This window comes from Mixophyes fleayi, chromosome 1, assembly GCF_038048845.1.
Source record: "Mixophyes fleayi isolate aMixFle1 chromosome 1, aMixFle1.hap1, whole genome shotgun sequence".
Taxonomy (NCBI): Eukaryota; Metazoa; Chordata; class Amphibia; order Anura; family Limnodynastidae; genus Mixophyes; species Mixophyes fleayi.
The window spans coordinates 461,259,538-461,314,963 of NC_134402.1; the positions used below are offsets into that span (position 1 = coordinate 461,259,538).

The 55,426-nt window shown below is 44.3% G+C and overlaps 1 protein-coding gene across 3 annotated transcripts; it reads left to right on the forward strand.

Moving 5' to 3' along the window:
* The first annotated feature begins 8,788 nt into the window (after positions 1-8,788).
* LOC142102884 (oocyte zinc finger protein XlCOF8.4-like) lies at positions 8,789-27,634 on the forward strand. 3 transcript variants are annotated; one of them, XM_075187369.1, is made up of 7 exons: positions 8,789-8,853; positions 21,192-21,338; positions 22,478-22,669; positions 22,749-22,851; positions 22,965-23,071; positions 23,584-23,695; positions 24,396-27,634. In XM_075187369.1, exons 2-7 carry the CDS (start codon positions 21,255-21,257, stop codon positions 25,028-25,030), a joined length of 1,233 nt encoding a protein of 410 aa, XP_075043470.1. In that variant the 5' UTR covers positions 8,789-8,853; positions 21,192-21,254; the 3' UTR covers positions 25,031-27,634. The 3 variants fall into 3 exon arrangements, with proteins under 3 accessions (XP_075043470.1, XP_075043471.1, XP_075043472.1); XM_075187370.1 differs by having other exon boundaries at positions 24,399-27,634; XM_075187371.1 differs by having other exon boundaries at positions 24,450-27,634.
* Positions 27,635-55,426: the final 27,792 nt, after the last annotated feature.

The window sequence follows — 55,426 nt, forward strand, 5'->3', positions numbered from 1 at the left end:
GGTTCACAGATTTGAGATAGATCTCAAGCAGCATAAATCCAGGAGCACAACAGGAGGAAGTGACAACAGAGTGTAACATCAGGATGTGACAACAATAACCAGCAATGACTGCTGGGAGAGACAGGTATACATAGTGAACACCCAGGTGCCAAGGATAATTAGTGCCGCATGGTTAACTCCTAAGGGACTAGAAGCAGGCACAATAGCAGCACCTCTGGTGATCAGAGGTACTGCTGCTAACACATAAAATGAACACAAATACTGCACAGTTCAAAACAAACAGGGGCTGCAGGATGCAAGCAGCATTCAAAAGGGAGATGTTGCAAAGCAGACGGAGGCAGACCGTGACAATCACAATAACATCATATACACATTTCAGTTGGCAGTTTCTGACCACAATCTTCAGGTTCATCTCCAATTTCTTGTCTTATAATTCTACCACTATATGTGCCATTATTGTATTTGTTATTAATTGAGTAAAATGAATGATGAAGACAACTCTGATTCTCCATTTTTAGCACTACCATTTCCTCAAAACCACTACCAGATCTTACCAAAAGTCCAAAAATAATATAAGGTATAATTATCAAAAAAGATATACCTATAGCGATGACAACAATAATAAGATTATTTTCCTTTGACTTCTGGGTCAGATTTATCTTCCCGAACCACATCATTGCCAGAGTCCTAAAAACAAATTTGTTATATCTGGTTCCAAAAACTTTATTAGTCTCTGTGTCTTTCAAGGTCACTGTCAGATCAACGACCTTCTTGCAGTGGGATGCGTGAATCCAAGTGTCTTTCTCTGCAATTTTCAATGCCATAGTTGTGATTAACATGTCATAAACTTATCTGTCCTTACTCCAGCACTGTCCGCTCTCTGCTATTGGAAGTGTTACTTCCGGGTATCGGCGGGCACATGATTGCTAAGTTCAGGGCAGGGATGTTGAATTGCTGATTATTTAAACCTCACTCTGACACTCTGTGAGTGGCAGAGCAACTTGTGTGCTTCCTGGCTCTTGATTCCTCGTGGATCTCTGTGACTTCTTTGTTCCTGATCTGATTCCCTTGTACCAGTTCTGCCTGTTTGACCATCCTGATTCCTCTGTGTTTGTGTACCGAACCGGCCTGCTGACTATCCACTACTGTTATCCTGTGTTCCTGACCTGGCTTGTTTGATGTTGTTTCTGCCTCCTGATTGTACCTCTGCCACCTGTCTGTGTATCTGTCAGGCGCCACTATCACACCATGCCAGATGTCGGGAGCGGACGCCTGTCTCTTCCATCGGACCCCTATCTTGTTGCCTAGCAACGGGACATACGTCCGGGTTCGCGGCCGCGCATGCGCAGTACCCGCGTCACGTTGCTAGGCAACAGGTTGCTTTTTCTCTGCTATATCAGCGGTCAGGAGCACCTGACCGCCGCAGTTTCAATCAGGGCTAGTGCCCTACTATAAATAGCCCCTCCTTTTCCTCCTCCAGTGCCAGAGTATTGGTTTCACCTTTCTCCAGCGTTGTATCCTGTTCCCATATTCTAGTGACCTTTGGTGTTTGACTCTGACCATTCTCTGTCCAGTGATTTGGCTACTTCGTTTATTGGATTCTGACCCTTGGCTTTCCTCCCGACCATTCCTCTGGATCACCCTTGTGTATCGCGCTACGACTCGGACCATATGACTACTCCTGCAATCTCCCGCTGCACTGTTAACTAGCTTGAAGGACCGCGACCTGCGTGCCCCACACAGCCAAGCCCATACCTCCTTGCGGGGGTCCCTGGTGACTACCGGGGATACGTTAGACTCTGAGCCTTCCTGCCTAGTAGAGTCAATACCAGTCAGCGGCATCTCCAAGTCCGATCGTGATCGAACATAGAAATTCCCTCATGACTGGCAATCTGGTCATATATTGTCTTGGGAGCAGTATTGCCACTCACACTGTCTTCAGAAGATGGTTCCCAGAGATTCTCTTCAGCGTCTCAGGGTAATTCCCCTGTCGCTTCTGCCCGCACCTTATCAAACCTTCGCGGGTGTCTTCTGTGAAGAAGAAGCCATGAAATTACCTCCTCATAGAGTTTGGAATTGCGGTATCGACCTCATACCTGGCAAACCTATTCCTCAAGGTCGCGTATATCCTCTTTCCATACCTGAGTCTAATGCCATGGAGGAGTATATTCAGGAAAACTTAAAGAGGGGTTTTATTCGTAAATCCTTCTCTCCTGCTGGTGCAGGTGTCACACTCTGCTCCCCGGGTATCTCCACCTGAGGCTCAAACACTGACTATTACTTTAAATCTCTCTTCTTAGTCAGCCTGTCAGACACGGTTGCACCTGTGATTATTTCACCTGTGTGTTTGTCAGTTCTGCCATTGGTCAGCCTCCCTTTATAAGGCTCCTCCTTTCACCTTTTCCTTGCTGGTTCTTCAAGTCATTTGACCTGATTCTATGCCTGCTCTGTGATGCATACCCTGTGATAGCTGTGTTTCATCGCTGCTATATATATCTGGACTCTGTTGATCTCTGTGCACCAGTTCCACTACCTGTGGTAATCGCTGTGATCAACTCCACTGCCTACTCGGCCTGCACTACTGATTTCTTCTGTTGTGTTCTACATCTCTGTGGCAAGCTGTACTTCTTCGCTGCTGTGTGTCTGGACTCTGCTGATCTCAACGTACCTGTTCCACTACTTGTGGTAATCGCTGTGATCAACATCTACTGCCTACTCGGCCTGCACTGCTGACCACTACTGCCATGTTCTACATCTCCGTGGTAATCGTTGTGATCAACTTCCACTGTCCACCTGGTCCACACCACTTACTACTGCTGCTGTGTTCTACATCTCCATGGTAAGCTGTGCCTCATCGCTGCTTGTATCTGGACTCTGCTAATTGCTGTACACCAGTTCCACTACTGTGGTAATCTTTATGTTCAATGCCCGCTATTCATCTCATCTGCACCGTTGATTGCTGATGTTCCGTTCCACATCCTTGTGGTAAGCCGTGGCTCATCGTTGCTGTATGTTTCTGGACTTTGCTGTTCTCTGTGCACCAGTTCCACTACTTGTGGTAATCGCTGTGATTAACACCCGCTACCTATTCGGCCTGCACTATTGACTACTGCTGCTTTGTTCGATTATCCTGTGGCGATTACCCCTGGGAACAATACTTGCTATTTACTTCATCTACATTGTTGTCTACGCTGGCTTGTTGACATCTTTATAGTGAGCTGTGAGTCATCGCTGCTGCATTTGGATTCATTGAACTGTTCATCTCTAGTACTTCATTGAACTTTGTATTATGTTCCACTCCTCAGTGGTATAGCGATGATTTGCTATTAGCCTTCAGTCTGCATTATTGAATTTCATTGATGGTTCCTATTCTCTATATATTATCGTTATCATTATCTACAGTTTACACATCCTTCAGTAAACTTTGTACTATATTTTACAATAAAGTGGTAATCGTTATTATCACCATTTGATGTTCGCATTGGATTTCTTCTGTTATCATGTATTCTCCATCTGTCTCACTGGGAACTTCCCTAGAGGGCCGTGATCTGCAGGGTGGAAGCCGCTAAAGCCCAAATTCCCTTGCGGGAGGCTTTGGTGAATACCTTCCACCCTGTTAGACTCCGCTCCTCTCGGTAAGTCTAGCTAACTCCTACTGAGACAGCAGGATCTCACTCATCTATTTGTGAGCTAACCTGACAGCAGGCTTCTTTTTGTAAAAAAAAAAAAAAAAAAAAGATGGGGTCTTCGCCCCTGCATTGACTATAGAGGCCTCAATGTCATTACAGTGAAAAATCGATACCCTTTGCCCTTGAACTCTGAGCTATTTGACTGCATTAAAGTGGTATCTCATCGTAAACATGTGGTGGAAGTACAGTCTCGCCTCAGAGGTAATTGATTATTCTGTCATTTGGAAAAATGTACGTTTGAGCAGAAGCAATTACCCTTCCTGGGGTATATAATTTCCGGGATCGGACTCCAGATAGATCTGACCAAGTTGATGGTCATACTTGATTGGCCCCAGCCCTCTGCTCTTACAAGCTACTCAGCGATTTCTGGGATTCTCTAATTATTATTGCAGTTGATAAAGGGATACTTTACTCTGGTAGCACCCATCACGGAATTAACCCGTAAAACTTCCAACGCCAAGCTATGGCCACCTGAGGCTGTGAAGGCTTTTAACACACTTAAGGCTCTCTACTCCTCAGCACCCGTCCTCCAACAGCCTGATTGTCTACGCCCTATCTTTCTTGAAGTGAATGCGTCATCTGTTGGTACTGGAGCTGTTCTATCACAGCAGGATCTCTCTGGCAAACTGCATCTGTGTGGGTTCTTCTCTTGCCGCCTATTACCAGCTGAAAAAAAATATGGAATATGTGATAAGGAGCTCCTGGCCATTATACTGGCTCTTTCTGAATGGAAGCATCTCGTGGAGGGGGCACAATTCCCTATAACCATTTATACAGACCATAAAATTCTGTTATACTTACATTCAGCCTGCTGTCTGAATCCTCGGCAAGCAAATTGGTCCTTATTCTTTTCCTGCTTTTACCTTAACATGACTTTCGATTTTGTATCTAAGAATATCAAGGCGGATGCTCTATCTCGCTCATTTGATACAGCTGATTTGGAACCTCTGGAGGAGAATAAATCCATTCTGGACCCTAACTGTATTCTAGCGGTTACACAGCTTTTTAACAGAAGTTGTCCTCCAGGCAAGACCTTAATTTCCTCGCATCTCCGTACCAGGCTCCTACGATGGGCTCATCGTTCTCTCTTTTCTGGCCATGCAGGTATTCGCAAAACCTGGGTTGTTATCTCTAAATTATTGGTGGCCTTCCTTATCAGTGATGTTAAAAAACTTGTCTCGGCCTGTCCCCAATGTGTGCAATATATGTCTCGGAAGAGGCCTTATGGACACTTGATTCCGTTACCAGTTCCTGAGTATTCTTGGTCTCAAATCTATGGATTTTATCAGTGTCCTTCCTCCTTACAAGTCTTGCACAGTGATTTGGGTTGTTACTGATCGCTTCTCCAGAGCAGCCCATGTTATTCCTCTCAAGAACCTTCCATCTTCCTCCTCATTTTCCGACATTTTCATTAAAGAGATTTTTCGTCTCCATGGCTGCCCTTTGCCTATTGTTTCCGATCGTGGATCCCAGTTCATATCCAAGTTTTGGAAGGCTTTTTGCAACCAGGCTGGGATTAAACTTGATTTTTCCTCCGCATATCACCCTCTGTCCAAGGGTTAATGGAGAGAACAAATCAAGAGTTAGAGAAATTTTTAAGGATGTATGTTTCAGCTAATCAGGACAACTGGGTGGATCTTCTTCCACGGGCTGAGTTCGCTCACAATAATCATTACCATGAAGCTATTTCCAACTCGCCCTTCTTTGTTCTTTATGGCTGTCATCCCAAATTACCCACCTTCTCTCAGATAGCCTCTTCTGTGGTTCCGGTGGTGGGTTCATTGTTTTGCAACTTTTAACCTGGAGAGATCTGCCATTCGTTCTAAAAAATCATACGATAAGAGGAAAAGAGTTGGTCCGAATTTTGCTATTGGAGACAGGGCATGGTTGTCCACACAAAACATCCGTTTGAAACTGCCCAGTGAGAAATTAGCTCCAAGGTTCATTAGGCCTTTGTAATCTCAGAGGTTATCAATCCAGTGGCCTTCAGGTTGAGACTTCCCCGCTCCCTGTGTATACCCAATGTTTTTCATGTCTCCTTGCTGAAACCGATGGTCTCCACTTCCTCCAGAACTCCACCACCAATTGTTGATCAGGAACAAATAGAGTATAAGGTAAAACAGATTTTGGAATCGAATATATATAGGTTCCTTACAATTCCTTGTGGACTGGAAGGGCTATGGGCCTGAGGAACGTTCCTCTGATCTTCACGCTCCCCGTCTTCTCAAACAATTCCATAAGAAATTGCCCAAAAAGCCTTTTTAGGGTGTTCGGAGTCCACCCTTGTGGCAGGGGGTACTGTCATAGGCTTACCCGTCCTCGCTCCCGCTCTGTCTGCTCTCTGCTATCGGAAGTGTTACTTCCGGGTATTGGCGATCACATAATAGGCTAAGCTCGGGGCGAGGATTTTGAACTGCTGGTTATTTAAACCTCACTTTGACACTCATTAACTCAATAACACTAATTTCAAATCATTTGCAGTCAATTTTAACCACCTCACAGGTCACAAAATTATTTCCATACACTTTTGGACAAATACTGCAGCGATCTGGCTGGATGGTAAGTGACAGAGCAATGACTCAAACACACGGCAGTTCCTACCACATCTAGGACACATTGGCACACAGCAGTGGCAGAAAAGAAAAATTGTGCAAGATGGAATTGTCCTTGGGACCTCCCACCCACCCTTATGTTTGATCTTAAAAAGGACATGCACACTTTAACAAACCAAGCACTTCAGCCACAAAAGTGCCACTCCTTGTGGCTGAAGTGCTTGGTTTGTTTGGTCCCCCACAAAACAAGGTAACAATGGCCTTAAGCCACCTAAGGTAACAGTGCTGTTAATGAACTCTACTGTGGCAAGATGTTGTTGTCATCATCCTCACCCTCATCAGTGTGTACATCATCCTCACACATTATTAATTCATCACCGCCGGAATTCACTGTTACAGAAGTCTCGGTATTTTGAACTAATTGGCGGGAAAGGCCTTCCTCGTGGAACTTGAAATTCATTTTTATGAACATCATCTTTTCCACATTTTGAGGAAGTAGCCTCCTACGCCGATCGCTGACAAGATTCCAAGATTCCCGGCTGTGCTGAAAACTTTCCGAGTTCACACTGGAGGGTGGGCAGCTTAGGCAGTGGAAAGCGAGTAAAGGGACTGTCTGATGTGTCTATTTCTATTCTGTCGTGAAAATAATCCTCCACCATCCTTTGGATGCTGATAGTAGGATCAGGTGGAGTTACGGCAGAGGTGTCACATTCTTTGGTCAATTGACCATATCTAGTAGTTTACAACAATTGACTGTTAAACAATCTTCTGCAAGAGGAAGCAAGTATGAAAGCTGTCACCCAGTCGCAAAGCGGATCACAGACGCCATGGCGACTATGCTCGTGTTAGATCTGCATCCAATATCCACTATTAATGCAGCTGATTTTAGACAGTTACTTGAGGTCTTGTGTCCTCGTTACCAAATTCCATCACGACACCATTTCAGTAGAAAAGCTATTCATCACCTCTACCAGAAGGATCATAAAAATGTTATTATTGGGCGGTAAAATGCAATTCTATCCACTGTACACTTAACCACAGATATAACCACATTCCGACACGTTAAGTTCAAGAACTGACTGTTCACTTGTTGCCTAATATATCCCACCGCTTGACAGGTGTCATTGTAACCAGATAATCAATGTTATTCACTTTACCTGTCAGTGGCTTTAAAGTTATGGCTGATTGATATATATATATATATATATATATATATATATATGTATACTTGTATACTATATATATGACCATATTCCTAACATGATGCAGCCATATCCCTGTTGGGAGCCGTGTCCTGATTTAGATATTTACAATGTAGGGATGCATGATAATATATATATGGTATAGGCACCTAGTGCTGTAGTATTTCTTAGGTGCAGATAAGTGTACAGGATACAAGGTGAACCTGCACCAGGTGTATTAAATACTCAGAATGTAAGGTATTGTATAGTAAATAAATGAACACTGGGGTGAGAGCGGTGTGCCCACATTAATCTCAGAGAATATAAAGATACATAGTGTAATATATAACATATAGCTGTACTGATAGGGTAATACTAACTGCATACTTGCCAACTTTTAGTAGTTGGCATCCAGGAGCCTGCCGTGGAGCAGTGGGCAAACGCGTCATTTTACAGCGAGGGGCGGGAAGTCTCTGCATTTTGGACCTAATTGTGCCCACTTCACTAGGAAGTGGGCAGATGCGGGAGATTGCCATACACTCCTGGGAGTCTGTGAGACCCACCCGAAATGCGGGAGTCTCCCGGACATTCCGGGAGAGTTGACAAGTATGACTAACTGCACGTACTTAAGATAATGCTGGAGAATCCTGGGGTCCTTAATGCTGTATACACAGCCACTATTACCAATAGTCTCTCCCAATGATGGAACTTTCCACAGGCTCCAGGGCTGGAAGAATTGTTGTCCCAGAAGCCCCCAGGCTTATTATATGTTGTTTTATATAGACATCAGTATATAATAGGTACAATGTAATACATATGAAGAGGAATATCCAGTGTACAGCCCTGAGCTAGGATCTGACTGCTCAGTTATCTAGTGATAACACTAGAGGAAGATTTTATAACATACATAGATAACATCTGTCCTCAGTGCCGCGGCCATTTTCCTGTAGTACAGATGGTTTTCATGTCAATGACTCTCATTATTATATTCTATATACAGGACAATCTGAGAGGGGGATTAGGGGAGCACTAGATGGAGATAGGAATTAATAAATGCATGAAATCATCAGACCCGTTTATAAGACTGGCGGCCATTTTCCTGTAGTACAAGTAGTGAATATTGGAGGAGACATACTGAGCTTTATCTCTACAGGAAGATACAAAGGATGTCTTGTAAATAGCAGAATGTATATATGACTGGTAACAATGTCATCACTAGAGTAAAGTAAATAACATTCGTGTATTGTCCTCAATGCAGGGTAGCGGCGGCCATTTTCCCTTAGCCTCCAAGACACACTATTACTATTACAGCTATAGAACCAGTGACGCTGCGGAGGGGGCGTGGTCACATGCGCTCAGGCGCCATGTTAGAACCTGGAGCGCTGCCCTCAGTCACCCATATACAACATCCGGGTCCTGTACAAGGCGGAGGTAATATCTGACTATAATAATATATCAGTCACTGGAGGTAAAGAAAGATCCTCCTCAGATCAGCACATTATATATATTAGGTGTCACTATTTATGTTGCTGTATTTGTGGTTACTTCTCTCTGTGATGTATGTTACATATTACACACACCAGCAGCACATAACACAGGAGGCCGCCATATTGGATTTATTGTGGGTGCTGGTGACACAAAGCGCCATAAGCCCATTTATTTATTCAGTACCAATGTATATTGTGTATTACTGTGATGTCAGTCCCTGCTGCACGTATATGACGCCACAATCATCATCATCACCATTTATTTATATAGCGCCACTAATTCCACAGCGCTGTACAGAGAACTCGCATCAGTCCCTGCCCCATTGGGGCTTACAGTCTAAATTCCCTAACACACACACACACACACACACACACACACACACACACACACACAGAGACTAGGGTCAATTTTTGATAGCAGCCAATTAACCTACTTGTATGTTTTTGGAATGTGGGAGGAAAGCGGAGCACCCAGAGGAAACCCACGTAAACAAAGGGAGAACATACAAACTTCATACAGATAATGCCATGGTCACTATAACCATCATTTACTGCTGGAAGAGAGGCGCTAAGTTCTAGTGTTTTATATGTAGAAGGGACCAGATATCCCCCGGTCCTCACACAAATGTAATATAACAATATAAAGGTCACTGCGCTATAGTCTCATGGTTGTATTGGGCCGTATTCTTCAAACACATTTACTGTCTAATAAGGCTGAAATGAATATATAAACTATCTGTATAAGACATTCCGTTTTATTTCAGCACAAACTAAAGTATACATTGAATGACCAACGATAAATATATATTTAGTTTATTAAAAGAACACATACATATCCCCAATACAGTTAATTACAACCACAATTACTTCTCAATATTTGAACATCTGGCCAGAAGTCGGCATTACATGGAGCATCCACGTCAATTAATTCAAGGCCACTAATGCACTTTATATTGTGAGACTCAGAACATAAAAATATCTTCATCTAAAAATGCATAAAAATGACCGGTCTTTATTTAAATCCAGATACTGGGACTAAACCTCTGTTTTGTCCATGTTTGTAAATTTAATACGTTAGCAATCCGGATGATGCAATTAGACGTTTTGCTGCAGAGACTTAAGATATATCACAGTTACTTCTGGGTGTTGATACATATTGGGCCTGATTCATTAAGGAATGTAAATGCCAATTTGTGTCATATTTTGCATTACACTTGCCCAAAAATGGACCATATACCAGTAAACACAAATAGATCCAATTAATCTTCAAACACTAAGGACACTTACTGCCGCATACAGTTGAATAGCTGTAATGTGGTGGGTGAGGACAGTGTGCAGTGAGGGCAGTGTACAGTAAGGGCAGTATGCACAGTGTACAGTGAGGGCAGTATGCAAAGTGTAAAGTGAGGGTATTATTATTATTATTATCATTTATTTGTTAGGCGCCACAAGGTATCCGCAGCGCTGTACACAGTACTAACAGTAGACTATACAGGGTGAAACCATACAGAACAATGAACAAAAAGTACCAATACTTCAAAAACTCCGGCCAGTCATATGCAGTAAAGACGGAGCGGAAGAACAGGTATGGAGACAGGAGGGGAGGGGGTCCTGCTCATACGAGCTTACATCCTAAGGGAGGGTAAACAGACCAGGCACAAGAGGAGCCAGTTGAGGCAAGAGGAGAGAAGGGAGGACAAGCAAAAGGGAGGAGATGGGGGTTAAGTAGATGGTTGGTAGGCTTTGAGGAAGAGGTGAGTTTTTAGTGCACGTTTGAAGGAGCACAGAGTAGGAGAGAGACGGATGGAACGAGGGAGGTCGTTCCAGAGAAGGGGCTGCACGGGAAAAGTCTTGGATTCTGGAGTGGGAAGAGGTGATAAGAGTGGAGGAGAGGCGGCGGTCGTTGGCCGAGCGCAGGGAGCGGGCAGGAGTGTGAATGGAGAGTAGGTTAGAGATATAAGGGGCAGTAGAGTTGTAGAGAGCCTTGTAAGTGGTGGTGAGGAGTTTGAAAAGGATTCTGTAGGGGAAGGGGAGCCAGTGTAAGGCGAGGCAGAGGAGGAGCGACGTGAGAGGAAGATGAGTCTTGCGGCCGAATTGAGTATAGAGCGGAGGGGGGAGAGACGGGAGTGGAGGAGGCCAGTGAGGAGGAGGTTACAATAATGGAGGCGGGAGATGATGAGTGCGTGGGTGATAGTTTTGGTGGCATCCTGAGAGAGAAAAGGACGGATGCGGGCGATGTTGCGTAGTTGGAAGCGACAGGCTTGGGCAAGGGAGTGAATGTGGGGGGCAAAAGAGAGAGAGGAGTCGAGGGTGACACCCAGGCAGCGAAGTTGGGTGACAGAGGAGATGGTGGTGTTATTGATGGCAATAGAGAGGTCATGGTGGGATGGGAGTCTGGGCGGAGGAAAGACAACAAGTTTAGTTTTAGAGATATTATTTTGAGAAAGCGCTCGGACATCCAGGAGGAGATGGCGGAGAGGTAGTCTGATACCCGAGCGAGGAGGGTGGAGGAAAGATCAGGAGAGGAGATATAGAGTTGAATGTCGTCAGCATAAAGGTGATACTGAAGACCGAAGGAGGAGATGAGAGCACCAAGGGAGGAAGTATAGAGCGAGAAGAGTAGAGGACCGAGAACAGAGCCCTGAGGGACTCCTACAGGGAGAGGGGAGGGAGTAGAGGAAGAACCAGACGTGGATACAGAGAAGGAGCGGTTAGCGAGGTATGAGGCGAACCAGGCATGGACAGAACCAGAGAGGCCGAGAGAGAGAAGAGTTTGCAGCAGGAGGGGATGGTCCACGGTGTCAAAGGCTGCAAAGAGGTCAAGGAGGATGAGTACGGAGAAGTGACCCTTTGATTTGGCTTATAGGAGATCATTAGTAACCATGGACAGGGCAGTTTCGGTAGAATGGAGGGGGCGGTAGCCAGATTGGAGAGGGTCGAGGAGGGAATTGTCCGCGAGATGCCTGGTTAGGGTAGTATGCACAGTGTACAGTGAGGGCAGTGTACAGTGAGGGCACAGTGTACAGTGAAGGCAGTGTGCACAGTGTACAGTGAGGGCACAGTGTACAGTGAGGGCAGTGTGCACAGTGTACAGCGAGGTCAGTGTGCACAGTGTACAGCGAGGTCAGTGTGCAGTGTACAGTTGTTACGATACTTACCTTCCACGCTCCGTCGGACCCGGAAGCCGCACTTCCGGGTTCAGCAGTCACGTGACTGCTACCTAGGGCGGTCACGTGATCGCTACCAGGGAGGGGAAATCAAATGGGACACTGTATAAAACCTAGCTCTGACACTTGGAGAGTGTCAGAGCAATTTACCAGTTCCTGGCTCCTGATTCCTGTGTCCTTCCTTGTTCCTGCTTCCTGTGTGTTGACTCCCAGTGTACCGACCCGGCTTGTTCACTCTTCTGGATTCCGTTGCCCTCCGTGTACCGACCTGGCTTGTTGACCTTCCTTATTGCCTGTGCTCCTGACCCGGATTGCCTCACGCTCCTTCCTCTATACGTTATCTGCCTTCCTGTGTACCGACCCGGCTAGCTGACTACGCTTCTGTTCTGGTGTCCCGTGTACCGACCCGGTTTGATTGACTCCGAGACCGCTTCCTGATTCTGTCTACATTGCCTACCTGTGTACCGACCCGGCCTGTCCGACTACTCTCAGCTTGCTCCTACTCCGCTGTACTACATCTTGGGGCAAACCTGAGGACTGCGACCTGCGACTCCCGGCAGCAAAGCCCATCCCGCCTTGCGGCGGTTCTTGGTGAATACCGGGGAGATCGTTAGACTCTGCACCTCAGGTAAGCCAGCGTTAATCAAGATTAGTAGTGAATCCAGTAAATCCGTTACAACAGTGAGGGCAGTGTGCATTGTGTACAGTAAGGGCAGTGTGCACAGTGTACAGTGAGGGCAGTGTGCACAGTGTACAGTGAGGGCAGTATGAAAAGTGTACACTAAGGGCCAAGGTTTTATCCAGGCTTTGGGCATCTCTCAGATACGTTTTTCAATTGTATCACTAGCACCAGCCGGGTGTAAGTGCCGAGCGATAGTGATAACGGTCGTGTATGTATAATACAACATGTGTCTGTGATCAGGAGCAACTATAAAAATGTATTCATATTTTTTTTTTTCAATAAAACTTTTTTATTAGGTTTTAAAAGACAAGAGAACTTCATAAAATACATGATATGGAAATAGGTACGGACGTGGGAAGATTTGCGTCATAGTAGCTCGTCCAAGGAGTCCACACCGTACGGAAGGCAGAGGGAATGTCGTGTAGAGGGGTCGTTATGGGTCGTCCATATACTCTGTATAGTGTCTGACAGTGAAGGTACAGCTGTTTGCTTGTAGCGGGCAGCAATGACAATATGGTGAATCAGTTTCTGTGTAGGGAGGGGGGGGTGGTATTAGATCAGAGGAATTAGGGAAGACAGAGTGGATGCGTTTGGGGACCCAATACCATTGCTAAAAAAACTTAAAAGCTTCCTCTTTAACTGACTAATATTGATGTTTTAGCTATATACAGTTTGATTATGGACCACTCTCTTGGCTCCAGGGTCTCACCCGTGTCTCTCTCCCAGGCTAATTCATGTGGTTGGGGGTGTTGTGTTGTATTACAATTTAATATACAGTAAAAATGAGGCCTTTTGAATGGAGGCAGCCGTGGCAGAGAGTCTCTAGAGGTGAACATTGGTCAGCAGCCAGGGGTAGTTTAAGTGAATTTAAATAGTGTTGGAGATATTGGTTAAAGACTCGATTGGGGGAGCAAGTGATTCACAGAGGGCTGCAAACGTGGGGAATACACACATGGGGGCCAAATTCCTGACAAACAACAGGTTATGACTCATTTAATGCGGTAAGATGCGATGGTCCTGACCTGGTGGGAAGAAACCGAGTTCCATAGTGGGGTCAACAGAGAGTAGCCGGAGCGCAGTTGATATGTGCACCTGGTGTGATCCCAGATAGGTAAAGAGACTTTAACTGTAGGGATATGCGAAACCGTAGTAGCCTCTGATTCGGTGGTGTCCACAAAGTATAGGGCGAGTAGTAACGTATGAGATGTGACTATGTATCTAAAATGTATTTTATGTACAGTAGACATTAATAACCTCCTGATAAATGTATTTCATGGGGGGGAGGGGATATTAAAAAGAAAACGTTTCTTCAGATCCGCTTCTAGTTGAAATCAGATGTGCGTTTGCCCCAATTTTGTGCATTTTTTTTAAAAAAAATGGAAACCGGTCCGAGTACCTGAACTCCAGGTGACCACCTTAATTCTGATTGTACCATTGCTCGGCCCTCTCATGGTCAGTCCCACACGTCTGAGCTGATACTGTCTGATCTTTGATGTGAATCTGTAGCGGGTCCCAGTAGTTGTAAATCCCAGTTCCGTGCTGGCTGAGTAACGCTGCACCCGCTGACTCCTGGCTTTGCTCAGTAGATTACTCCTGTAGTGCCTTAATTATGGCGTTCCTTTGGATGAAGTGGTTGCGTGATGATTGTCCTCTTGTTGGATATTAGTGTACTTGTTCTGTGGATAACTCGTATAGTAGTTTGTCCTGGTGAAGAAGCAGATGGAGGATGAGTCACAGACTGTGGGTGGTTTTTTGGATCCACAAAAGTAAGATGGAAGTAGTGATGTTAAAGTCCTTGTTTCAAGTGTTTACAGCCCTTTTCCTGGTTTTAACACAGAAGTTACTAGTAGTATTCTCTCTTATGAGCCCTTTCCTATTTGCCCAATGCCTTTGGTCCAGTCCGTCTCCCACAGTAGTTTGTGGTAATCTTTCTTTGGCAGACCTGGAGCAGCAAGGTCATAGTAGATTGTAAAGATGAGACCTATCGTGGATGCACAGCGCAAACAGAGAGATTTGATTGATGTCAGTGGTCTTCTATGGAGGTTAGATTTGACTGATAGAAATGGCTGAGCAGTAAAAACTGGTAACAGCTTCTCGATGGGTTAGTGTACTCCTCTAGAAACTCAGAATATTGAGGACTAGCATGGGCTCACTAATTAATTAAAAAAATTCACTTCCACCTGCTAACCATGGAGCAGAAGAATGGTCCTCACGATCTGCAGGGAAACGTAGGTTACATCAGATATGTATAGATAGGTGAGGAGGAGGGTGCTTGTGATGATTATGTAGTATTACTAATGATTGATTGTTATTTTCTGTTGAATTCATGTATGACAATGTATATTGTATGTAACCTTGTAATGTAATCTTAACGTGTGCTTTGCTAGATGACATGAGTCTGAACCTGTGCAAGTGTCATTAATATTTTGAAACTAGCCAGGCCGGGATAGATAAGTGTCTTGGAGGAGTTTGAAGCCCCAAAGTTGTAAAGTTGTATCTAGCTAGTCATGCAGAATGAGCAAAGATGGGAAATCAGGTCTTGTGAACTTTCTGATCTCAGGATATCCGTAGCTCCCTTCGAAAAGTCCTGTGACATTTGGGAGATCAAACTGTCCTTTGACTGTTAAACTCCAAAGGTGGGGGGTGAGGGCTATGTGGAGAAAGGTTTTAAAATATTCAACTTTAGACATCAGATTGTGCATTTTCATGAGGAGGTCTATCAAGACTGAAATGTTCCATTTTCCTCAATTGTGTTCCCTCACGCATCGGGTCTTAACTAGCAAGTAGTAACTCTGATTTTATTTCCTATTTTGTTTTCTGAAACTCATTTGTGTAACATATTGTATGTCTTGTTATTTAATATTGTAAATAAGCCTTGGAAACATTTTTAAGATTAAATAAATTTAATCTAGTGTATTCTCCGTGATTCTTTGTGAAATTACGAAACCCAGGGAGGCTCATTCTACATGTGTATGTGATATGAGTGTGAAACATTAATAAGTGGTTTTGGTGAATGTAAGGACACCATAATAAATCCTTCCTGGTGGCAGAAAAGGTGTATTCATTGCTAAGTGACTACGGTGGCGCCAGTCACGGCCAGCTGTGCAGATTGCTGTATCTGGGACAGGCGTTCGTGACAGTGCTAATTTCTAACACTTAGCTCCATAGGGTGTGTCTTAGATGAAGGTAGAATAAGTATCTTGGGAGAGATGAGAACATCTGGTCTAGGCAGTGTTTTAAGTAAGTAGGGCAGTCTGGTCAGCACATTTATTTTAACAGAATTGATTTCTCCAATCCAGTTTTATCCCAGAAATTAAGGTTTGTAATTACGACTGTTCATCCCGGGTAATTAGCTTGATAACATTGGTGGTAGTGTTTCGTTATGTATACCCATAAGCAGGGGCGGGCTGGGCCGGGGGGGCATCGGTCCCCCGGCCGCTCAGAGTGACCGCTGTTCGGGCCGCACAGGCGGCCGCATCATATGACACGCGTTTAATTGCGATGCGGCCATATCATGTGATACGGCCGTCTGTGCGCCCCCCGGGCTGCATGTTGTCAGCCCGCGCCTGCCCATAAGTACTTCAGTCTGTGCGGTTGCATTTAAAGGAGTAATTTTGTTCATTTTAATTTTGTGTCTCAAGAAACGTAAACGTCTAGAACCTCAATATTTCCCTGAGTTGACTTTATAGCCCGGGAGAGGCCATAAGAGGCTAATTCCTTCCAGTGATTTGTGAGGGATGATTGGGGGTTCATAACTAAAAAAGGGGCATTGTGCAGAGTAAATGGAGATCTTGTATCCAGAGCTATTTCTGGAGATGCAGAGAATTCGTGTGGATTGATGGCCAGGGGCTCAATGACTAATGCAAATATCATAGATGAAAGTGTGGCAGACTAGTGTTATGCCAGTATATGTCGCAGATGAGGAAACCGTTGCACGGGGTTTGTGGTACAGAGCAGTCACTGATTGCAGATAACATGCGGAACACTAAATGGGGTCAAACACCTTTTCGGCTCCCAGGGGCCGTAGGAGGGCTGAATGTTTCTGGCTATGGATATTGTAAATGAGACACCTGCTCTCTTGGTCCGGGAGTTGAATCCAGTTTCATGAATTTCATTTCCTGAAGGGTCTCGGCAACAGTGATGTTGTCATTACTCACCACCAAGATCCTCTTAGGAAGGTTGTCTGGTGACCAGTAAGCATGTATAGCCCTGTTTAAGCCTCTGTGCGAGAGGGTAGATTTGGAAGATTGTAAGTTGAGTAGTAAAATCTGTAAAACTTCTCTGCTATCTGAGATGGGTTGTAAGTGACCGAGCCCTGATGTGTCTTGATTGTTTTCGGTAATTGTTGGTATCCTTTTTGACAGCGTTTGTTCACTAAAATGGTGTTACATTTGTATACCTTATCATAGAAGTGTTGTTGAAGTTGTCTGAGGGTGATAGCTGCCTTTTTCAAATGCAGGGTGTTAAATTGATTTTTATGTACATTAATTTGCTCAAAGAGCTCAGAAGTGGGGCGTTGCTTGTGCTGCGGGAGGTGAGGCTCGATTTGTTTTTTGAAATTACAGATTTCCATATTTTTCTGGAGCGCGGAGGTTGCATTATTTAGAGGACCTCTAATAAGTGACTTTATAAGCCTCCCATACTATTCCTTCAGTTACATCATCTGTAACATTTAAGTTAAAGTACTCAGTGGAAGAGTTCTCCTAGGTTAGTTAAGAGTAGAGAGTGGTGTGGGCACTCCATTGCTGAGGGCTTCTTCAAGTGTCAGATTGTAAAGGGCGAGTAGGGATGCCGAGTGCTTATATTCCCGGGAGGGGTAAGTCGTGGGCTGATCATGATTATCGAGCTGAAGATCTAGGGTTAAATTAAATTCTCCAAAATCAGATGACCCTTCTCAACTTGCCCAATGTGGTTAAACATCTTAATGAGGAAAGGTGACTGGTTCTGATTTGTAACATAGGCAGACACTAGCATGAATGTCTCATATAGGAGGAAGCCTATGACTGAGGTATTATAGTCAAATGCTCACCTATAAAATGAAGCGTGGAGTAAGGAACATTTGTATGTGTTTAAAAAAAAAACAGGGTGGAGTAGGGACATAATAAAAAGAGGAGACTGGATGGAAGGGGGGATGCTCAGATTGGTGGGAACACTGAGAAGCTCGGCCTCTTGAAGGCTCAACAAGGTGATTTCTTGCAGAAACTGAAGAGCTAGGATGGCAGTGTGAGCTTGTAATACACAAGAGTGGGCACATTAGAGGGTATGAAGGGCACACAGACGATAGAGGTAGGAAAGGAAGCAAAGGAAATTGCGGAGGACAGGGCTAAGAATGGCAAGGGAAGTTATCAGGGGGGAGGTAGAGAGACATGACAAGTCACAAGTCAGTCAAAGGGGAGACTAACAACAAATGATTTACAACTTGAAGAACTAAATCCAAACTGCAGGTAGAGTGAATGGAAGTTCACCAGGTCTATGATAAAACAGAGCACAGTCAACACATATTACAACATTTTGAGGTTTCCGACAGCTGTATATGAGTCTGAGGAGTGTCCCATCTGGCTTTGGGGGCAGGCGTCACTGAGTCTAGGATAGACGCACCCCGAGAGTTTATAATACAAATAGTGGTTGGTCAACTGCGCCCCCTATTCAGAGTCAGTATTACTGCCAGTCAGGGAAAATAGTGGGAAGGGGGATTCTTTCCTTCTGAGCGATATCTTGGTAACATAGGAGTTTCCTAGGTGCAAGTGTAATAATGCTGTAAGAATGTGCTAATTGTCATAGCATTAAAAGTAAACATTTATTTAGTAAATCATCTCATAAATGTTCAAGTGTAAAATCAACGTATTCTGCATGTTACACAATTCTGCCCAGAAATATTTACATATGCAGCAAAGAAGCATTTAGGTACCATGCAACCTATATCATATATGTCTCAGCGGTGCTATGGGTCACTGATATATAGATAGCTTGTTATTAGGGACCAATAGATTAACACCGAGGTACTTAAATAGACAGACACTGGCTCAGTAGATAGTCACTGATATTCTGTAGATATTCCGTTAATGTCCTAAAGGATAGTTCCTTATACGTATATGTAGATGGCCAATAAGCACTTGATCTCTGGAAGGAGTACAGTGGATCACTTAGTCATTAGCAGGATTCCCTCCTGTATTCATTCCTTCTGCTGATCCTCCTCTTACCTCCCCTGTACCGATCAGGGGGCAGTGTGTAGTATACAGCGAGGTCCTGCTGACTGTATATATTACATATTACATATTGTAGCCGTTGTACCAAAATGTGATCTGTATCTCCTTAGCAAAGCAAGATTTTAAATGGATCCAACTTTAGTCCCATAAATTACATAGACAGTACTCTGCTCATGGGCTTGTGGCAGTAACAGCAATCATCATAATCATCAATTATTTATATAGCACCACTAATTCCGCAGCGCTGTACAGAGAACTCACTCACATCAGTCCCTGCCCCATTGGAGCTTACAGTCTAAATTCCCTAACACACACACACATATACTCCAAAAACCAGTATGTTTTTGGAGTGTGGGAGGAAACCGGAGCACCCGGAGGAAACCCATAGAAAACACAGGGAGAACATACAAACTCCACACAGGTCAGAAATTGAACTCATGATCCCAGTGCTGTAAGGCAGAAGTGCTAACCACTAGGCCACTGTGCTGCCCAATCTCCTTTGATAGAGGTTTATACCATTGTCAGAATGTATGGACCAATTTTTTCAAGGCGGAAATCAGACTGATTGTGCTTCATGATGCAACCCATGCGCTGTAGTAAGAAACAAGTATTGATGTCAATCATACATAGAATATAATGGCAAACAAAGAAGAACCATTTCTAGTGGTGTTACACGTATAGGAAGAATGTATATATAGTTGGGGTGCAGAATGACATCAGAATAGAATAGAGGCAGCGGATATAATCATAAAAATGTCCCCAAATCGAAGTCTAGACCATTAGGGGTCAGTGTTTTTAGGGTATATATTCATTTTGTCTCCTCTTTAGATATCTGCTTAATATAGTCTCCTCCTCTCCATGTCTTTCTAACTTTACCTATTAATATGAATTTTAGGGATGTGGGGTCATGTCACCCCGACAGTTTGTCCATCCTTATTGAACAACACATGACAAAATTACACCTTTGTGCAGTTATGACCATCAGTGAAGTAGGATCATATTTTAAGAATACACCTCTCATGTTAAACCATCTCATCCAGGATGGATTAAGTTGTGCACAATAATTAGGGTTATTCAAGTTCTCCGAACAACTTTTTGCCATTCAGGCTGTGGCAGCTTTTGGGGTCTAGTTGATGAAGATCCTTGGTGAGGGCCGCTGGTCTGGGGTTCTTGGAGGATACCCAGTTTGAACATAATGATTTGACCTTGATCTACTAATTTTGCATAAAGAGGCTGGGGGTATAGTTACTAAACTGCAGGTTTGAAAAGGTGGATATGTTGCCTGTAGCAACCAATCAGATTCTAGTTATCCTTTATTTAGTACATTCTTTAAATTGACAGCTAGCATCTGATTGGTTGCTATAGACAACATCTCCACCTTTTCAAACCTGCAGTTTAGTAAATATACCCCTTGGTGTCTATTAGCACCATTTATATTTGCAGTTATGAGCTCTTAGGATACTGGTGATCCCCTGCAGTTCATGTCTCTTTTGAATTTTTAATGGTGCCAGATGTTGGAATATTTGTATCTGGGAGTCCTTCAAAGTCAATGAAAAGGCAGTCATGGGCAGCCATCATCATTTTTTGTTTTGCTTTATGGACTATAATGTGTCTGGGATTTTGGTAGGTGGGTGACTTTGTTCTCAGTTTTACGTGCTGTGTCTAGTACACTCACTGTCTCATAAAGCTCAGGGAGCAAATGTTTGAAGAGGCCTAGTAAAAATGTCATAAAAGACTTATGTGTATGTTGATTTAGGGTAACCTCTAATGGTGAGATTATTTCTCCTGGACCTGATTTAGAAGCCATCCCTATGCTGAACGGATCGTTGCTGTTTCATGTGACGGCGGTAGGAGGGGGGCGTAGTCGTTGCGTCACCATAGCCCCACCCCCACTATAAGATGCCCAAATTCACGGCATTGAATAGCGAGGGCAGGCCTTAATGACGCGATTAAACCCTGCCCCGCCATTCAATGCCGTGAATTTCGGCGAATACCACTACTCTTCTGGGAGTCAGGGAGGACTCCCCGAAATTTGGGAGCCTCCCGGTAATTCCAGGAGAGTAGGCAAGTATGACTTGAACATATACATTAGTTGTACGCAGTGCGGAAATGCGTATTTTAGTTCACACTTACAGCCAACTCTACACAATACCCTTTATGTTTCATATTTTAATAGGTTGTATATGTAGTATGTGATGTTTATTATAATTATTATATTTATTCCTAGACCATTGAACTGTGTGAAGCCAGATAGAAGTCAAGTGAAGGTGAAACCTGTTCTGTGTAAATAATGGATTTCCTGAGGATGGACCAAGACAAGAGTGAAAGGATATTAAATCTCACCCTGGAAATCATCTATCTGCTGACTGGAGAGGTGAGGGATTCTGGGAATGTCACAGTGACATCATAGAGTTGAGGGATTCTGGGAATGTCACAGTGATATCATAGAGGTGATCTGGGAATGTCACAGTGACATCATAGAGGTGATCTGGGAATGTCACAGTGACGTCAGAGGTGATCTGGGAATGTCACAGTGACGTCATAGATGTGCTCTGGGAATGTCACAGTGATGTCATAGAGGTGATCTGGGAATGTCACAGTGACGTCATAGAGGTGATCTGGGAATGTCACAGTGACGTCATAGATGTGCTCTGGGAATGTCACAGTGATGTCATAGAGGTGATCTGGGAATGTCACAGAGGTGATCTGGGAATGTCACAGTGACGTCATAGATGTGCTCTGGGAATGTCACAGTGATGTCATAGAGGTGATCTGGGAATGTCACAGTGACGTCATAGAGGTGATCTGGGAATGTCACAGTGATGTCATAGAGGTGATCTGGGAATGTCACAGTGATGTCACAGAGGTGATCTGGGAATGTCACAGTGACATCATTCTTACTGCTATAAATTAAACAGGGACATGACTTGTCTCATCTGTCCAGAGATTAATTAAATCTTCACAGACTTGTGATATGTTGCATTGGTCACAGTATGTTGTATTTTCTATCACTTACAGTCATGGGGCTTCGGGAGTTCCAGCTTATGCAGTGTTTTTAGATGTTACTAAGTTTTACATGGTTTTTTTTAAATGTGCAAAGCAGACCAGAATGACTTCTTTACATATACAACCCCTGCCCTCCCTGTATGGTTTCCTATGTGCACTGTCTATTAGAGTGTATATAGCACTCGTCTCTCCTACTATCTTCCATAGGTCGGCTGTTCTGACTCCTCTGTCTGCTATAACCCCCATCTTACTGTTTGCACTAATTTGTTGGCTGGCTGTAGATAGAGGACTGAGAACGGTGGGACCACTGAAGGTGTCACGATCTGCAGGAGGTGTAAGAGCTCTATAGACAACACTTTGCTGAATATAGAAAACAGTTACATACAGGGTAGGGATTGTATTTGTAAAATAGACCAGTTTTTATATTTTGCACAGTTAACTTCTAAAAAAATTCCAAATACATGAAGCCTCATTTATCTTTTTATTGATGTCTGTCTCATGACACAGGATTACACAGCAGTGATAAAGAGATCTGGTGAGTGTGTGACACCCAGGAACCGCCCCTGTGTGTCGGGAGGATTGAGCAGGACCCAGAGCCCCATCACGGTGCCTCCACCTCACTCACTGTCACATGGGAGAAACAATGACCAGAAGAACCTGGAACCGACCAACAAGATCATTCAGCTGGTGACTGGAGAGGTGACTGCTGGGAATGGGACATTATACAGTAACACCAGGGGATGTGTCTGGATGATGACTGTGTCATTGTGTGTGTCAGGTTCCTGTACGGTGTCAGGAGGAGGAGTGGGAGAATTTAGAAGACCCCAAGAGTCTGTACAAGGACATCATGATGGAGAATCTCCAGCCTCTCACATCGATGGGTAAGAGGAAACTGATTTATTGTACAGGGGAGAGCAGTGATGAGGGCCACCTAGATACACATCATCTGATAATGACATAAACAATGTACTCAGTCACTGTGTGTCTCCTACAGAGGGATCCAGTAACAGACTTATCCCAGAGAGATATCTCCGTCCTCATTATTCACAGGATTGTACAGAGGAGAATTACTGGAAACCACAGGAGTATCAGGAGTATCAGGTAACGTGACTTCATACATGATCTGTAATAATGCTGTGTGGCTCTTAGGCTGGGTACACACTACAGGTTTTTCAGCCGATTATCGAGCCAATAACACGATCACGACCGTTCATTCCAGTATAGCATTAGTGTGTACCCTGCAATGAGCGCTTATCACTCCAAAGCACGTTGTATCGTTTCATTTGATTTTTAAATAGAACTAAAAATCTCATTCAACGATGGAACAACGTTGTTCCAATTCTGCAGTGTGTCTGCACTTACGACCAGCAGTGTCCATAGATCTCTATGGTGTGTGCAGAGTCATGATCTTTTCACACATCTGAAGGTAAATCGTGTACAATATATAATATATACACATTAATTAGCTGCTGATTGGGACTTTTTAGTTGTTGGTAAAATTGTTATAGCTATCACATCGGGAGAAATTCTAGTGTGTACCCATCCTTATACACAGTTATTCTTCTGTTTCATCTCAAATGATTAAATCAGATATTATTTTGTGGGCTACTTAGGATGATGTCCAAACTGATATTAAAGTAGAAATTATTGAGGGAGAGGAAGAGACGTATGTGAGGGGTGATCAGCAGTTTAAGGAGGAGGAAATCCCTACAGATATCAGCACAGGTGAGTAATAAACACTTATTACAGAGGTTACAATCATTAATGTCAGTGAAATATATTAAATAAAAACATTAACAGACCAAACATACCTCACGGATCATCAGCTCACATACAGATACCACTTATTGCCCCTTGTTGTCCTGCTCCATTCTCCTACTGCTCCGTGTGAGACCTAAGAGTGGTGTAAACCCATGGCCGGGACTCGCTGCAAATTTAGCCCATGTCTACTCTGTTTGTGAGGGCAGAGTCTAGCTGGACAATGTCAGTGGCTAATGAGGATTCCTGTCCTATGATACTGGCAGTGTAATGTGCATGCCTGGGAAGTGTTACATGCCAAAGTCTGCAATGTGGCTGGATCTATGCATGGTGCTTGATAATGCAGTTTTATAATTGTAATGAATGTTGTAGTTTCCAGATTAAAAGTAAACAACTGAACATCTTGAACTCACTCATAGGGAGGAATTCAGTTGTGCGCAAAGTGTTTTCGTTACTATTCCAGAGAAACTTTGCGCGTATTTATTCAGATAAATCTCAGCTGAATTTTCCTTGCGCGAGGAAAAATAAGCAGAGATTTTTACTTTACTAACGGTAAAAATGCGTAGCCGTGATGTTCCGAGGAACATTGCAGCTAATTGAATTTCCCCCAAAGTATTATAATCTGCTACTCAATGTATTTCCATATATATATATATTTTGTTTCCAGCAGATGGATGCAAACGCAGAAATATCTCAGAAGGACATCTCATTTTATCTACAGGTTTTGAAATAGAAGATGATAACATCACACAAGATTTTCCAGGAGAAATCCTCATTACTCGAAATATACAACTAATACGTCACAGTGCAGATAAATCATCTGATCCCTCTAATCCTGAAGACTGCTCTGCAAGCAAAGATATTGTTACACACAGTACATTTCATAAAGATGATACAAAATTTCCATATTCTGGTGAGAAATGTTACACACAGAAATCAAAGCTTGTCAAAAATCAGAGAACTCACACAGATGGGAAACCATTTCCATGTTCTGAATGTGGGAAATGTTTTACACAAAAATCAAATCTTATAAGACATCAGAGAACTCACACAGGTGAGAAACCATTTCCATGTTCTGAATGTGGGAAATGTTTTACACAAAAATCAAATCTTATGAAGCATCAGAGAAGTCACATAGGTGAGAAACCATATCCATGTTCTGAATGTGGGAAATGTTTTACACAAAAATCCCATCTTATGACACATCAGAAAAGTCACACAGGTAAACAATTTCCATGTAATGAGGGAGCGAATGGTTTACAAACAAATCAGGTCTTCTTTGTCAGGCAGCGGACCCGCTGACCACATGGTTGGGGTTCAGCGCTCCCACCTACCTCTGACTGCTTCTCCTCTCTCAGCAGGTCCCCGTGGCTTGCACTGGCGGGCACCATCTTGCCTGTCTGAACTGCGTATGTGCAAAACCAGCCCTTTTCAAAACTCCTTCCATTCACCTGATTGATTGCCTGTCTATTTAAAGCACCTGTCTCCTTACCTGAGTGCCAGATATTTAGGTCTCCTCTCCTATTTAGACGTATTTCAGTCTGGCTCCTGTTCTTCTGCTGCTGCTGAGTACTATCACCAATACATACTTCCAGCTCTCCAGTTTTACAGCATTATCCTGCTGCAGAGTATTACCACCTTTACCTGCTTCCAACTCTCTGGTGTTACAGCGTATTCCGGTCGCAGAGTGTTACCACCTACACCTGTTAACAGCTCTTCGGTGTGCCGGCATAAAGCTGCTGCAGCACGTTACCACCAATACCTGTGCTCAGCTTTCTGACGTTACAGCATCACCCCACTGCAGGGTGTTTCTACCAGTCTACATCTCCTACACATCAGTGCTTCTGTTCGCTATCTACCTACAGACCATCGCACTTCCTCATGATCCTGACCCTAGGGGCCTCCTAGCTCCACAGGAACTCTGTGCCTCATCTACCTGCAGAATATAATCCTCATTATTACTCCTATCAGCAACTTTCTTTCTCCTGTGACTTGGTTCTCCTCTTGGTCTTGCTTGTGACCCTACTTGAGAACTGTGTCCTGCGGTTAGGGATCCGCAAAGTCCAAACTCCCTTGTGGAGGTCCCGGGTGAATACCTCCCTTTACCTTAGACTCCGCATGTCTTGGCTCTAGCATCAACTCAAGCAGACCATGTGGTTTCTTCCAGACCCTAGAGCGTGACATTCTTGAATATCAGAAAATTCACATAGGACAAAAGCAATTAGACATCAAATGAGGAGCCACAATCCTCTAAATAAATTTTAAAAGCGGTTGATTATATTAATGTAAAATAAAATAGGCATAAATATATTTACATAGTTTATATGACTGACTGAACAGATCGCTCATGTGTAGAACTACTTTTTCTATAAGATATTGTCCACACTGTCCACAGTAATAACAAGACCACCTTGTTGTTATATAGGGTACTGAGTAATATATAATCCTGACTATGGGTTGGTGATATAATGTGGGATCTGGGACACTACAGTATGTTTGTTCCTATTCTCTAATTTAAGGTGTGAGCGTTCATATAATTAGTACTGTAATCTGTACTTTTTCTCTGTAGATTGATTATGAAGTTTCAAAAATATGGTCCCATGCTGTAAATGCAGCTTTGTGATGCCATGCAGCCCCCTCCCTGTAGGAGTCCCCCAGGGCTCTGTTCTCGGCCCCCTACTCTTTTCGCTCTATACTTCCTCCCTTGGTGCTCTCATCTCCCTCTTCGGTCTTCAGTATCACCTTTATGCTGACGACATTCAACTCTACATCTCTTCTGATCTCTCTTCCACCCTCCTCTCTCGTGTATCTGATTGCTTTGATGCCATCTCCTCCTGGATTTCCTCGCGCTTTCTCAAAATTAACATCTTCAAAACTGAATTCATTGTCTTCCCCCCCCCAGACTCCTCTCCCACCGTGACCTCTCTATCATTGTTAACAACACCACCATCTCCTCTGTCACCCAACTCCGCTGTCTGGGTGTCACCCTCGACTCCTCTCTCTCTTTTGCCCCCCACATTTAATCCCTTGCCCAAGCCTGTTGGTTACAACTGCGCAACATCGCCCACATCCGGCCTTTCCTCTCCCAGGATGCCACCAAAACAATCATCCACGCACTCATCATCTCCCGCCTTGACTACTGCAACTTCCTCCTCACTGGCCTCCCCCTCTCCCATCTTGCCCCCCTCCGCTTTGTACTCAATGCGGCTGCAAGACTCGTCTTCCTCTCACGCCGCTCCGCCTCTGCCTCCCCTCTCTGCCTTGCCCTACACTGGCTTCCCTTCCCCTATAGAATCCTTTTGAAACTCCTTTCCACCACTTACAAAGCTCTCTCCCAGTCTACTGCCCCCTATATCTCTAACCTCCTCACCATTCACACTCCTGCCCGCTCCCTACGCTCGGCCAATGATCGCCGCCTCTCCTCCACTCTTATTACCTCTTCCCACTCAAGAATCCAGGACTTCTCCCGAGCTGCCCCCTGCACTGGAATAACCTCCCTCGCTCCATCCGTCTCTCACCCAATCTGTGCTCCTTCAAACGGGCACTTAAAACTCACCTGTTCCTCAAAGCCTACCAACCATCCACTTAACCCATCATCTCCTCTGCTCGTTCTCCCCTGGCCCCTCTTTTCTTTCCCCCTTGCTTCACTGGTTCACTTTTGTGCCTGATTTTGTTTACCCTCCCTTAGGATGTAAGCTCGTATGAGCAGGGCCCTCCTCCCTCCCGTCTCCATACCTGTTCTTCCGCTCCGTCCTTACTGCATTTGCCTGCCCGGAGTTTCTGAAGTATTGGTACTTTGTGTTTATTGTTCTGTACTGTTCTACCCTGTATATTCTACTGTTTGTACTGTATATGGCGCTGTGGAAATCTTGTGGTGCCTAACAAATAAACGATAATAATAATGCAGCTATTTTTGTACAAATGGTCCATTTTATATGTAATGAACATGGCTGAGTGGGTCAAGATGTGTCTGCAGGGGTGCAAAACTTTGCTTCATCTTATGGTAAGGCCTAAGGGGATATGGACTTTCATATTCCACACACACACAGACAGACAGACTAACACACGCCACTAGACATATATATATATATATATATATATATATATATATATATATATATATATATATATATATATATATAATATAAATGCTTAGTGGCGTGTGTTAGTCAGTCTGCCTGTGTGTGTGTGTGTGTGTGTGTGGAAAAAATAAAACCAAGCTGCAGCGCCACCTGCTGGGCGGAGTTATACACTGACCTACTATATTCTTAGTGTGTGTGGAAAAAAATTCAGAAAGGGCTGAAATTTGGTATACTAAGATGTTTTTAATTTGTTAATTTAATTTGTTAATTGTTAAAAGTGTTTATAAAGATTTTAAAAAAATATATATATATTTCTTGAAGGAGAAGAGACAGTTGGGAGTGGTTGGTGGTTGCCGGGGGTGACAGTGGGGAGTGGTTGGTGCATGACAAGAACCTTTTTAACACCTTAAGTAGCTTGATTTGACTAGAATGCATGAGTATCATGCACGGGTTAACTTGAATATATATATATATATATATATAGTGGCAAAGAGGGATATTTAAGGGAACAGGTAGGAACACAGTTAGTCTGCAGCAGGCTGCAGACAGAGTTAAGTTTTCCCTATGTTCCTCTCTTAGCACACACATACACACAGGTGTTCCACATGGGTGTGATTGGTGCTCTCATTTGTTGTAGTACTTGGGGTGGAGGATAAAGACACTGTATGTGTGGGTGGGACCACCGATGCCAGTAAGTGGCCGGTGAGCAGACAGTGAAGTAATGTCTAGCCAGATGTAGGTGGTGGGGATTTTCGTGTACTGGATATGATTGCTGTTTTACCATCCTGACAACTGCTAATAAACAGCTAAATGGTTCAGCATACCTGTGTCCCGATTGCTGTGAATGGTGTACTATCTCACAATATATATAGTATAAGGGCACAGTCGTGCCCTTATATTAAGGTTGCATCTAATAAATGACATTCTACCATTAGAAATCTGTGAGAGGGGGGGGGGCATGGTGTTTGAGGGGCTACATTTAAAAAAATATTAAGGCTATTAAACTGAAATTTGGCAAGCGAATGAAGAACCGTCCATAGTTGCCGGATACCAAATTTCAGAAAAAAAGAATAAAAAAAGACAAATTAGAAATAATCTAAAGTTCAAAATCTGTCCGTTTTTTTCCACTTCCTGTTTTGCAAAAGTCACAGTTCTTCTGTTTTTTTTTTGGGAGAGCGTAACTCAGTGTACAGGAGGTCTAAAGACCTGGGGTTTGTTTTATGAGAAAGCTATTAGGGCTGAGGAGTACCTTTGAGGGTTTAAAATTTTGAGAAAGTTATAGTTTTTTTACAATTTGGTAAAATATGCCCCATTTTAAAGATAGGATTTCATAACGTTGCACATGTCAGTTAGTGGTTTGTGCTGGGTGTACTCAGACTGGCTTCACTTGAGAGCACAAACATGGCTGAGTCTCTGGCTAAGGCATTTTCATCCCTGAGCTGAAGAAATTGCCCACATTGTCTAGCCACAGGGGGGCTCGTTAGTGTTTTGGGGATATGGGGGGGGGGCACCCTGTAGTACTATTAGCTCAGACAATGCTCTCAATTGAGAGTTTAATCTCTCCCTGAGACAGCTGTTAGTGAATCCATTGTAAACCTCCCGCCCCTCAGTGACATCAGTTAATTTATTCAAAAGTGCTTTGTGGTACTTGTACTGATCACACTCGGTGGTAATCACAGCGGGGAGTAGATGTGAGGTATCTGGACATTAGCATCTGACATGTCCATCTTTACAAGTGACATGTACTGGAGAGAAGCTGCAGATAATCTATACACACCCACTTCTCATTGCCTGCTGTGGGCTGTGTGTTACTCATTGGTTTACTCATGGCTTTTCTGTCTGTAAAAGTCTGTCTGCTATCACTGGTGACAGCATCAACAAGGACTCAAGTTTAATGACTGGGGAGGTGATTACAGTGCTGCAGGTGCTGGTGGGAAGCACATAAGCACAATGTGGTACATACTGCACGTCGCCACTGACTGCCAGAACATACATAGATACTGCACGCCACCACTGACTGCCAGAACATACATACATACATACATACTGCACGCCGCCACTGACTGCCAGAACATACATACATACATACATACTGCACATAACCACTGACTGCCAGAACATACATACATACATACTGCACGCCGCCATTGCCTGCCAGAACATACATAGATACTGCACGCCGCCACTGACTGCCAGAACATACATACTGCACATAACCACTGACTGCCAGAACATACATACATACATACATACTGCACGCCGCCATTGCCTGCCAGAACATACATAGATACTGCACGCCGCCATTGCCTGCCAGAACATGCATACATACTGCACGTAACCACTGACTGCCAGAACATACATACATGCATACATACTGCACGCCGCCACTGACTGCCAGAACATACATGCATACACTTCACTTTATAAAAAGCCTTGAAATTCCATAGACAAAAAACCTTAACATGTCCGATTAAGGTTCCTTACACACCATCTAAAATGTAAGAAAACTATTGAAACTCTTCCACTCAAACTCCAAAAAGCAATGAAATTACGACGATTAAGGCAGAAACCTTAATGAATGTGTTCCTTGAGCAATACAGACATGGTGCCATCACATCCTGCGGTTAGCTGCAGATTCAGCACTATCATGGAGTGAGATTGCTGTCACTCACAAAATGGTGGATCTGATAATTCACAGATTTGTGTGTTCACTGGAATACACAGATGATAGTCCCCACAGCCATCCCTCCGAGTCCTGATTTATTGTCTATGGAATATATTATATAAACATACAGTGTGTATATATATGTATATATATATATATATATATATATATATATATATATATATATATATATATATATATATATATTGTAACAAAGGGAGGCATTTATCTGACAAGAGGCAGAGAAAGTATACAAACAGAATAAAACATTGGCACAGTTATGCACCTAGGTTGAGATTAAACCAGGTAAAAACGTATGTGTAGTTTAAAGTTTGTTAACTTACATGATTTCCTCTCAGCAAACAGACAGGGTGTGTCTGTTTGTGCAAACAGAGCCAGTGATTTGTGTTTTCTTTTAAAGAGAAGGTGGGTGTGTCACCTGCCCATCAAGCTAAGGCTAAGGAGCATCATGTATAAAAGCTTGATTGTGTTCTTTGTTCAGGGAGACCAACGCTGGGGTAGCTGGCTGGTCTTGAGAGCGAGCTGGTCTATGTATAGCAAGCGTTTAGGGTCTCCATAATTGCTGTGAAAGTATACGGTGTCAAACATTTATCATCCTGACAATCAAGCTACATAAAAAGGAAGAAGTTGTTCGCGTGTGCTTCTGCAGTAGCGGGCTCTTGCCACAAGTGGTGTCAGGAGTGGGATACTCCGGGAAGCAAGTTTCCGCTACCCAACCCGCGCAGACGTCAAAATGGAGGAAGTACTGAGAACCCTCGTGAAAGTGGCCGCTGCGCAGCAACAGCAGCAAGCTCAGATGCTACGAGTCGCCGAGGCACAGGTGGAAAAAAAATCCTTGCCACAGGGCCCAATGGCAAAACTGCTACGGACAGAGGGCAGGTGCAAAGCTGTCTAATCTGAAGTGTTTTAAATGAGGTGAGCCAGGCCACTTTAAGGCAGAGTGTCCTAAACTACCGGAACCCATGGACTGTTCCGTGGCACATATTGGGCCTGCATTTCCAAGCTGTTTTACCATGAGTCCCACATCAGGAAGTCCTTGTTTGTTCCGGGTGACTGTGCTAATCAACCAAAACCTTGTTCTGGCCTTGGTTGACTCGGGGAGTGAACTCTCATTGGTTTCCAGCTCTGCCTTACCCGAAACCATAACTTCTCGGTTGCCCAAGGTGAAGGTTCTTTGCGTACATGGCACGACAGAGGAGTATGAAAGAACAATACTACCAGTCACTCAAAGACAAAACTGTTATGGTGGTAGCTGCCATAGCACCTAAACTCCCATATCCACTCATTTTGGGGCGAGACTTCCCACTGTTTAATGATGTCCTCGGTGAGCGGATCCGGCCGGACATGCCGGCAACTGATGCAACTGTCGGAAGCCCGGTCTTAAAGGAACAGCCTAAGAATCCACAACATCTGGACATCGATCTTTGGGAACCGCCAAACCGGAATGCCATCCTGGGAGTCACAGCAGGAGTTCCACAAAAGCATCCACCTGCGGGGAAACATGGACAGTCCAAACTAGCGTTGGTCGGTGATGTCGCAGATGAGCCCACCCCGCCTGTCAGTGAGGATACGGACTGGTCCGCAATACCAATTTTGTTTCCTCTGCAGGACTTTGCTCGAGACCAACTTAATGATGCCACTTTGGAACATGCCTTTAAAAGTGTGACTGAGATAAATGGGGTAGCGAAAGCCGCCCAGCCTGCAGTAGGTATACCATATTTTCTTGTTAAAAATAATTTCCTGTATAGAGTTGCTAATGTGCAGGGGGGAAAAGTAGAAGTAGATTAATGGTTCCTCAGGTCCATTTAACCCTAGTATTAAAAACAGCACACACACATATCTGTGGGGGACACCTAGGGGAGGATAAAACACGGGAACGAGTTCTGCTTAGGTTTTACTGGCCCGGTGTACACATGGCAGTGAAAAAGTATTGCCGGTCCTGTCCCATTTGTCAGAGAACCTGTCCCAAACCCATGTACAGGGCACCTCTCATTCCAATACTAATAGTACAAGTTCCCTTTGAACGGATAGCTATGGACCTTGTGGGGCCACTGGAAAAATCCGCACGTGGGCACCAATATATACTAGTGGTGCTTGACTATGCAACCAGGTATCCAGAGGCAATTCCCCTATGAAACATAAAGTCCAGCACCATAGCTAGAGAACTTGTATTGATGTTTACACGCTTGGGAATACCCAAAGAAATTCTCACAGATCAGGGTACTCCATTCATGTCTAAACTGATGAAGGACATGTGCCAGTTGCTAGGGGTTACGGCGCTTCACACCTCTGTATACCATCCACAAACAGATGGCTTGGTGGAACGCTTTAACCGCACATTAAAGCACATGCTCAGGAAAGCAGTGGCTCCAGAGAAAAAATATTGGGACACTCTTATTCCCTATTTGATGTTTGCCATCCGTGAGGTACCTCAAGCTTCAACAGGGTTTAGTCCCTTTGAGTTATTGTTTGGGAGACAGCCCAGGGGTATCTTGGATATGTTAAAAGAAGGGTGGGAGCAGCAAGGTCCCAGGGAGCCAAATCTGGTACAATTTGTGTCCCAAATGTATGAGAGGCTAGGAAAGATAGGGCCCATTGTGCAGCAACATGTAAAAGAGGCTAAGGAACGACAGAGAAAAAGTTATGATAAAAGTGCTGTTGTTCGATCTTTCAAGCCTGGTGTCGAAGTCAGCAAATTGGATAAAGTCATTTCAATTAAAATCGAGCAAACTTGGTTTTCTTTGTCTGAAAAGATGTGTACGGTACGCTACGGCGTAAAAGGGCACGTTACAGCATAAAAGGGCGTATGCAGCCACAACACGTGGCAACAACAGTATTTAGTCTTTTACATACTTTCGCACAAACACGCTCACTTGTAAAATAGTACACATTAATGGTAGTTGCAACACAGTCATTTATGTCAAAATATAGTAGTATTTATGTTTTATATTATAAGTTATATGCATATTAGTGAAATATATGGAACAGGTTGAAGGAATCATATCATGTGTGGTATCATAATAAACCTCTTAACATTTGCTACTGTTTGGTTCACTCTGCGAAGGAATCGCAGAGTGCATACGCAAGTTATAAATGATAGGGAATTATGAACTACTTAAGACTAAGGAATCTTGGCGGGAAGAGCAGAGCATACCCCCTGGAGAGACGACCCCCTCCTTGGGATTCTTTAGGATGAACTAGCCAATGATTGACAACCCCTTGGACCTTCCTGAAACCTGAACCAATAGAAGCAAGCTATACCAACTTCATTGTTTTACTGTATTCCTGTGTGCATATAAGCAGCAGCTTCTCATCTAGTGTTCAGACATCTTGTCCCCAGACTTCAGGATTGAATGACTGAACACTGGATCCAGAGCGCCTGCAATAAGTAACGGCTGTACTTATTATCACTTCGCTTGAATATATTATACTACTTTTTACGAATAAATCTTTGTGCATTGGAAACACAAATCGAGGTTCGACTATCGTTATTGGTTAGCGACAATACGCACATAACAATTTGGGGGCTCGTGAGCTTTGGAGGTTTCGTTGCCGGACGATACGCAAGACCAATGGATTTCGGTTCCGCAACAAAGGGTGGAGACGCGTCATATACGGGTAAGAACGCAATGTGTTCAAAACCTGAATTTTACTCTGTGTTGTGAAACCGAATGTCCGTTTTGCATTGTCTAGGGCACGCTAACTAGAACCTAGGGACAAAAGAGAAAACTGTTTCTTTTTACTGTCATTGTGCGTTTTAACTGTATTGCATTGCTGAGCGTATGTGTATTTCCTGCTGTGCGTACGCGAACTTCCGGTAGATTTGCCACGTGGTTAAACAATCGTTTTGATAGTTATTATATGTGTATAGTATAATTACTTGTGAAAGCCTCTGAGACATTATTACTATTGTTGGGAACTTTTAATTTCCTGCGCAGAAAAGGTGTATAGTGTGTGATTTTGTAACATAGATACACTGTTTATTATTCATTGTGCTCAGTTGCTGTCTGACGAGGCGGATTGCCCAACTGAAGGACGGTATACAGGGCAGGTATAGCGAATGCGAAAACGTGATTTTCGCAAAGCGCTACCAAAAGATCGCAAGGTTTGCTAATAATTAGTATTGGTAGGCTGTGCGATCTAACCGCACGATAACCGCCAGTGCAAATTGGTGAAGCAGCTAGGAGGGATTATACTGGAAAGGCAGGTTGATTTTATCAACTTGCGCTCCCAGCGATAATAAACTCAGCAGATTTTGTGGTGAGCCAGGGTATCGAGGAGCTGATAGCCCTTGGTGCCCACAGTGATATTTCTGTGTTAGGGGTCCTCGCCGGGTGCGAGCAAAAGCGAGTGGACGCGGCTAATGGAAATATGTCCACCAGGCATTAGAGATCTCTAGCGGTGATTGTAGCAACAGGGTTGAAATTGTTGGGTGGAAAGAACAGAGCATTGCGGTGTGTCTGTGTTCCACATAAAAGGGTATTGTTGGCCGGAAGGAACAGAGCATTGCGGTGTGTCTGTGTTCCGTGTAGAAGGTATTGTTCAACATGGGTGCTAAGCATACGCTAGAGATGGCCAGTGTACTGCCTAAGGAAGGGCCTATTGGTTCAGCGAGGTTTCTCATGTAAGAAATATGGTGCATACGCAACTGTGTATTGTGACACGTGGGTCAAGATGACCAAAGATTGTGATAGGCCTTTCCTATCAATAGGGAGTTTTAATGCAGAGGTACTAAATACTGTAAAAGATAAAGTATGGTTGATTAAGTCAACGAAAGTGAGGAATAAACATAATGAATGTTTAAAATTGTGGCAAATGGAAGGTAACACGTGGCAGAGCAGCGAATGCACAGCGGAAGTAGGCGTGGCGAAAAGCGCGCGCAGGGCGGAAGTAGCCATTGAGAAGCGTGGCGAACTCAGCGCAAGCGTTCCCCCGCCACCTTATGTGGCGGGAGGGGTAAGTACAGCCGTTATTAAAACTGGAAAAAGAGAAATTGCAAAGTTGTATCCTGTTTTAAGCCAGTTTAAAACAAGTGTATCAGAAGATGAAGATGAACCCACTGTGATTTCGGCCATTGCTCATGCTGTTAATATGCTAGAGGTTCAGCGTAAGTATGGGAAAGGAGCAATGGCTGAGATAGGTGAGAGTAGTGTGATCACTAGGAGTGATAGCGTTCTAAATCTTGAAACAGCAGAACCGGTAGTGACTTCTGGAGCCAGTGAACCAGTGGGTGCGTACCCAGTCTGCACAATATCAGTTCCCAATGGGAAACCGGATAAGGATGGTGTAGTTCCTTTAAGAAATGTTACAATGCATTGTCCTTGGACTAGATCAGAGTTACGTTCCATTATGACTGAATTCCCAGCTCCTAGAAAAGAGTTGGCCAAGTGTCAGAAATTTGTTAAAGACTTAGGAAATGCACACGAACCAACCAATAAGGATTGGCGTGTAGTGTTGAGGGCGTATCTTCCTCCCCATACTGACATACAAAAATTTTTTAGAGATTGTTTGTTGGACGAAGATGACACCTTGTCTGATGAGATTAACTAAGAAAATATAGAACAAATTGTGAAACACTTAGCCATGTATTTTCCAGTAGTAGTAAATTGGAGTAAGATTTTCACCATAAAACAAAAGGATAGTGAAACAGCCTCAGATTACTTTGCTAGAGCTATAGCAGCGATAACACGGTTTACTGGGATATCAAACATAGGTGAGGACCCACATCACAAAGAGGTAGCTGTAGGAGTATTAATGGATGGCCTTAGAGAAAATTTAAAGACGAGAGTACAAACCACATTACCTAATTGGAGAGGCATCACAGTAGATTCTCTTAGGGAGTCTGCTGTGGAGCATGACAAAAACCTTTTTAGAGAAAAGGAAGAGAAAAGTGATAAGTTAATGACGGTAAGTATACAGGCTCTAGAAGGGGTGCACACACGACCACCAGCATACAACCCATATAACAAGAAACCTAAAGTGATCAGGTGTTTCAACTGTAATGAGGAAGGACATTACATGAGATTGTAAAAAGGAAAGATTCAATGCACAGAGGGGTGGGTCACGTAGATATCCTCCAAGGAGGAATTCACATGGATTAGAAGACTCACATCTACCCGTGCATATTACAGCAGCAAATGCTGCGCGGGAAAGCAATAGTCAGCGCTAAGGGTCAGGTCATACCTGTAGACTACAGCCAGTGAGGTTAACTGAGAGTCAGAGAGAAGAACCAACAATGATAGTTTACATAGCTGGTAGGAAACAAACTTTTCTTGTAGATACAGGGGCGGCCCGATCTGTAATAACCTCTCCTTTCAATCTACAGGTGACCAGTAAAACTTCCAGCTATGGGGGTAACGGGAAAAGTGTTACATTATCCTCTAACTAAACCCTCTGAAGTTACTATCGGGCCTCTGCATACTAAGCATTCGTTTCTCTTGGCTGCAGCGGCTCCTACTAACTTGCTAGGGAGAGACTTGCTATGTAAAATGGGATGTGTCATATACTGTACTCATTCATAGAGTAAGCTTGATAAATGAGTAAGGAATATGCAAAATATGCCTATTAATTATTTAATTACACTATTACACTTATTTTCCACTTAATAGTAAGTAGATACAGCGACATAACTGTACACGATGGCCAGTGTATATGTAACATGTTCAAATATACCTTGAGGATAGTATAGTGAAGTTTTTCTATATTTTTCTATATTTAAATGCACACACGGATAGAACTTACTGTAGGTCATACCACTCTAATCCCGCTTATGGATTAGGTGTCACTACTCAATATGTATTTAGAACACCTGCTTATACTTCTTTAAGACTAAATACTTACCGTAATATCACCTCTCGCAGTTCAAATATTCACCGTAATATCATTGTAGATCAGGGATAAACGGAATCCCTGTTTACTAAACAACATAGTTTCCATGGTAATATAAGGTACAAATAGGATCGCAGGACTGATAGAACCTGAAACATTATGGGCTGAGACTGCTGTCCATCATCCCTATGAAAGGGATTATGTGATTGGATCCTCAATAATGACGCTGTTAAAGGGGCGTCTATCCTAGAGTTTAAATAGCCAATCATTACTATGGCTCGTCTTGCCTTGAAAAAGCATACAAGCGAAACGAGCGTCGGCGTTCGCTTTGTATTTCTCACACTGCTGTTTAAAATATACCTAGTTTAATATTAGAAACCAATATTATACTCTTATTTTAATAACAATGGGTCAATATGATCGCTACTTGAGGGGTTGGGATAATTCCTATGCAGTATTGATAATAGCTAGCATATTGAAATCACCCCGCTTTACAAATAGATAGCTTTTGACTAACATATGAATGTTATATAGGGTGCCGTGACAATCACATATACCATCAGACTCTATTATACACGGTCCTAATAGATATTTTTTACGTCATTATACAGCTCTCTGTGGCTACAGAGACTGGTTAGTCTAGCGGCGCTGATATTGCTTTGACCCTACTATAGATCATTATACTGTCGGCATAGGAGTATTATACCATGCATGATCTTAATACTATATAGGATCTTAGATCTAAGTCAGGCATTGTTTGTAACTTAGCGAATCATTACAACCCTTGTTATCTGTTATAGATAACTCGCATTTGTGAGATATTGTCAAACATACGAAGGTGTATCTTACTCATTCTCTTCCAAAGCAATTATTACCATTAGGGTCTTATTTTGCCATGACCCCCAGGATGTTTGAGTAATTAATACTACAGCAGTCATTATTGATATATCAATACTTATCTACAAAATATTATTAGTGAGAATACAAGCGATTTGCAGTAGTAACTGCAATTTTATTTTCACCTCCCTCACTTTGTTTTTATTTTTATATTTCGCTAGTTGTACCCAGATACTTCAATTTTTAATGAATACTAATAAAATATGTAATTTTAATATTCTGTACCCCGGAGTGCCCCTTGATACACTCTTTTCTTTGTTCTGTGTTCCTAGATATACCTGAGAAGGTCGCTCATGAGGTACAGGACATATTGGACTCCCCTCAAAGGTTAATGTTACACTCTACTGTTATAGAACACAGTACATCTCAAGTAAAGGGGATGTTGCTGGAAATACCAGGTTCACTATGGACCAGAGGTGGACAGGACACTGGACTGATGGCAAACGTAGCCCCTGTCATGGTCGATCTAAAAAGTGGTAGGATAGCTCCAAAAATCCAACAGTATCCATTAAAACCGGAGGTGGAACTAGGGGTATATCCTGTTATTGAGAGGCTGTTACAAGAGATTTTAATTCGTACAGCCAGTACAGCAAATAGTCCCATTTTCCCTGTGAAGAAGAGTGGGGGGAGGGGCTATAGATTAGTCCAGGACTTAAGGGGAATTAATAAAGTTGTTGAGAGCCGATTCCCCGTAGTGCCGAATCCAGCTGTCATCCTCATGCAGATTCCACCGTCTGCTAGTCACTTTACTGTCATTGATCTATGTTCTGCTTTCTTCTCAGTCCCTCTTCACCCTGACTGCCAATACCTTTTTTCATTCTCCTACCGGGGAGTGCAATACACATTGACCAGACTTCCCGAGGGGTTCATTGACAGCCCCAGTATTTTCTCCCAAGCCTTACATGACTGTTTGCAATCCTTTCAACCCCACAATGGGTCTGTTCTAATTCAATATGTGGACGATTTGTTGTTGTGCTCTGATTCTTTTATGTCATGTTTACATGATACTAAATTGTTGTTGCTCCATCTCTCACAAACAGGGCACAAGGTGGCAAAGGACAAATTACAGCCATGTCAGACTAAGGTCAAATACTTAGGACACTGCCTCACTAAGGGGCTAAGACACATGAAAACCGACAGGATTGAGGCCATACAACACATGACTCTGCCGCAGAGCCAGAAGCAGATTCGTACTTTCCTGGGGATGTGTGGATACTGTAGATCCTAGATCCCAGGTTTTTCTATTCTGGCATTACCATTGCAGGAGCTAGTCTCTTCCTCAAAACCAGAACGTGTCGTACACACAGAAGAGTCAGAGCAAGCGTTCTTTAATCTTAAAGATATAGTCTGACAAGAGCACCTGCATTGGGAATACCTGATTATGAAAAGCCTTTTGAGCTATTTTGTACAGAAGCTGATGGTTGTGCAGCAGGTGTCCTCGCACAGAAACATGGTAACGCTAGCAGACTGGTAGCATACTACAGTGCACAATTGGACAATGTGGCAAGATCACTCCCAACATGTCTTAGAAGTGTAGCAGCAACTGCTCTTCTGGTAAGTAAGAGCGAGGACGTAGTATTAGGACATAATTCAACTGTCTATACACCCCATGCTGTATCAGCTCTGTTAAACTCAGCCCAAACCAGACATGTTTCTTCAGCTAGATTCACAAAGTGGGAACTAGCCCTGATGGCACCCTCAAACATCACCATCAAACGATGTAGCACCTTAAATCCAGCTACATACCTTCCATATGTGTCTCTAGAGACACAGGGTGGGAGGTGAGGAGACCCTGGTTGATGATGAGTTAGGCAAGAATACTGACACGCATGACTGTATGGAACATCTGAATCAGACCTTTACTGCAAGGCCCGACATACGTAACACCCCCTTAGAAAATGTAGATTTTACGTTTTATACAGATGGGAGTTGTCATAGACAGACAGAGATTGGAGAGCTATGTACTGGTTACGCTGTTGTAGACGATCAGGATGTGGTAGAAGCTGAACCCCTTGGTCCACCTCACTCAGCCCAGGTGGCGGAACTAGTAGCATTAAGGAGAGCGTGTGAGTTGGCAGAGGGTAAATCAGCCAATATATATACTGACTCTAGGTACGCCTTCGGGGTAGTGCACGATTTTGGGGCCCTTTGGTGTCTTAGAAACTTTACGACAGCAGCAGGCACACTCACAACACATAAAAGGACTTCTGACAGCGATACAGTTACCCAGAACAGTAGCCGTCATAAAGTGCAAAGCCCATACCTTTGAAGAAGACCCAGTGTCACTGGGCAATAACAGGGCGGACGAAGCTGCTAAATGGGCAGCAGGGCAACCTATGACTGTATCGACCGACAGTATTATGGTTTTTCAGACATTAGACATGCAGAAACTAATTGAAATGCAAGATTTGTGTTCCCTGCAGGAAAAGGCGGTCTGGAAGGCGAAGGGATGTGGTCAAGAGTCCTCAGGACTCTGGAGGGATGGACAAGGTAAGCCTGTAGCTCCCCGAACATACTATCCAAGCCTGGCTGAAGCAGCACACAGTCTGATTCACCTGGGTAAAGAAGGTATGTGCAAACTGGTGAGAGCATACTGGTGTGCTCCCGGATTTTCCTCTCAGGCTGGTAAGAAAGCAATGTCATGTCTTACTTGTTTGAGGAAAAATGTTGGGAAAACTATTCCAACTGAGCCATCCCACATCCCTCCTACAGACGGACCTTTTCAGGTAATACAAATTGACTATATCCAATTACCACCGTGCAGGAATCTAAAGTATGTGTTAGTGTGTATTGATGTGTTTTCCGGTTGGGTAGAAGCATATCCGGCAGCCACTAATACTGCTGTGTTCACTGCAAAGAAAATTGTACAAGACTTTGTATGTAGGTTCGGTATCCCTAGAATCATTGAAAGTGATAGGGGTACCCACTTTACTGGTGATATCTTCCAAAATATGTGTAAACTCATGGGAATCGGTAGCAGACTTCCCACCCCTTACCGACCACAAGCCAGTGGTAAGGTGGAGAGAGTAAATGGTACTATAAAGAACAAGCTTGGTAAGGTAATGGCTGAAACTGGGTTGGCATGGCCTGAGGCGTTGCCATTGGTTCTCCAAAGCATTCGGACCACTTCTAGACCTCCTCTTAATCTGTCCCCCTTTGAGATACTGTTCGGACGACAACCTCATTTGATCGTAAGTCCACAAGACGACTTGAAGTGTAATAATGAAGTGACTGTACAATATCTTATAAGAATGAGTAGACAGCTAAAGCAACAACAACAAAAACTAAAAATGCTGTCACCTGGTATGCCAGAAACGAACTGTCATGATGTTGAACCTGGAGACTATGTTATGATCCGCAATTTCTTACGATCAGGTTGTTTAACAGACCGTTGGGAAGGCCCGTACCAAGTGCTGCTGACCAGTTCTACATCACTGAAGGTTGCAGAGAGTCTGTTCCGGGAAACCTAAAGCCTGCAGTCGAGACACCTGAACCAGAGACGTTGCCCCAGAACTATCTTTCCAGCGATGGAGTGGCGGTTTTTGTTTTTCTTTTGTTCCAGGATTTTCCTTGTTTTTACTCTTTCTAGGACATTCTATTTTTGTCTAGGACATATTAGGAACACTCCGGCGTCTATTCTGTTTTCTACGGACCAACATCAGGTGCGCACCTGTTTCTACTGATCTTTCTACAGCGGAGCTAGCAAGCTGGCATGCTGCGACCAACACTAATAAGAAGTTGCTTTCCCTCTAACATCTAAGGCAAGTTTGGATTGTGGAGGTATTAAGTTCCCAGACTTAACATCAGATTGAAGATTTACCTGGACATATTCCATTCTATCCACAATACCGGAGGACTTCCTGTAAATCAGTAAGATTGTGTTTCACACATCCTTAACATCTATGTAGTCTCCTATTTGCTGATACTTATTATTTTCCATACCATTGGTTTTCTGTCGATGATCCACCTTGTGCAATTATAATTATAATTATTTAGCTTATAGGCTTACCGAGGAACATACACCAATATTTGTATTTCCCCTTTTTTATTATTTCTTTTTATTTCTTGCAATGCTATTTTATTTATGATGGAATTTTTATACTGTAATTAGAGTTAACAGAGATGTGCATTTATCTTTTTTTGTATATGTGATTAAATCATTGGTATATAATCTCCAGATTCTCTTTTGGTTGTTTTACTTGGAGATTATTGTATTGACTGACATCTTACCTATGATGTTTGTCTTGGTCTGAGATTTTCCCAGCGCTGTCTCCACTTTTTGTACCTTATTTTTGTGAAGGAGGATGGAGGACGGAGGAGGGTTCTGGTAGTGATGCGGATGAGATGGAGGCAGAGAAAAAGTTATTAGAATACTCAGAGCAGCCCATTATCAAGCTTGGTCCGGGGGTTATGAAAAGGTCTGCTAGCTCAGGAACTCGGAGGCAGTGTGAGGGGCTATTGTCTGATGAGTATTGTATCTGCAAGTTCTGTGACTCCCTAGTTGAAGAGAGATGCATCCAATGATGCCAGTCCCCCAGTACTCTGAATATAGGCGGGCATCCTTTGGAGGATTATCACTCCCTGGTGGGTAAGGTGCTAAACCATACAGAGTGTTGGGTGTGCTCATGTGCCGCAAGGGCAGCATAATATAGGACTAGTGCCATTCCCTCTAAACATATCCGAGGTACTCGAATTGAGGGGTGGGAGGCCCGTAGACGGGAGGTACAATAACACTAGGTCCCCTAGTCTGACGCTTCGACAATACTCCATAGACAGATCTTTGCTGTGTCTAAATATCTCTCATGCAAAATGTCTGGAGAATTGGGAAGCTGACCCATCAGATCAGACAATGGCTCGCCACACTCATTTTAGAGGGAGACTCACAAGGTCACCAATAGGCAGGAATGTTGATGGAAGTCACAAACTAGGGCGTATAACCAAACATAAGAAAGTATCCATTGGAAAAGTCTCTATAGATAATTGTAAAAATGTCATCCATGCGGACACGTGTCTCGAGCAAATGAAGACACTGGGCATGGGTAGTTTTATCAAAACTCTGTGTGATATAATTAATGGGCATACTGTTCCTTATGTTCTCCCTGATGATGTGTATTTTGTTTGTAGAAGGAAAGCTTATTCCTGGGTGACTCCGAGTTCCAAGGGCTTGTGCTTCTTAGCTAAACTGGTTCCTGAAATCATGACTATTACTCATGAAGAAATGGTTGGTATTCACAAGACTACATCACCACCATACATACACACACAGTATGAACACCGTGGCAAGAGAAATGATTCCTGGTGAGGAGCCTATAGCTACAAAATTGATTAGTGAGACCGCTGGGTTTCAAGTTATGGTTGCTCTAGATCTCACCAGGACCGCTCGGGGAACATTAAACTTTAAATATATCCAAGACCTGTCACGAGCCGCGGCGGTACTCACAGCCGCCGCGGCTCGCTTCCCATGCGCCCCAGCGTCCTGGCCGTCACCTTGACAACCGGGACGTCATTTCCTCCTCCTGTCCGGCCAGCACCAGGGCAACGGCCGGACGCTACTTCATTAGCGCTGCGTCCCGGCGGTGCTGGTAGCCGGGCGCATGCGCATTAAGAGTCAGTCGATAGGGCTGATTATCAGGCGTTTAGCCTGCAACTGTGTGTGTTTCAGGGACAAGCCCTGATTGGTACTGCTCTGTACCTGTAATTACTCTGCAGGTGTGTATACAAGTTCTGATTGGTCTATGCCTGTATTTAAGGCAATGAGGTCTGCTGCCTCATTGCCGGTTATAGCTTCTGTGCTCCAGTCTGCTGACCTGCTTGTTCCAGTTCCTGTATGCTGTTATCTACGTTTTGACTTCCCGTGTTTGACCCTTGGCTTTGTATTGGACTTCGCTTGTGTTTCCTGTGACCCTGATCCTTGGCTTGTTTACCCGTTCTGCTACTTTGCCTGTGACCTCTGACCTCAGCTTGTTCATCGATACTGATACCTGCTGCCGGCCTTTGACCTCTGCGTGGACCTGACTCTTCTTGCCTGGGTTCTCCCCAGCCGGTACACACTTCACGACCCTCTGTCAGTCTGCAGCCCAGTCTGTCCCCACCATCAGGGGCTCCAATGAACACCTGACTGGCAGAGTAGACTCCGGGTTGTGTTGTGCTGGCTGGAGGGGTTCCTAACATTATAACCGGCCCACTCACGGAGACGAGATTAGAATGGATGCAAGTGGATCCACACCGTCTCCGGCACAAACCCTAGCAGGCCATGTTGAGTCTTTGTATCAGATGATGCAGCAATTGGCTGAGCGTATGTCTGTTCAAGAAGAAGCCACAAAAGCTTCACAACCTCCTCCAGATCCCATCTGTGAGCCCAAAATGAATTTACTGGATCGGTTTTCCGGAAATAGAACCCTGTTTCGGAACTTCAGGGAGAGCTGCAAGCTCTATTTTCGGATGAGACCCCGCTCCTCCGGTTCAGAGCAGCAAAGAGTTGGGATTATTATTTCCCTTTTACAGGGTGACCCCCAGTCCTGGGCGTTTTCTTTGCAACAGACCAGTCCTGCCATGCAGTCCGTAGACTCCTTCTTTGAGGCATTGGGTCTACTGTATGATGACCCGGATCGAGTGGCCTCCGCGGAAGCTCATCTACGGTCCTTGAAACAAGGCCGACGGTTGGCAGAAGAATACTGCGCTGAATTCCGTAGATGGTCACCTGATAGTGGATGGAACGACCCTGCCTTACGTAGTCAGTTTCGTGTCGGCCTATCCGAACAGATTAAAGATTCTTTGGTGCAATACCCGTCTCCTAGCTCTCTGGAGGATCTGATGCACCTCTCCATTAAAATTGACAGGAGATATAAGGAGCGGAAAACTGAAAAGGAAACATCATCACCTCCATCCGCCTTCGTTCCTATCTCCCAGGATGGTGAGGAACCAATGCAATTAGGAGCATATCGTCTTTCCCCTGAGGAAAGAGACAGGAGACGGTCACAGGGCTTATGTTTGTATTGTGGCACCAGGGGCCATTTCTCCCGTTCTTGCCCAAATAAGTCGGGAAACGAGCATGCCTAGGGAACGAGGGGAAAGTTCACTTAGGTCTGCAAATTGTCTCCCCGAAAAATGCGGTATTGGTTCCTGCACAGCTCACGTTCAGTGCTTGTTCTGTGGGTCTGTCGGCCTTCATTGATAGTGGAGCTGCAGGTAACTTTTTGGACTTCGAGTTTGCCCGCTCTGCTGGAATTCCGCTGGTTAAACTCAAATCCGCCATCACGGTATGTGGCCTAGATGGTGCTCTATTGCCAGTCGGTAAGGTTACCTGGGAGACCCCGCTACTACAATTGAGGATTGGGGCTCCCCACTCTGAATCTATAGTCTTTCGTCTCATCGAATGCCCGTCAGTGCCTTTGATTCTAGGCCACCCTTGGCTATCCCATCATAACCCTGTCATAGATTGGGCAAAAGGAGAGGTTGTCCAGTGGAGCTCTCATTGTTCACAGTCCTGTTTGACACTACCTCTACGTGTGGTTCGGTCCATTCCGGAGCAGCTCCCCTCCCAGTATCATGACTTCTGGGATGTCTTCTCTAAAAAGGCTGCTGATACTCTACCACCGCACCGGGAGTGCGACTGTGCCATCGAGTTAATTCCAGGTACTAAACTACCCAAGGGGCGTTTGTACTCTCTCTCCGGTCCAGAAACCAAATCCATGCAGGAGTACATTGATGAAAATCTGGAGAAAGGCTTCATCAGGCCATCCAAGTCTCCAGTAGGGGCTGGGTGCTTCTTTGTGTCCAAGAAGGATGGTGGACTCAGACTCTGTATCGATTATCGGGGACTGAATATGATTACGGTTAAAAACACCCATCCTCTTTCTCTCATCTCTGTACTCTTTGACCAATTAAGAGGAGCAACGGTCTTCACAAAAATTGACCTTCGTGGTGCTTATAATCTCATATGCATTAGAGCAGGTGATGAGTGGAAGACGGCGTTCAACACGCTCTCAGGCCACTACGAATACTTGGTCATGCCATTTGGCCTTAGTAACGCTCCTGCTGTGTTCCAGGATTTGATTAATGAGGTGTTACGTGAGTTCCTGGGACACTTTGTTGTTGTCTACTTAGATGACATTCTCATATATTCCAATTCATTGTCGGAACATCGGAGTCATGTCAGACAAGTCCTACAGTAACTACGGGAACATCATCTCTACGCTAAACTCGAAAAATGTGAGTTTGAGGTTAAGAAGGTATCCTTTCTCGGCTATATAATCTCTTCAGAGGGTTTCTCCATGGATCCAACCAAGGTCCAGGCAATCCTGGATTTGGTACAACCCAATAACCTCAAGGCGGTCCAGAGATTCCTGGGATTTGCCAATTATTACAGGAGATTTATTGGCGGTTTTGCTGACATTGTGGCTCCTATCGTCTCTTTGACTCGCAAAGGAGGTGATCCGGCTGTTTGGTCACAGCAAGCAATAAATGCATTCAAAACCCTAAAGAAAGCTTTTGTGTCCGCTCAGGTCCTCAGACACCCGGACCCGAAGGTACCGTTTATTCTCGAGGTAGATGCTTCTGATGTCGGTGCTGGAGCTATCTTGTCACAAAAAGATCCTCAGACTCACCGCTTGCATCCATGTGCCTTTTTTTCCCGCCAATTCTCCTCAGCGGAGACTAACTATGACGTGGGAAATCGAGAATTGCTAGCAATTAAATGGGCCTTTGAGGAATGGCGACACTGGTTGGAAGGCGCTGCACACCAGATCTCCGTTATAACGGATCATAAGAATCTGCAGTATATTCAGTCAGCTAAACGTCTAAACCCCCGTCAGGCTCGGTGGTCGCTTTTCTTCACCCGATTTAACTTTTATTATCACTTATCGTCCTGGTTCTAAAAATATTCAAGCGGACGCCCTGTCCAGAAGTTTTCTGGCACATCATGCTCCAGTCACTAACCTAGAGCCTATTGTTCCTGTCTCAATGGTCCATGCCGGATTAACTCAAGATTTGAGCTGTACCTTACAGAGGTTTCAGAGGTTGGCTCCTGATAACACTCCGGTAGGACGTTTGTTTGTCCCAGTTCACCTAAGGAAGACAGTTCTTGCTGAAGCACACAACAGTCGGACTGCTGGACATCCTGGCATCTACAAAACACTGGAGATACTTTCCCGTACTGTATGGTGGCCGTCTCTGTCTGCTGACGTCAAAAGTCACGTCCTGTCCTGTGAAGTTTGTGCCAGGAACAAAGTTCCCAGGACTCGCCCGGTAGGGCAGTTAGTTCCGTTAGCCACCCCTGCTAAACCTTGGACACATCTGTCCATGGACTTTATAGTTGATCTACCACCCTCTGCAGGACACAATACCATTTGGGTCGTGGTAGAGAGGTTCAGCAAGATGGCGCATTTCATTCCACTAGTCAGGCTTCCTACTGCTCGAGATTTGGCCGTCCTATTCATTCAACACATTTTCCGCCTCCATGGACTCCCTACGGACATTGTCTCTGATCGGGGTTCACAGTTCATAGCGCAGTTCTGGAGATCATTCTGTACCCTCCTGGGAATCAAGATTAGTTTGTCATCAGCATACCACCCTCAGTCAAATTGACAGACTGAGAGGGTTAACCAGTCCTTGGAGAAGTTCTTGCGATGCTACATGTCGGAGTTCCATGACAACTGGTCCTCCTTGTTGCCCTGGGCGGAATCTGCCTGTAACAACTCCTGTCACTCGTCCACCAAAACCTCTCCGTTTTTTTGCAATTATGGTTTTCACCCCAGATCGAACTCTTTGTATTCTCTCCAGTCCGTTGGTATCCAGGAGATCCGTTCCACTGCCAGGGATCTCAGAGTTATCTAGAAGAAAGTGCACTCATCTTTAAGACAAGCCTCACTTGTGGCAAAAAAAAATACGGACCGGCACCGTACCACCTGCTCTCTTAAGGTTGGCCAGAAAGTATGGCTGTCTACAAAAAATATCAGGCTGAAGCAACCTTGCAAGAAGTTGGGCCCTAAGTTCATCGGGCCGTTTTTCATCATCAAGCAGGTCAATTCGGTTGCATTCAGGCTAAAAATTCCGCGCTCCTTGAGAATCCCCAACACGTTTCATTGTTCTCTATTGAAACCAGTACTTTATCCAAATCAAGTCCAGTCTTCAAGTTTGTCTGGGAGAAATGCAAGCAAGCCACAAAGATACGTGGTTCAGACAATCCTGGATTCTAAAAAGGTGCAAGGGCAAGTGCACTTCTTAGTGCAGTGGAGGAATCGCGGGTTAGTAGAACGGTCTTGGATCCCTCTGAGACAACTTCATGCCCCTAAACAGCTGAAGGAGTTCTTCAAGAAATTTCCAAGAAAACCTGGGGGTCGGGGTTCCTTGACTCCTCCTCAAGGGGGGGGTACTGTCACGAGCCGCGGCGGTACTCACAGCTGCCGCAGCTCGCTTCCCATGCGCCCCAGCGTCCCGGCCGTCACCTTGACGACCGGGAGGTCATTTCCTCCTCCTGTCCGGCTGTCACCAGGGCAACGGCCGGACGCTACTTCATTAGCGCTGCGTCCCGGCGGTGCTGGTAGCCGGGCGCATGCGCATTAAGAGTCAGTCGATAGGGCTGATTATCAGGCGTTTAGCCTGCAACTGTGTGTGTTTCAGGGACAAGCCCTGATTGGTACTGCTCTGTACCTGTAATTACTCTGCAGGTGTGTATACAAGTTCTGATTGGTCTATGCCTGTATTTAAGGCAATGAGGTCTGCTGCCTCATTGCCGGTTATAGCTTCTGTGCTCCAGTCTGCTGACCTGCTTGTTCCAGTTCCTGTATCCTGTTATCTACGTTTTGACTTCCCGTGTTTGACCCTTGGCTTTGTATTGGACTTCGCTTGTGTTTCCTGTGACCCTGATCCTTGGCTTGTTTACCCGTTCTGCTACTTTGCCTGTGACCTCTGACCTCAGCTTGTTCATCGATACTGATACCTGCTGCCGGCCTTTGACCTCTGCGTGGACCTGACTCTTCTTGCCTGGGTTCTCCCCAGCTGGTACACACTTCACGACCCTCTGTCAGTCTGCAGCCCAGTCTGTCCCCACCATCAGGGGCTCCAGTGAACACCTGACTGGCAGAGTAGACTCTGGGTTGTGTTGTGCCGGCTGGAGGGGTTCCTAACAAGACCTAGCTAAATTAATAGATAATATCACCGAGATGTATGATGACACTTTCAGGTATACTGGAAGGGAGCTACAAGCGTACAAGAAGGAGTTGGTGCAACATAGACTGGTACTAAATTATCTCACCTCTATTACTGGTGGGTACTGTGTGACACTGGCCACCCAGTTCGGTGTCAAATGTTGCATGTACATCACCAATAATACGGATGACCCGAAAGAGGTTATAGACTGGAAGATGGATGAAATTTTGCAACTGAAATTATAATTTCGAAAGAACCATAATTCTTCGTTATATGAGGTCGGGGAAAAGGTGGCAGGTTGGTTTTCGTGGTTGAACCCTGCAAAATGGTTCTCCGGTCTGGGGAAGTGGGTACAGGAAATGGTTGCTAGTGTAGGTAAGCTCCTTCTCCTTATACTGGGTGTCATCTTAGCAATTGGTTTGTGTGTCAAATGTGTTCCTACTGTGTTGAAGTGTGGAAAATGGTCTCCTAGGAGTAACACTGAGAAAGAGACTGAAAGGGTGGTACCAGATACCGAGATCATGGTCTGTGAAGAAGTATTGTATAATCCTGAACTTGAAACGGTGATTGGGTGATAGTTTGTTACACTATCAGAAAGGGTGGAGCTGTCGAAGTCAGCAAATTGGATAAAGTCATTTCAATTAAAATCGAGCAAACTTGGTTGTCTTTGTCTGAAAAGATGCGTACGGTACGCTACGGCGTAAAAGGGCACGTTACAGTGAAAAAGGGCGTACGCAGCCACAACACGTGGCAACAACAGTATTTAGTCTTTTACATACATTCGCACAAACACGCTCACTTGTAAAATAGTACACATTAATGGTAGTTGCAACACATAGTCGTTTATGTCAAAATATAGTAGTATTTATGTTTTATATTATAAGTTATATGCACATTAGTGAAATATATGGAACAGGTTTAAAGAATCATATCATGTGTGCTATCATAATAAACCTCTTAACATTTGCTACTGTTCGGTTCACTCTGCGAAGGAATCGCAGAGTGCATACACAAGTTATGAATGATAGGGAATTATGAACTACTTAAGACTAAGGAATCTTCCCGTGAAGAGCAGAGCATACCCCCTGGAGAGATGACCCCCTCCTTGGGATTCTTTAGTATGAACTAGCCAATGATTGACAACCCCTTGGACCTTCCTGAAACCTGGACCAATAGAAGCAAGCTATACCAACTTCATTGTTTTACTGTATTCCTGTGTGCATATAAGCAGCAGCTTCTCATCGAGTGTTCAGACATCTTGTCCCCAGACTTCAGGATTGAATGACTGCACACTGGATCCAGAGCGCCTGCGATAAGTAACGGCTGTACTTATTATCACTTCGCTTGAATATATTATACTACTTTTTGCGAATAAATCTTTGTGCGTTGGAAACACAAATCGAGGTTCGACTATCGTTATTGGTTAGCGACAATACGCACATAACACTGGGGACAAGGTCCTAGTCCTGGTTCCCACCCAGGAAAGCAAACTTTTCGCCCATTGGCAGGGTCCATATGAAGTTCTAGAGGCTGTCGGTCCTGTCAATTACAGAGTCCGCCAGTTAGGTAGGAGAAGGGAGGAGCAAATATATCATGTTAACCTCCTTAAACCTTGGCATGATGAGGAAACCTCTCCTCAGATAGTGAGTACTGCCATTGAACAGTCTGAAGTGCCCATAGAGCCAGCTTTGTCCATTGAGCAGAGACAACAGACTGAAGAAATGATTCGCCGGAACAGGGATGTCTTCTCTTTCATTCCTGGGCGCACTACCTTAATCGAACACGACATTTTCACTGCGCCAGGAGTCATTGTAAAGCAGAAGCCTATCATATTCCAGAAGCCAGACGGGTGGACGCGAGAAAGGAGGTGGAGAAGATGCTCAAGTTACATGTGATTGAAGAGTCCACTAGTGAGTGGAATAGTCCCATTGTGCTTGTCCCGAAACCCAATGGGACAATTAGTTTCTGCAATGACTTTAGGCGCCTAAACAGTATGTCGCAGTTTGATGCCACGTGTAGATGAACTAGTGGAAAATCTTGCTGGTAGCAATTATTTAACAACCCTTGATCTAACAAAGGGTTATTGGCAAGTTCCCCTGACTTCCACGGCCAAGCCAAAGACTGCATTTTCCACCCCTGATGGTCTCTATCAATATAAAGTCCTACCCTTTGGGTTGCATGGGGCACCTGCCACCTTCCAAAGGGCCATGAATAAATTGCTACGACCTCACACAGCTTATGCAGCCGCTTAGCTGGACAATATAGTGATTTATACCCCAGACTGGGCATCACATTTAGCCAAAGTGGAGGCGGTCTTAGCTTCATTAAGGTCAGCAGGGTTAACAGCTAACCCAGAAAAATGTGCCATAGCCATGAGAGAAGCCAAATATTTGGGGTACGTTGTTGGTAGATGGCGTGTAAAACCCCAGCTAGACAAAGTGGAGGCAGTCAAGAATTGGACAAGACCAGAAAAAAAGTCGCAGTTAAGAACCTTTTTAGGCTTAGTAGGTTACTACAGGCGGTTTGTAAGCCACTTTGCCACTAGAGCTGCTCCACTTACGGACATGTTAAAAAAAAAAAAAGTTGTCCAGATAGATTAACTTGGTCTGATTCTGCAGAAACCGCCTGGTCTGATCTTCGGTTAGCTCTTTGTTCCCCCCCAGTTCTACAAGCACCGGATTTTACCCGGAGGTTCTTCCTCCAAACTGATGCTTCTGGTGTTGGCTTAGGTGCAGTCTTGTCACAGGAGAAGAATGGAGTAGAAAATCCTGTCCTGTACCTAAGTCGTAAGTTGCTTCCAAGGGAACAAAAATATGCCACTGTGGAGAAAGAATGTCTCGCCATAAAATGGGCTACAGAAGCTCTGCGCTATTATCTCCTAGGCAGAGAGTTCACCTTCATAACAGACCATGCACCATTGAGATGGATGCAGAGCAACTGGGAGGTAAATGCCAAGGTAACCCGCTGGTTCTTGGCACTGCAACCTTTCAAGTTCTCAGTAGAACATAGACCTGGGATTCTGCACAAGAATGCACATGCGTTGTCATGAAAATATGCGCTTCTCGCGAAGTCCGCGTCCCCCTACTTGGAGACGCTAGGGGGAGGAATATGTAACAAAGGGAGGCATTTATCTGACAAGAGGCAGAGAAAGTATACAAACAGAATAAAACATTGGCACAGTTATGCACCTAGGTTGAGATTAAACCAGGTAAAAATGTATGTGTAGTTTAAAGTTTGTTAACTTACATGATTTCCTCTCAGCAAACAGACAGGGTGTGTCTGTTTGTGCAAACAGAGCCAGTGATGGGTGTTTTCTTTTAAAGAGGTGGGTGTGTCACCTGCCCATCAAGCTAAGGCTGGGGGAGGAGCATCATGTATAAAAGCTTGATTGTGTTATTTGTTCAGGGAGACCAACGCTGGGGTAGCTGGCTGGTCTTGAGAGAGAGCTGGTCTATGTATAGCAAGCGTTTAGGGTCTCCATAATTGCTGTGAAAGTATACGGTGTCAAAACATTTATCATCCTGAGAATAAAGCTACATAAAAAGGAAGTTGTTCGCGTGTGCTTCTGCAGTAGCGGGCTCTTGCCACAATATATATATATATATATATATATATATATATATATATATATATATATATTTAGAAAGGGAACAGGGAAAAACAAAAACAGTAAATAATATCAGAGAAACATTCAAGTCGTTCCCTTCAAGGTTTTCTTATATGTGTATGGGGAAGGGGATAGGAGGAGGTGGAGGGATAGGGTCAGGAAAGGTGGGTGGGGGGGAGAGGGGTGATCAGGTACAAAGTAAACTAAAATGGCAAATACAATTCCAGGTACAAGCTGCATGGGGGGGGGGCAGGGATAAGGCATTAGGGACTAGAAATATACATTACATAGTTTGCTCTTTGGTTTCAAGGAGTACAGTGTCCAGACCGGAGGAACCCGAGGCGGCTGAGAGCCTGTATGTTGACAGAAGCAGGGTGTCGCAAAGTCATTGGTGGGGCATAGACATAAGGAATTACTGCTTTCCTGAAGGTACCAGGGAGCCCAAACAAAATCAATCTTATGCCACTTGTCATGAAGGTGGTAAGTAATAGATTCCATTCCAGCGATATGCCAAACATAATTCTTGAGGGCTGACATAGAAGGGGGGGGGGGGGGGTCGGGGTTTGTTGTCCTCAGCAGTCCAATCCCTGTACCTTTTGCAGAATATCAGTCTGTCCCTGATGTTTTTCCTGGAGAGAAGTGGCTTCATTGCTTTCCTTCTTGACACCAGGCCATCCTTCAAAAGTCTTGGCCTCATTGTGCGTGCAGATGCACTCACACCTGCCTGCTGCCATTCCTGAGCAAGCTCTGAGTAGTGGTGCCCCAATCCCGCAGCTGAATCAACTTTAGGAGACGGTCCTGGCGCTTGCTGGACGTTCTTGGATGCCTTGAAGCCTTCTTCACAACTATTGAACCTCTCTCCTTGAAGTTGTTGATGATCCGATAAATGGTTGATTTAGGTGCACTCTTACTAGCAGCAATATCTTTGTCTGAAGCCCTTTTTGTGCAAAGCAATGATGACTGCATGTGTTTCCTTGAGAGTGATCTCCAGCCTTGTCCTCGTCAACACTCACCTGTGTTAACGAGAAAATCACTGGCCTGATGTCAGCTGATCCTTTTGTGGCAGAGCTGAAATTCAATGGAAATGTTGTTTTGGGGATAAAGTTCATTGTCATGGCAAAGAGGGACTTTGAAATTAATTGCAATTCATCTGATCACTCTTCATGACATTCTGAAGTATATGCAAATTGCCATCATAAAAACTGAGGCAGCAAACTGTGAAAAATAATATTTGTGTCATTCTCAAAACTTTTGGCCATGACTGTATAGTGGGAGCAGAATAGTAGAAGTTATTATGACATTCCAAGCTCGGTCCTGGGTCCAGGTACCAGGGGAACCCTAGGCCGCTACATTTAAGGGGCTGGAAGAGGTTCTGGAACAGTCAAAGGGGAGGCGTCTTCACCGTTAGCACGAAGCTTATACTAGAGACTATAGTCCAGAAACAAGTTAACTTAATTGGCGGGTCTCGTTAACTGATAAAGAAACAAAATAGCTGGAGATCTGAGGTGCAGTCACCATATATAGAACTTCCACCAGGTGGTAGCAGGAGGCTGCGTATAGATTATGAATAGCAAGAAAGTCGTACTGAAGCTTCAGAGAAGCAAATGTTGCTGAGACCAGACTATGGTGGGAATCTTTGAGCCAGGTACAGTGGGAAGGTGGAGCTGGCTAAGAATATGTCCCCCAAAGAGATGGGGCTAGGGAGGCATACAGCAATCGGGTCACAAGAGTGTTCAGCCTCCGTCTGCAGGACAGTGACATATTAGCAGGCAGTGTGACAGGTGGTCCAGAGCTGTGCCCTAGGATCTTGTCTGTGGCAGCAACACAGGGCCTTTGTGGGGGCACCTGTAGTGCAGAAGCGCCTTTCACTGACGTGGAAAGCGGGGTCCAGACAAGGTAACTTCCGTGCACCCGACTTGGAGACAGAGCAGCAGGGCCGCAGTTTGCAGGTGAGATCTGCCAGACAAGCAGGGGTTGAGATTCCGCCACACAGGACTGGAGCAGGAAGGTGCGGACACCTTCTTAGGGTGGATGGACTTACAGTCCTGGGTTCCTTTGTCGCGTGGTAGGGAGTTAAACCACAGAAAACTATGGTGAACCACCCGCCCGCGGTGGGTTCAATTGTAGCGATAGGTGGGTTTCTGGGGTCCACCGAATGCAAGCCAAAGCCTGATGGTGGCAGTGGCCTACAAGCAGGATTACCACCGATGATCACGGAGAACATGTCCAGCGGTTATGGCATCAAGACAACGTCCTATGTTTTTAAATGTGACACTATTTGCACATTCCAGACGCACTTAGTACCAGAACACACATATGTAGGGTCATAAATACATACGTAATACAACCATTTAAACACACAAATATGATATGTAGTAAACACATTCCTGATGCGTCACTCATGGTTAATGACATAAAAGAAGCTTCAATGAACTTCATTTTTGGAGAAA

What these genes read in the sequence shown, in the direction of transcription:
- LOC142102884 (XM_075187369.1), top strand. Translation starts at nt 21,255, where the DNA reads ATGGATTTCCTGAGGATGGACCAAGACAAGAGTGAAAGGATATTAAAT. An exon ending in TCTATCTGCTGACTGGAGAG is followed by an intron (nt 21,339 to 22,477) that starts GTGAGGGATTCT and finishes CTCATGACACAG; the next exon opens with GATTACACAGCAGTGATAAA. An exon ending in AGGAGTATCAGGAGTATCAG is followed by an intron (nt 23,072 to 23,583) that starts GTAACGTGACTT and finishes TGGGCTACTTAG; the next exon opens with GATGATGTCCAAACTGATAT.